The sequence below is a fragment of the Bactrocera oleae genome, chromosome 3 (genome assembly GCF_042242935.1).
Source record: "Bactrocera oleae isolate idBacOlea1 chromosome 3, idBacOlea1, whole genome shotgun sequence".
Classification (NCBI taxonomy): Eukaryota; Metazoa; Arthropoda; class Insecta; order Diptera; family Tephritidae; genus Bactrocera; species Bactrocera oleae.
The window spans coordinates 84559906-84631994 of record NC_091537.1 but is presented as its reverse complement, the minus strand read 5'-3'; the positions used below and the strand labels follow the sequence as shown (position 1 = coordinate 84631994).

The 72089-nt window shown below is 33.6% G+C and overlaps 1 protein-coding gene across 3 annotated transcripts; it reads left to right on the top strand.

The window, feature by feature from the left end:
• Positions 1-14511: 14511 nt before the first annotated feature.
• Positions 14512-49658, top strand: LOC118682292 (ADAMTS-like protein 3). 3 transcript variants are annotated; one of them, XM_070107084.1, is made up of 9 exons: positions 14512-14606; positions 15526-15967; positions 29339-29411; positions 37962-38066; positions 39311-39612; positions 40647-40803; positions 45951-46069; positions 48877-48979; positions 49460-49658. In XM_070107084.1, the coding sequence occupies exons 3-5, from the start codon at positions 29361-29363 to the stop codon at positions 39566-39568; spliced, it is 414 nt and encodes a 137-aa protein (XP_069963185.1). In that variant the 5' UTR covers positions 14512-14606; positions 15526-15967; positions 29339-29360; the 3' UTR covers positions 39569-39612; positions 40647-40803; positions 45951-46069; positions 48877-48979; positions 49460-49658. The 3 variants fall into 3 exon arrangements, with proteins under 3 accessions (XP_069963185.1, XP_069963186.1, XP_069963184.1); XM_070107085.1 differs by lacking the exon at positions 14512-14606 and adding an exon at positions 14701-14761 and having other exon boundaries at positions 15526-15675; XM_070107083.1 differs by lacking the exon at positions 14512-14606 and adding an exon at positions 14701-14761.
• Positions 49659-72089: the final 22431 nt, after the last annotated feature.

Here is a 72089-nt window from a genome sequence, read left to right as displayed (position 1 = left end):
TATTAGCTCGGCGAATGGTGTCTCCTAAGATATTTGGTGTTTCTTTCTCATTCATTTTTAGCTGGACTATACCACACACAAATTCTCTCACTTCATAAATTTAGAACTTCGACTCCCAACAGCTCATTTTTGTCAACTAAAAACACTCTGTACTCTTCTAAATGTTTATTTAAGAGCATGAGTCAGCTGCATTTAACGAAAATACCTGATAAGATCGTCAATCAGCAGAAAAAAGTAACTCTAATATTTCGTTTTCCTTTTTATAGGTTTCAATTGAAAACTCACTTTAAACATTGCCAAAGACAATAATATAACAACAATAAGAGCCAATAAGTTGGGAAAGGCTTTATGAAGAGAGAAACGGGGTTAATGTGGAAGTCAATAGCCGAAGGAAAATGTATATGTCATACCCTAAATAAATCAAATATATCACTACAAATTGGCCGAAAATGGAACCTTCATTAAATATTTCAATGATAGCAAAAAATATTTTGTTGCCACTTTGCTGTTTGACTATATTCGATGTGGCAACGCTAAAAGACACAACGGCAGCCAAGTGCTGTGCAGACGCCAAATAGCCGGCCAATTGAATACTGCATTGCTGTAGTTGCCTTCTGCAATGCTGCCAAAGCATCAAATGTGACTCCACAAATATTTCTCTGCTCTTCACATACATACGCAAATCCAAATTATATATGTTCAAGTCATGTCCATAATGGAATGACTTTTGAATATTTGAAGAAAACCAAATGCAATTGGAATGTTGAGCATGAAACCGGAATGGTTTATGCTTGTCTAACTGTATGCACGCATGTACCATTAATGCGACCGTTGCACTTGTTCTTCTAAAGTTGCATGAAAATGCTCGGAATTTTTGTAGAGTCGGTTCATTGCACTCGTAAAAAGGTCGCCTTACGGAGATTTCATGAAGTCAACATTCTATCGTTTTTTTTTAAATGACATGTACCTACTCGTATAACATATCTTCTATCAGCTTTTTGGCATATCATTCCGCTTACTTGTTACTTGTCCCTTATGCTTAGCTGATTTAAGTAGTCAGTGCGCGTAGTGAAAATTCTAAATTAATTTTTTCTCCATAAAATTTTCCGTTTCGGACTACATCCTTTCCTAAGAAAGTCTCAAAGTATGAGCTTAAGCCATATTTGGTTTTCAGATTATAAATTGGTACCAAAATGCATTTTCAAGTGGATTTCGATTATGAAAATTATCGATCTGCTTCAAAACTTTTCCACTATTCACATCTTCTGTTTCATGTTTTGCATCAGCTCTTGCCAACCTCAATGAGAACCCTAAGGTGTTTAATAAATATTTTTTGCGAAGTTTCGCAGTGGTTATTTTTAACGTTATCTACTGTTATTCCTTCATCCCTGAGAACTCTTTCAAGTCTTTTTAGATTATTAAAGCTGTCTGATACGCTGCTCTTAACCGTAACTGATCATTCCCTAGATACAGCTAGCCTTATCTGTTGTTCATCTAAACCCCCAAATCTGTCACGACATTCAAGTGTAAGATAATCCCTACAAACATTATTCAGTAACTAGGCGTTTAACAGACAATTGAACGTCTTGCTTTCTTTTCCCATAGTCAAATGTAAAAGTCGTCTTTTGCCAATCGGAGTGTCAAACTTAAAACCTTAAAGAATAACTATTTTCGGTAATATGCCAGAATGTCAATCGCAAATAATTTACCTCTCAATCGATTGGTTTGTTTTGAGCTATGCTGTAAAAATAAAGTTGATTGAAGGACTTTCTTCTAATTTTTTTTCTTTTATTCCTTATTATCTATCGAATTTCTCGCTACCAGAATCTCAGCAATAACAGTTACTCTAAAAGAGTTACAGGCTTAGTTGTCCTTTATTGATTTAATTTTTGAAGCATATTCATTGCAGTTTCCTCACTCAATACTTATCCAATTTCTTTACTGTTCAATCATCTTTAACTTTGTCTGCAAGCGTTCAGATCAACTTTTTGTGAAAAAGTGGGTATTTTGGCTTTGGAGATTATTTCCACTTCTGACTTTGTAATTCTTATTGAATGAATTAAATCCGTGCCCGTGTGCAATTGACTGATATCATCTACATTTTCTGTGCTTTCATTATGTTCAATTGAATATTTAATGTCACCTATCTCCTCATACTATCCGTGAGTTGACAGCTTTGCTAACATTTCCTATAATCCAAATTTCAAATACACCATTACTGAGCTGCTGCATTTGTGTTGAATGCTCTGGTATAGTTTCAGAAAAACGAAAAATTTCAGAATGAGCTTGTGAGCGTTACAGAAATTTTATTTATTTTACTACTTCCCTGCAAGGAAATTAAATAAAGTTAGATCAAAGACAAAAATGTAAAAAAGTAAAAGGCTTAAGATTAGATTTAAAAGTTTCTTCTTAACTAAATGAAATGTTAACACAAATAGAAACTTTATTTGTTAAATTCAGCGTCGTTACCTTTTTACTCCATAAATTGTGTTTCAGGTATCTGCTAGTGACCATATACATGTATACGTATACAATCTTCTCAAATATAACTCGGACTGGTCCAATTAAACTACGCGCGGAGACCAAATACTTTACACATTATTTTCCTAGATTAGTTTAACCTTTTCTATGTTCGTGTGTCGTTTGTTTACGACGCGAAAAACTTGTCAGGCGATGGAATAAAAATTGAAAAACGAGTTTGCTTGAAATTTTGTGTGTTTCAGTGAAATCACGGATAAAGAATCGTTGAAACTATAGCAGAGGTGTGTTGGGAATTGCAAAAAGCATTAAGTAAAGGTCGTGAAAGCAGCAATAAAAAAGTTAAAGAAACAGTACTTGAAAATTGTCGTGTTGGCGACGGATCACAGATGATCTCAATAGCCCTTATGGATTGACAAAACTTATTTTGGTTAATGTTTTGGGTATGAGTACACTTATACTGTGTTTGTAATAAATATTCAATGGCATGGCATAGCAAAGGATAACATAACATAATATAACATAACATAATATAGCATTATATGACATAACACATAATATCATAATTTGGCCTACATGAAATAGCATAATATTACATAATAAACTATTGAAGATAACATAACATAGGTAGTATAGCACTTCATAAAATAAAATGGTGTTACATAGCGTGATTTAATATCCATCAGCAACTTACTTTTCAGATTAATTTTTTCCTGAGTCTCTTGTTTCCTGTAGGGTCACCATGTCTACATATTCATATATCTGTAAGTTTTGGCATGCAATATCTTTGTCGAGTGTTACAAGTACATTTTGGTAATTGACATTTTGACATCCATTGCCGCACTTGAAATCTTGGCCGGAGGACTAACGCCTGCTGCATAAGACAAGTAGTGTTCCGCAATGCTGACATATTTGGTTAGTTCGCTTCCAGCGGCCATTCACACACCCGCAAGGCCTTATCCATAGAATGCCCTCAAAGTATAACACTTGAATTTAAACTTATAAGGTTTGTGTGTGTGGCCGATTATTACACCTGTCCTCAAGCATTCAAGTGCACTTGTAAATATCACATTCTGATTAACGCTTCAGTGTAAGTGTTTGTCTGAAGGTGAGCGAAGTGCAGGTAATTTGTGAATACTCGTACACCCACTATTGGCCATGAATGAAAGTTCGGTTTTTTGCTGTCAACTTTAGTTGATGCTCTTGCTCATAGCAGAGATTCATGTGGCATTTTCATATATGTATATTATAAGTGTATGTGTGAGTAAAAATGTTTGTGCATTCTTTGTCTGGGAATTATGTGCACTATTACACACACTCACTTACTTACGTCCGAAAGGGATCAATTACCAATTATGTTGGTAACTTTTGTAACAAGCCCATTGAAAAATGCCACAAACATATTTAACACCTTGAGATATGCATACCTGCCTGTTATCCTTTTGTTTGGCGAAAGTGTTAAATATATAAAGTGCTTTGCAAACGTCATCGCAGTCGTAAACAAACCACACAGTCATATCTTCCATCCTTTGTTCTTTGTACCGCTGTCCAGCGCGGGCTCTCCGGTATGGATGATTTTGAAAGTTACATGCCAATCGTCACTTAAAGATTATGCACAACAAAGGTGCCACTCTTCAGGCAAGAAGAAAGGATAAGTGTTGCAAATTTATGTAGTGGCCAGGGGAAAGCCCAAAAGCTGCGATATACATACGAAGGATATACAAAGAAAAGGAGAATAGCGAACACTGTTTATGACGTGTGAAAAAATATGAAAAGGTTGAAATGGTAATTGAAAACAGTCCCTGTTGTTTGATATTATAAAAGGTTCCGTCAGCGAACACCTGAGAACGTATGTGTCTATACATGTTTGTATAGTTATTGGCGTTAACTTTGTTAACAAATACTATCGTCAAAACTTTTATTATGCTTTTAAGGAATTTTTGTATGTTAGAAAGTTAAGGGTTTGAATTCTGTCCCTTAGTTTGTCAATAATCAATATGATTAAATTTGACCCGGACTAATCCATTTAAATTTCGTGCGCAACAGAATCGGTATTTTTTTTTTTTGATGTTTTAATACCACGTTTTTTATTTTTGTGTCAAGTTTGATCTCCATATGTTAAATAGTACGTGTTTTCTGTTGATTACGATAACATCGAAAAAGTTAAAGCAAATATTGTTTGAATATCATTGTGATAACATTAGAGAGATGGCAGAGGATCTGAATATCTCTTATGTGAAGCGTGTCAGTACTAGACTCGAACTAAGAAACCTATATCTATTACAAAAACGACAAGCAACCTCGAGTAAAGGTCGCAAAAGAGATTTTTGACAACATAGCTAAGCCCATAGATTCATCAAACGCATTACTGGTGAAAATACTTTGGGCTATGAATATGACCTCGACCATATTTAACAATCTTGTGAATGATGCTCAAAAATGAGCAAAAATCGAAAAAAACCGAACTTCACTCAAAGCACTAAAGTCATTCTCTAAATTTGTATATGTTATTCGCTTTGACCCATTGCAGATAAATTATTCAGAGAATGCAATAAAAAATGATAAGTCACACATGTGTATAGCTCAGCAGTTAAAAATTTGAACAGAGCATCCAATTGCAACATTCGTTCTATATATATATATAACATATACAGACGCAGTATAAGAAAGAAGGAAGCAACTATACGAGCGGCGATGCGACTCAATTAGCATAAGCAGTGTACTAACAACCAATTTGAATGAAAACTCAATGAAGCGCAATGACCAAGCAGACAACTTTAATTTACATACTTTACTTATCGTATTTTATAAGTCAATTCACCTTACTTTTGGGGAAAATGCTGATATTCGCAGGACCACACATAAGCCGCAACGTTCACAGAAACATACACACATATGTTTACCAGAACCAGCATACCTGCATACATACCTTTGTTTATGGAACGGACACAACGTGCTGTCAGCTGGTTAGTACCAGGTCATAGTGGCGATAATTGCTGTTTGGGGTTAAAACAATTGAAGGCAAAAAAAGTCGATAGGCAAACACTTTACAATATTGATGTGGTTGGCGTTGTGTTCTGCTGTTGCTTCTTGTTTTTGGGTGTTAATGGTCGTCTTAACTCCGTGGTTTGTTGCTGGCGCGTGACTGTGTTTTTGGTGAGATTTTCAGCTCAATTTAGCCTGCTCAAACTGCCACTTTGTGTTTAAGTCTCACATTTTTCTTTCTTCTGAAAGTGCTTACCACATTGTCGCTAATGATTCGTGTAATCATTATGGGCCAGGGATATTCATTGTTCTTTGGTAGTAATGTTTATTCTGCGGCATTTCATCCCGACTTGGTTGGATTGATAAAAGCTGCGAAGTATAAGTATATTGTCAAGAAATTTAGAAAGTTTAGATGTGTAATCGTGTATGTACATGTGTAAATATGCTGATTTTATTTTTTTAACGCCTTTGTGAGGCATTACTGGCTGTCTGATGACATTAAAGCTAGATACAAACCATATTCGGTTTATCACATGCAAGTAGCTAATGTAAAAATATATCAACACATGCATATATAAAAATGCATAAATACCTGTTTACATAAAACCTTAATAGCCTTTCAACATGAGTAATTCAATCTTGTAATTACTGTAATGTGGCTCACCAAATGCTTGCCGACATTCTTCAATATTCTTCTTGGTAAGGGTATATGTTACGAGCATTAAAAGCATACCATTAAATAAAGTACATATGAACTATGTTACACTTAATAATTGTTCAATTCGCACCACGACAACACGATATAAAGCTAATGCAATTATCTCAAAAAAGGGGCGTAGTTTTTTTGTTTTTAATGTTAGAGTAATATGTTAAGATATATGTATGTATATGCACATAAGGGTTGTTATTCAATATTAGAATAATTATTTTATATCAGATTCGCTAAGCTGCAGCCTCTTCCATCGTAGAACTACAGTTGAGTTCGCTATGATGCTTAATACATTAATACCTAGTGGAATATATTTTGAACCTGATTTGATATATTAAAAGTTATTTGTTCCATTTCGCCGTTATTTAACAATCATAAAAAGATAATGTAATGGCAAATGTATGTATGTTTTATCTATATATCGCGATCTTCATACCTATAAATCGTATTTAGAAATGATAATTAGTCTATATAATGCATATAGCACATTATAATAAAGCTTTTTGTAATTTTTCTAACTTAATATATATAGTTTTAAAAAACTAAAAAACACGCTTTTAAACCTTATATAAACTATCAGAAATATTGACCGAAAAATATGTGTATTATTGTGAGAAAAGTGTTATGTGCTCTATAGGAAAATATATATACAGTGGGGTACGCCTTCTTTTAAAATAATGGGAAACTATTTTCAAATTATTGGATTCAAATTATTGCAAAGTTTAAAGTTGATCAGACTTCTGGAAACCAGTGAAAATTGAGCTCTAATATTCCATTTCATACATACAGCACAACTCAAGCTAAATAAGCGTGTTAAAAATTAGTTTTGATTTTAATAAATATGTTTAAAAGTTTTAAATAATTATAATGCATGACAAAGGGACACATCGTGGCAGCTGTCATTTAACCCACGAGTTGAGCAAATATTGGTTCAAAGAAATATAAGTATCGACTAGCTGTGTTATTTATCAGCGTCAACTATTGTGGTGAACCAGTAATTGCTGACCTACAAGAAAGCTGCATTAGTCTCATCTCAAGCTCTCTACATACCTATATCTCTCTCGCACCGCTGCTTGTATTTTAGGCATTTTTCTTCTCTTTCAGTTTACGAACTTTGATTTCCATTTAGTTGTTGCATCGTTAGTCCGCTACTTAAAATAAATTTTATTAGTTGGTTTACTGTCAGTTTTTCTTCCATTCGGTCTGAATGCTTTAAATCTTACTTTTTATTATCGAAAGTGTTGAATATTTTTAAATTGACAACTCCGATTTGTTACAGCGACTGCGGCTCTAGTTTTCATGAATTGAAGTCAATTCGTTACGCGAGCTTCATTGGAGGTACATTGGCGTACAATATTTTCAATACGATTTCTTTTGGATTTAATTAAACTAGTTGGTTACCATATAATTTGGAAATTATGCAAATGTGGAACCGAAACATTTGATTAATAAGATTTTTGAGGAATTAATTAACAGCATTTTGTATATTTGGAAACAGTAATGACTTATGTGTTCAGTGTATATATAATACACACTTTCATAATTTAATATAGTCAGGTTATTAATCGAAAAGCTTACAGCTCCCAGGTAAATTCTTTCATTTCTCGTTTTCGAATTACTTATAAGTCGCATTACTAGTACTACTGTATGTACCAAATGTATATTTATATATAATATAATGATGAAATTGCATATCCCCGCATTTTTAAATGTGGGTTCATACCGTCTCAGGGAGATTCACAGTTTTCGAAGCAATAGTTAGTCAATAGCAATAGGCTGATGGGAAAGTAAAACTTAAAAAAATATATTTCAGGAATTCGCCAGACAAATTCTAAAAATTTTTAAAAAAGTACCATATATTCAATTTTTCCAAAGGAGATTTAAAAACCTATTACTCATTGCGAAAATAATAGAAAAATAGTAGCAAACCTATTTGGTAGAGACTGTGGCAAATTTTCCAACAGGGAAGCACTCTCGTATAAACACCCCATTTGATACATATATACGTATAATTCAACCAGTTTAACCTCATTGCGTATCGAATTAACTTCCAGTGCATCCAGAAACCGTTAGTGCTGCTAATAATATGCACTCATAATAATGATGTCAAGCCCTGATTATATGCAAAACCATTTTATGATGCTGTAACTGATGACACAAGCATATGGTGGGTGTTGAAAGCTGCTATATATAATATATGTAGATTCAAATGTGTTGCATACAACAATGAAGTTATAATGTGTCGGCCACTATGGTGCAGTTAGTTAAGTGCAGTTAATGATGATTGCAATGAAAGATATTTTGTGAACGCAATGATTGCATTTATGTGATAACTGTACGCATGCTTGTATATATATTACAGGTGTACATTTTCAGAGCTTACGCATATTGCTGCAGCACCATACATGTCGATATGTTGAGAAATGTATTGATTTTGCCACCCCATCAAAGTAATTAAAATGCATTCGCACGAAAGCTTTTCATTTAGGCGAACAATATTGTCAAACGTTCGGCAGTTAGTTAGAGTATCAGAGTGACTGTTTCACTAGTTACCCATCCTTATCCATCTATGTTGTTACTTGCTGCACGTCGTAGTGTAGGCCTAAGCAAAGTGGCTGTGTTTGCCGCCTAACTCCATTAATTTGCCAATTTGTGGGAATGTGTGGGATAATGTTTACCAGTCGATGGATAAACGTAAAGTACGTGTGTGTGCGAAACGTCATGGAAAATAGTGCCTCTCGCCGTTTTTTGCCAATTCACAAAATAACTGGACCAATTACACCCACCCATTGCTGCGTTAACATGTGCTTCTCATCCATGTTATACAAATATACAATACATATTTCTGTAACCACTCTCTTGTCTTCTCATCTGCTTTTCCTGCTTGTCGGCTCCACTTCACAAATTAATACGCTCAGTTTTATATGATTTTGCTGTGGCTCTTGTCTGTCCGTAGGACCATGAAATTGAATTCGTAGCGCGTTGCACTTGTTTACAGCAGCTGACCGATTGCAGCGACGTAGAGCACTATATTAGCATATACTTATACATGCATACAATTTTGACCCCTGCACAGTACCCAAAAAGCACTAATAAATAGCGAGCTTTTAGCCTTGTCTAGATATTTTTGCTGTTGTCTTAACATCCAATGCAGAATCGATTGCGGGAATGGAGTATCGCTAAAGGATGTTATCATTGAACAAGGTCGCACAAGGTCTATACCACAAACACAAGCACGTATGTAGATATTTATATCATAACCACATTGCTATTACTACAGAGCCGGTTTAGCTTTTCAGCTGAATACTTATATCTGTCTAAAAATTGTATTTAATAATATTGAGGAGATACTTAACTGAACTTCTATCTTTTATGCTCTGGAGTGTGTGTTCTGTTATCATTCTGCCATTAAAAGGTCCTATACACTATGTGCTGAAACTAACTTGAGAGTTTAGTCTTTATAATTACAAATAAGAAAATAATTTTTAATAATATTTACAATTAGTCTCACCACACTCGAAGTGCTATTTTTTCCGCACTATTAGCCTTCTTTACCAAAAGTTTGGGGAATTGCTATATTTCGACAACCGCAGTCCTCATCTTAGGATAGCTACCAGTTTCAATATTTTAAATCACTATCGATGCCTTTATATACCGCACAAGGCTATTTGTTCCTTCGATGGATGGTTCTATCCGACATTTAACTCGCTCCATTCTCTAGACATTAGTAGACAGTTTTTTCTCCCTCCCAGCATTAAAGAAAAACGGTCAGAAGTGTACTCGCTAACAGAGCCTTTATTCGGGAAAACCCATCGGGGAAACTCACTCGAGTAATATTACTAGCGTATTATGTTTAGTAATACCGTTGTTATAAATCAAGAAGGTTATTTTCGCCCATAATAGGTTTTTTGCATATTTGCTTTAGAGCGAAAATAGTAAATCAGATCAAATCTGATTATCTAATAAAAATAATAGCTTAATGTGCTGGTCAAATAAAACACGCCTATTATCAGCGCTACTTTGCATTTCAGTTTGTGAGATGTTTCGACGTACAGGTTCAGATTATATTATATTACAAATGACCGATTGCTTAGCTTATATTCGTCGTTCTTTTTTACTTAGCTCCTTTACTTCTTGAGCCATTCATTTCGCTTCACTATGTTTTTTGCCTTAGCATAGCACCCAACACCCGATTTGATTTTATATCTATGTTGAGATGAAAAATTATGTAAATCGATAATCCAACTTCAACATCGATTAAGCGATTTAGTTGTTATATTTTTGATTTTGGCATGGTCACTGATTGATTGTATCACACAAATTGCGCCAAACTGAGCAATATGATGATAGCAATAACAACCAGCAATTGCAGCAACACAACTGCATTGTATGGATTTTACCTGACTGATTATTAGGTGGCACATCGCTGGGTGCAGCATGCCATACGTGCTCGTATGAATACGCTTTCTCTCACTACTCGTTGTAACTAGAACAAATTGGTATTCGGAATCGTTTTCGCGCTCAAGTTGGCTTGGCATATTGAATTATTAAGCGTGAACGCACAGTTTTATTTATGCGTATACTTATGTATATACCTGTATGTATGTAACTGTAGTATATATGAAATTGAATGTGCCAATGCCTGCAGTTATGTGTTACATTTTCATTTTACTGGTTTTGGCAGCTATCCCATTGCAAAAAGTGCTGGGTTATGAGGTAACTTAACGGTAAATAGGCAAGTTAAACGCGTTTTCCAGACAGCTTATAATTCTTGCCACACTTATGAGTGAAATTTGTATGGCCCGACGTTAAATTAGAAGATATGGAGCAAGAAGCGTTCATACCTATCAAATAAAAATTTTTTTGATAATTTAAGTAATGCGGAAAATAATAAAATATATTTCATAGCAATTTTTTTAGTATAAGTATGTACATGCTTAATTAATCTTTTATATAGTTTTTTATAAATATATGTATATGTATGTATTATTTTTAATGACAAAATAATACCGAAGCATTACATTTTAACGATACTTTATCTAATCGCATATATTTATGGTATTTGTTATTTTTAAAATTGTTGCATGCCGCCTATGAATGTCAAGCGCTAATAATGTATACCACGTTCTGGACAACGGCGCGTATAATAAATATGAATATATATTACTCGTTATTAATACAGTTTTTACGCCTAAATTATGTCTCCGGAATTATGCGTGCACTTAAATCCAATACAGAGGCTTGCAACATGAACAAAAAACTTAAATTTCTCATTATCTTTACTTATAATTGCATACACACATATTTTTTATACTACCATTTTGGGCTTGTTGTCGGAAATACGCTGCAAAATTATTTTATTTAAATGCAATTTTTTATGCCATATTAAGCAACAACAAAGTTTACTAATAACTTACAATAGCACTATGCTTATAGTACCAGAAAAAAAAAATTATAATGAAAGCAGTAGGCATAATATTACGCGAATAATTGTAGATAAGTATAATATTATACCTAGTAGAAAAAATGCGTCTGTGGATTACTTTTCATACAATTCTTGAAATGTAGCTTACATAAATTATTGTTTAGTAACTAGTGTTATTGTAAACTAGTTAATTTGGTTAGTTAAAAAATTAAAAAAAAACTTTTGGTTAACGCAAATATTTTTTATGTTTAAGAAAAGTAAATGTTGTTATTGTAAAATAATAACAAAATTGTTGGCCTTTATATACTTTTGGGCGGAACACTATTACAAATATCAGGTATAATTTATATTTGTTTAAATAGTAAGTTAAGCAGATATTATTCAAATCAGATCTCTAGCCTTCATTTCTGAGAAATTATTGTTGATCTTAATTTTAAACCAAGATAGATGATTAAATCAAGGATCTAATATAAGAATTGTTATTTCACTCGATAACAATCGAAAAAATCCAACGCTAAATATATTCATGTGTACTATTTATCTATTCAACGAACAAGAATTCGTTTTAGATTTATACGTACTGAGCTTGGTGAGTCCTAAATCAATTATGATCATTAACCATGGTAAAACTTATTTCGTGTGGAGAGTTTTTGTTTTTATCAATTTATAGCATAAAACACTTAAAACAATCTACTACGTGTTTTCATCAACGAGCTCTAAGGATGTAAAACGGAGCTGTATTCTGCAATGTAAATAATAGTCAAGTCTAGCTTGGCTTTATTAACAGCATATTTTTTATTTTATTTATTTAACAGTTAAGTCAGGAATTGATTTTAAGCTAATCCATGAGCTTTTTCTTACTGCCAATATTTTGCTTAGCTCTTCTGAAAATATGGTATATATATATATCATGACAGAAAACTATGAGTCCTCACTTCAGCTTTTATTATCCTTGCAAAAGCTTTTTAAGCGCTTCAACATACTAAATAATTATTAAGCTAAATTTCCTGACAATTCGATAGTGGAACTACAAAGTGTTATTATTCACTGTTATTACATTTTTCCTTAGTCTACAATTATTATTGTACGGTCCAACTACAATACATTCTCGCTCGCCCTAAACAACCACTTTCACACATTATTTTGTGTAATAACGCGATTTTAATTGTTGTGGATAAATGAAATATGTTCGCAGCTTGATAAATTAATGAGGCAATGGCTGCACAACAAATAAACGTAATTAATTATAAGCGATAAAAAGTTGTGAAAATGTGCAACAACTGCCACTGAGGGGTAAATTGCAATAATTTCAGCACAGCACGCGGCATGCAATGAGTGTAGCAAGTATTACACTTAATGAGGAATTACATTGCCCAAGTTTACATATTCAACTGTTATTGTTAATATATATGTATAATAATCTTCTGAATTTCGTAATGTTGAGTCTTTTGTGTCTCTTAGAGGTCTACTATAAACATCGAAATATTTTGAAGTATCAAAATCATTTATTTTTTTCAACTTCTACCTCAGATATAAGGAATTCATAACCTTACTGAAATTTTGCCATAAGGATAGTTTAATAAAGTGACTATCATATAAAGTTGTAGCTAGCAGTTCTTAATCGAAGTTATGTAATCAGTTTGCCTTCGTGATGAATCCTGTACTTAAATGCCAATGTGGATTAACTTACTTATATGTATGTAACTATCAGCGATCAAATACCGGGATATCGGTACACACAGCCATATTTCTATATAAAGTGAATAGTTAAGTAAACTCCATTTGCTCTGCCACAGATCACCTCAACCATAGTATCTGTTTACTAGATGACCCGACCACGCACTGCTGTGGCTAAGTTATATATTAAAATATATTATTATACCATAAACTATATAAAATAGTACAAGGTATTTATGAATAAAAATGAAAACGTTATAGGTAAATTACTTTTAAAGGATAATAGGTGAACCAATTTTCAACCGAGAACTAAGTATTGCCATTACAGGTATATCTAGAGAATTTAGAAACACAAATTGGCATTTTTCATTTCATTTTATTTCCATTAACAAAATTAGTGATTGTTTTAAAATACATCAGATCACCTGGCAACAACTGTTGTATCAAGATATAAATTTCGTCAACATCCACATGTGTGGCCGCTATTCTAGCCCGATTACTGAGCCTGTTATGATTCTAATAATTAATTTTTATTTCCAGATAAATATTCTTATTTAATAAATTTTTCTTAGTTTTATTATATCAGTAACAATTTAAAGCAATTTTTTGGAATATATTATATGTGTGCTGGTTAAATAATTTGCAATTGCAAACGCATATTTATGGTCATATTTAGCGGCAACGACACAAAAGTCGTAGCAACCGTACCTTTGTCAATGAATTTAAATTGGGTTTCAGATTCTTAAGTTTTCCTCTTTAGCTGCGCGGTTATAATTACGACTATAACTTTAAAGGTTTTCTGTAAGAGCAGTTTAAAATTTCCAATATTTTTTTTTTTTGCAAAAATTCCAAAATGATTACTACAGCAATTTTCTCAACATTTGGTTCATTGTAAAGCATTTTCATTGCTCACTCAAGTCGCAGCAACATGTTGCCAACAACTTGTTTGTACCCAATTCAACACGAACTCACTCAATGTATGTATTGTGGCTGTGGCTTCATTCAGCTCAAAACCAAGCAACCTTTAAGGTTTTCCAATAACAACATACTCAAACCTCAAACCACTCATCGCGGTTAGCGCTTCGTCAAACCGGCTTGCTTCGTGCAAGTGTGGTGAGTTTCCACTCGTATGCACTCAATTGCGTGTGTACAGCATTTGGCTTTGCTTAGCATTGGCATTTGAGCCTAAACAACGGTTAGTTTCGTAGAAACCGTTGTTAAGTATAGTTTGATTTTGGGGGAAAAGTTCCGTAGCTCGCGTTTGCGTACGCTGACTATAATACATATATTAAATATTATATTTTTTTAAAGCAGTTCATATTCGAAATATTGGTGTGTGAATGAATACATATGTTTATATGTAAAAATAATAATATTATATTAAAAATTGTAAAACAAAAGCGTTTCCAGTTGAAATGTTTCAGGCGGCTGCCGATAAGTGTGCCCCTTTTCCTAAATTTTGTATTATGTGTACAAAAGTTGAAAATGTAAGAGAATTTATAGAACGCCAGCATTTATTCGGTTGTAAGAGAAATAAACAAATAAATTGCTGACACCAATACTCCAATATGCATTGTCACCCATTCACATACCGTTACACATGCACACAAACAAATATATGCATGCGTGCGTCAGACGCTTCCACCTGCCTTTTAGCCGCTCGCTGAGTGCTACTTGGCGTCTCAAGCTGTTACGTCTGGCCATGCTGTGCACTGTGTCTCTTCTTCTAACAAGTTTATTTTTTGTCTGCATTCTACTTGCCACGTGAACACCCACTTCAAACCAAAATAGTGCACATTGCTACACCGACCGTTAGTCTATTTTCGGTTTTGTTTTGCTCGTAATTTTTGTTGTTATTTGTTGTGGTCCATTTCATAAACACACGCAGCCATGTGGCATACCATTGCGGACTAACTCGCAGCTGTCTCGTTGCAAGGCTAAATAATGAGCAACAACAATAAGAAAATAACAAAATTTGCGTCGTCGCTGCAATAATGCCGACACAAAGTCTAGAGTTACGTGGCGGGCGTGCTCGAGTGTTATGGTGTGTGTGTGTTGTTGTTGCTGTGTGCACGGGAAGTGAAAGCCGGAAAACGGAAGTGCAGTGAAAGTGTATTTTATCCGCTTGCAAAAATAAGTTAATGTGCACCCCTTCTAGTATTTAAATAAAAAAAATCACAAGCAACAACAACACCACCAACGTGTTACATTCCATTTTCATCTACTAATTTTTATCATCTACTTTATCTAGTGCTCGTTGCTAAAAGTTCGTTGCTAAAAGTGCAATAAAACGTGAAGTAGGAAAGAAATCAAGAAAAGAAAGTGGAAACCGTGCAAAATTTTTACAAAAGCGGAATTATTTTGTCCTCCTCTTAAACAATGCAGCAACAAAAAGTTTCAAGTAAGTAAGCCTTCGCCAGCCATAAGACTGGAAATGTATGCAAAGTTATAAGCATAAAAATTAAAACTTAGCTTTAACGCAAAAAATCACGGCACACAGAAAGCTCACTGGTTAAAACAAAACAGGTCGCAATTTCCTAGCAGAATTACAAAGTAAAAGTAACGGAAAAACACACGTTACTCTTTTTTCACGCTGTGCAAGCGTCATAAAGTAGTAAATGGATTAACTCAAAATTGTCGCTTTTTCGTAATAATCTTGGATATACGTTTAATCTTCAACAACCCTCAGAAATGTAAGTGTGAATTTAAATGAAAAGTCGATTATATATGGTAGTATAAATTGTATAATTTATGAATTCTTCAATAGATATTCAGCGATTTTTAGCATTTCAATCAAAATGTTTTCATACTTACTATTCTATATGCAAGTTGAGGCTCGGTTTTGAATAAAACTCTTTTGAAATTGCAGTGAGTATACATAAGGACAAAGCTCGAAATATTTACAAGAAGAGCATAGATAAGTAGTTTTCTTGGATAAAAAAGAGAGAACCTCATAAACAGCATGTTGAAAGTACCCTTATATAAATCTTTCTCATAACTTATGTTCATTCTTCGTCAGTAAATGTACGAATTTACCCTTTATTTCAATACCATTTATAGATGACTTCGAAATAACCTAGTGACTGTATTTAAACCGCAAACTACACTAGCTAACAGAAGTCAGTTAAACTAGTGCAATACATCCACATTTGTTATTTACCAAACGTACTTACTAATTGAAAATAATTGAAAAAAAAAATTGATTTTCTGCTGGTTGCGCTTATTCCAGAATATAGTCGAAATGTTTAACTAATAATAAATATTGATTAACTCGTTAGAGTTTTCTTGACGCAATAATCTTAAGCATGAAGTGCTCCGCGCTTACTGAGACATCTTACTCGTTTGCTGAATTAGTCTACACTACATGTCATTTCCTGTTGTTACTTTTTCCACTCATACAATTTTTCATGAAATCTTAATGTAGAATAATTCAAAATAAAAATGATATCATATACGAGCATATATATATATATCAACAACGATAGGATCTTTCAAGAGCTGCCTTAATTAATTTTTTCCTCATAATGATCTTATAGAAAATCGAATCAAATTTTAATATATATTTATATTTATATTTAATATATATTTTTTAGTAAAAAAATTTAGTTATTAAAGCTTTTCCTATATATTTTCAGCAATTTAACAAATTTTACTGAATTCTTAGCAATGGTGTTTGACCTGCTAACGATTTAATTAACCGTTTGAATATATCTTCCTGCCTTTTTGTTAACCACCATAGCCCTTTGCAAACATTCCTATTTCGACTAAAATGCAACCATTGCCTTTGTTTACTATAACGCTAAAGTTAACATTTTTTCATCCTGACGGATAACATCAATTGTTATATCTTCCTGATCTGCCAGTTGACTGCAGTAACATATACATTGATACAAATATACCCAACAATGCTCCGGTCGATGCCAAATTTAAAACTCCTCATGGGGGAATGACCTACTGCAATTTACCGCTAACAGTGGCAAAGACAAGTAACAACGGCCGACTGACTGCCAACAACCACCAAACGATGTCAACAATGCACTCCTATGCAACAACTCCAATGCCAAATCTCAACGGCAATACAAATGTAATACGAAAATTTATTTGAAAAAGTTTATGATATGGAAAACATGATAGAGAAAGAAACCGAACGATTTGTATGTAATAATAAAATTTCATTTTCGAGATATTATGTTGTTGAAAAAATTATATGCAAAAAACCAGTTTGCATAAATATTTTTATATGAAAAGCTCATCATAAATGTCTTTCAGCTGTTTCGAGTTGCTTAAGTGCTTGACGAAGCTTCGATGCACTGTCTAGGCATATTCTTAACATACACGCAGAAATACCCATTATTTTCTATAGCCGGCTTATAACTTGAAAAGTTTTCTATGTGTAGGACAATACTAGGTTATTTTATTAAATAGTTATTTTTTTAGAATTTTGGCTTTTGAAGTTTAATTTTTAGTTTAGTTTCATTTGAAGTGTCTGTTTGAAATTTTTATGTACTAATTAGAATTATTCGAAAAAAATAACAGGTATTTTTTTATTTTTCATCGGGCATAACATATCGGTTCGGTTAAATTCGATACAGAAGCGTCTTATCTGCAACTAGTTCGTAACTACTTCCATTGCATAGCTGACACTACGCTTGGATACTAAGAACCTCATATTGAGCAATACATTTACTATTGCATGTAAAGTCATTTTTTTTTTGTTAAAATGGATGTATGTTTTTTGGTACATACACAGTTTTTCGCATTGCACCGTGCAGTTTCACGTGAACTTTTGTTTTCTTTCCTCGTATCCCTGCCTTTTGTTTTTATTATACACTGAACAGGGAATATTAAGTTTACCACGAAGTTTGTAACACCCAGTAGGAAACGTAAGAGGCCCTATAAAATATATACATATATGATCAGCATGATAAGCTGAGTTGATTTAGGCATGTCCGTCCGTCTGTTCGTCTGTCTGTATATATAAAAATAGTCCCTCAGTTTTTAAGCTATCGACCTAAAATTTTGCACCTGTCCTTTTCTCACTAAGAAGCTGCTCATTTGTCGGAACGACCGATAGCAGACCACTATATCATATTGCTGCCATATTAACTGAACGATCGGAATAAAATGCTTTTTCATTTGACGGAATATGTTTACAAAATTAAGCATGACTTGTCTAAGGCAGCAATGTAATCTTTGGAGAAATTGTTCAGATCAGATCACTATAGCATATAGCTGCCATACAAATTAAACGATCGGTTTCAAGTTCTTGTAAAGAACCTTTGTATTTGTGAAGGGTATTATAGCTGCGGTGCAACCGAAGTTAACGTATTTTCTTTTTCTCCTTATTTTAGTTTCCCATTTGCCACTGACTTGTCTTTCGCGGTTTTATTTGTTTTATTTATTTAGAAGTTCTGAAATGTGGGAAAGTTTTCGCCACGGAAAAACGTATTAAAACTAGTCGCTTCGGTTTGTTGTAGCACTTCAAAGTTCGTTTTCCGCTGAGGTGTGCACAGCAACGCACAGTTTCTGGCTACTTCTTAGTGTTTATATAATTGTGGTTGGATCGATTTTTCAGATTGGTGAGAAGCAAATGAAATTGTACTCGAATAGAAATAAGAGAACTTCCGTGGTTCAATTAGAATGCAATGAACTGGATTAAAGTGGAATTGAGGAGAAGCAATTTGAACAATTTTTACGATGCTTGTGGCAAGTAAATCTTATATTGTAATCCTTTTATAGTTTTTGAATTATATTAGATCTAGTCTTTTTGTAGATACTTAGATTCTAATTACGTGTACTAGTTATTTATTAGAAACTAGAGTATTCCTGTTGAAGTTTGCCGAAAGGTCGAAAGCGCTTTAAGCTGAATACATTTGCCTTTTCTTGTTTTTAAGAGTAAAACTTTATTTCAAATCTTTTGTAGGTGTCAGTCTTATACAATTGAATATAAATTATCTTTTACAGTTGTATAGTCTTTGGTATAGAATTTTTGAAAGGCCACTACGTATAAAATCTATTTTCTGTCTTATTTGACAAAAGTTTGAATTGATTAATTGAAAAAGAAATATACTCTAGAAGAATAACATCTGCATAACGATCAAAAGGTATAAGATAGACAATGAAAGCTTAGTAGAAAGAGACGACCGTGAGTTTTGAGCTTCAAAATCAATTACTACAGACGTGCGTTAGCTAACAGTGGTCTCTGTGAAGGCTAGAGATACGATATTGCAGGTGAATCCATTATACAGAAAAACTTCTGATATAAATCCGAAACTCGTGTAAGTACTACTCAATGCTATATAATTACTGCTTAAGAAGACATTGAGAGTTTCAAAATTAATTTTTTAATAAAAAAACAGGATAATAGAGTCTTGTAGAGAGCATTCTTCAAGTGAAGCGAAAATATCTTGTATAATTTATAGCTTTTAAAACCTCTGCTCGTTCCTACAGCTAAATCTTTTAGGAAAGTCTGCATCACGCTTTTGCTTTTTCGCATCTTTATTATATTATATTTGTATAACATTCATCTTATAAAGTAGCTGTGGCAACAGTGTGCAACACATCCTCTGGCTATATCACTGCAGCATGTCAGAAACTCCATTTGAAGATTTATTTCAAGCTCAAGGATAAAGTTGCAGCAAATTCACTTTTGCACACAAGCAGAAACTATTTTTACACATACATAAGCTCTTTTATGTTTATAGAGAAGTATGTTTGTATGGCGGACATGCCTGTCTCCTTACAAGCCACTCGTGCGAAAGCAAACTGGGTCATAGCTGCTAACTTTTACCTGTTTTAATTTTATACTATTTTATCGTTCTGTAACATCTTCTAGCTGCTGCAGCTGCTATAGTTGCTGCTAATGTTTTTACTATGTCGGTTTCTTGCCACATGTCGCCGCCAGAGACAGTTTGTACATTTCATTCTTTCAGTTTCTTTTGCTTGCTTGTACACGACTGCAATGACAAATAGCACTTTTTCACGCTGCAATTTCATTGCCAATTTTTCTTAGACGAAATATGTATTTGTATAAGTGAGTCCGTGTGATTTTACTGCACCTTCAGTATAATTCCATATGTCTGCGTTTCGATTTCAATGCTATTTTATGCGTGTTGACTGCCAGTCTGCAGAACACAGTGTTGTAAAATTCTGCACTAATTTGGTGTTGCTTTTGTTGTTATCCGCTGTCTTTGTTGCCTAATTAATTTCACGACATTTTGCTTGTGAGCACATTGTTGAGTTTTTCTCTTTCTCTTTCCTTACTACTATCGCATAAACTTCAGCTTACTTGCAGCTATACACCCACACACACGCATTGATACATACATACATACATACGTTAACTTGTCAATAGTTGAGCTGCCTGGCTGCAGTGTGGAAATAATTTAAAGGCGATTACTTCAATATAAGCATATACCTATAATAATACTATTAATATACATACATATATCTATATTTCTTTTTCGACATACATTTGTATTTGTAGCACACACAATAATTCAAAACTTTCAAAATAATTTTTTTTTTGCTTAGCCTGAGAGTAAAATTTGTAGATTATAAAAACAGAAAAATTTTGTAAAAAAAATTTTTTTTTAACATCTAGAGGCGCCTACTTACTCTTAAAGTAAATTTCGAGTTAAAAATTTTTTTGGGTCAATTAAAAGTTATCAACTTAAAAAAAAATTTTGTGGTTGTCATTGGAGTTTTTAAAAAATTCTTTAACGACAACATGCTTTCCTTAAGCGTTGTTAAAATAAATTTTGAGTCACATCCGTCAAATTCGGAAATTTTTATATAAATGTGAAGAGTTGAAACCAAAAAAAAATTTTCCCGTTCCACCCTAATATATTATATATACAAACAAAAGTGTATGTAATGTGACATATGACTTAAAATAAATATGATATTTCGCTAATTGATAGAATAATGTTTCTATATTCAAACCGATTTTCACTACTGATAGACTTTCTTATCGTGTAAGTTTCGTATTCACCCCGTAAGACAAGCTTCGACCAGCTGCAGTGGAGACCTTTTTTAATGCTCTTTTTACTTATCGCTTAGTTGAATGGACTGCAGTACAGATGCAGTATGAGCTATGTAATCAGGAGGACATAGAAACACTACATATTAGCAGAAGTGTGCAACCTCCTCAGGAATCCCATATTTCTGTAAGGCAAATATATGTCATGATACATTAATAGTGATAAAAATTTTTTTTTTTTGCTCCAATTGCGAATTACAAGTACTTATGTTAATAGTGTCTTACTTGAGTCCCCTTATACCGCAAGTAGTTATGTGTTAACACATGAACTCAATTAATCAATTGATGTAGCTACTACTAGCTTTGCTGGTTGTGAATTCTGAATTCTAGAGATTGTTACCAAATATCACTAACCCTTTCTAGGCAATGGTTTTATTAAAAGTTTGTATATGCTTTACAGGTTCGTTGGATAGTTTCTGCGCTCAAAATGAAAAAATACTGTTTTTGGTACGAAATATATTTTTTTATTCTATATAATCTCCCTTAACTTTAACACACTTATTGCAATGACCCTCCAATAATTTTATGCCATTCCTATAATGACTTTCTGGAAGCTCTGCAAAACACCCCTCTACGGCTGTAAAAGCTACTTCATGCGATAAAAAACGCGTTCCACGAATGAATTATTTCAGGTTTCTGAAGAGGTAGTAGTCGCTGGGTGCCAAATCTGGGGAATATGGTGTGTGCTTTAGCACAAGTACTTTAATTTGTTGAATTTTGCATTGTATTGATGAAAAATTAAATTTTTGTGCTGCAAACCAGTCTCATCTCACGAATTTTTTCATCCAGCTCATACAAAGACTGCAATAATATACAGAGTTTTTTAGTCAAACTAACAACATTATGAACTTGCTCAATGATTTCTGGTGTGGTTGCGGATTTTAAAGTGAGAACTCCTTGTACACTTCTAATAATTGTTCATAAATTTCCTTTACTTTTAAACCTTTCAAAACAAAGAATCTAATCACTGCGCGATATTCAATATTTCCGAAATAAAAAAAATGATTTGACGTGTCAAATGGCTTGTAAACAAAGAATTAATTGGCAGAATGACTTGTCACTTTGTTTTCACGACAAATGCACCACCCTGAAAAAAAAAATGTAGAGCTAGTAAGTCTGTTTCTTGAATCGACTTTTCCACCAACCTCTTCAAAAATATTTTACCATGCTCTGAGATATCAGTTCATGTGGCTGGCAGTTTTATACTCTAACCTAACAGTATGTTATAAGTAAATTAATTATTTTTAACTGAGTTTCAAGTCGTTTATAAATTTGGCTGCGATAGTGTGTTCTTTCCAGATTTGGCATTTCTTAATATTAACCGTTTGTTTTGCTAATATAATCTATCTTTATAATTACATTAGCTCAAAACTAACCTCACAAATAAATATTTTTTTAATTGTAATTTTAGCAAATTTTTGCTAGAATTAATTGTTCAGATGATTTTCGACTGTCTGCCAGAAAATTTTGCACTCAGCTATAAATGCATACATACATATGTACATACATATTCGGTGAGTGACAATATGGCACATAATAATTCGGTGTACACAATTGAAAGACTGCGAGTTAGCGCTGCGACGTCGGCTGTTCATCAATCTTCATTACGTAAACCGCGTTTTTAACGCAGAGTTGCCATTCACCTCGTTTGCATTTTTCATTGCATGTCGCAAATTTTCTAATCTGCTGCCGGCACAATTTACTTGCTTTTGTGGTTAATTCATTATTGTACTTGTTATTGTTGTTGTTGATTAGTTCAGTATACTGTCAAGCAATCGCGCAGTTGATGTGCTGTAACAACTGCAGTAGCAATAACAAACTGCATTTAAAAAATAAGACGTCTGCAATAATTTAATTAAATCACCGTTGATATTCATTCTGTTTTGCAATTTCATTTTGTGGATGCGTATGTTGTTATTGCGTTTGTGTCTGTTAATGTAAGCGCATTGTCGCCCATTGCAACTGAGTTACATTTAATTATAATCTTTGAGGCATTTGGTTAGTGGGCGTGCACCAATTAATCGCTCGCTTCGGTTGATTGTGCGTTCGCTTGTTCGCTGATTGGCTGCAGTCAGCGCCAAAATCACCACGAAGAATGTTTCTGCACGTCATTATCTGGATTCCGCTGTGCATAATTTGTGGGGTTAATTAGTTAATTAATTACGCCGTAAATGACGCGACGTGTGAGGTCTTTGCGGTTAATCAACATTTGCCTCGGAATCTATACACATATTTACATATATGAGTGTAGGAATATATGAAAACTGCGCGCACAAACCGAATCGATAAGAGCATGAAATCACGGCTATGGAATCGTTTAAAATAATGCAGAAATTTTTTGGGGTTTAATAATAACCCAACTATTACCCTCCTCCCGCCCAACCGAGTTTTAAGTATTGAGATCTAAAACTGCTCAGCTACAGAAACAAAAATTTCAACAGCTAAGATCTAAAGTTACAATATAATAAATTGTTACATTTTCATTTATTAAGAGAAAACAATAAAGTCTTTTTAATTTTGAAAAGTGAGTCAGAGAAGTCAAATGTGCTGGAATGAGAATTAAAATCATGACATATACGGCGCGTTTAGTTCAAAATTTGATCTACAGGATTTTAGCAGTAAAGGTCTAAACTGCCTCGAAAGGCGAACCGGGATATTAAATTTAATTTCAGACAGGAGAAAAGAACTGCAAACAGTTCCATTCAAAAGTTTCACTAAGAATGTTATGCCAAGTATTTCCCTACGACTAGAAAGTGTAGGTAGATTAATAAGTTTTAAACGACTAGTGTATGGAGGTAGACTTACCCTAGCATCCCATCGGAAATGCGCTAAGGCGAAAAGTAAAAATTGTTTTTGAACCGACTCTAACTTGTCAGAATGGATTTGGTAGCTAGGGTTCCATACCACAGAGCCATATTCCAATATAGGTCTAACCAATGTTGTATAAAGTGTTTTAGTCACATATTCACAACCCAAATTTCAGAGTGGCACAGAGCTTTCAGTGAAGTGCGTGAAATCAACGAAAGCTTGCCTCAGGCGAGTCGTTTATCCACCTCTTATAATCATATTGGCTTAGGAGCTTATTTTGAAGGCGATAATAAAGACTGGTAGTAAAATACGTTGTTGGTTTTTTTTGTCTATCTGGGTCAAATTTGATGTGATTGTATATTATAAATGTATATAGAAAAGTTATGAACCGATTTCGATTTTTAGATGAGAAATGCCATAGAAGTACTATTTCTGCTAAATTTTGTTTCGGCTTTCTGGCTGATGGTTGACTTATCTATTGTAAATCTACGTAATGTAATGGAATGTTGAATAATGTAATTTCTTGGTTCAGTTTTTATTTTCTTCAGAGGCCTCTCACAAGTAGTATTGGTATTTTGTTAAAAAAATTAATCATTCTAAATTTGCTTGAAAAATTGTGAAACACTGTATTTGGGTCTTGCGTATCGTAAGCATTAAACTAGAGTCTTCAATATAATTCAATGTTTACTGCTGTTTTGAAAATAAGTGTTTTCAGAGCATAAAATTTATAATATCTTCTTCTATGTCGTCTTATAACTGTACAATACAAAAACAAATAAATCTGTTGCAAACACAAATTTAATAAAAAGTGCATTAGCAAATTGCTTTTCCATGTTGCTTTTCATTTTTAATATTTAATTAAAACAATTTCGCAAACAATCTGCCAAGCCATTCACCTCTTTTACAGCTTACGATGAGTATAATCATACAAAAGTACTTACATGCAAGTATATATTTTATTAGCTGCTGCCTTTTGTAGTACTGTTTTCATTTGTTAATGTGTAATATTGCGTTTAATGGAGTACTGTACTGCTATATCTGAAAGTTTAAAAAGAGGAGGGAGTTGATTTTGCTTTCCTTAACTTTTCATTTACGAGCAGAAATGACACCGGAAACGTTTAACTGACGTTATCCTCACACTGCAAAGTATGTGTGTAAAAGTATAAAGGATCGTGTAAACTTTTTATTCATGTTTAACACTTTCTACTTTTCATATATCCAATATGCCCAACAACAACAAAATCAACATTAACAGCAACAATAACAAACCCAAGTGACTCGTTGCCAACACGAAGTCAGAAGTGACTTTCAATTATATAAAAGAGATATATGCAAGCAAATATGCATATTTATGTATAAATATGAATACACACAAAATAATGATATAGGTATACATACATTACAGGGTTTTCCAATTAGATTAATATGATTTTTAAAAAAATAAAAAAAAATAAAATTGTGGCACTCGGGCGGTAAAGCTATTACATTGTTTAACAACTTATGCCATTACAATTGTTTATTTATTTTTCATGCAGTATTTTTTTTTTCTTTGATATTATTTCAAGTTTTTTCTTTGATATTACTATTTTCTTTTATTGAATAAATGAGCAGTTAATATTGTTTAAAATAGTTTTATTATTTTACAATAAATGCAGGTTATTCAGGAAATTTTATAATTGAAACTATAGGTTTATGGTAACTGAAATAAGAAACATAAGCTTGAGACTTGATATCCTCTAAATATCTGGAAAATAACGCGTCAATGGTGGTCCCATATTTTGTTGTGGATTCTTGTGGATCATTATTCATTTTCAAATTATTTTTTTTAGAAAGAAAAGTTGTCAACCGCTCTGATATTTTATCAGCGCACTTGATGTTGAAATCGCCAGCCAAGATAAGTGGAACTGTATTACCATTGATGATCCAATTGAAATACCTAATTTCAATTGTTTTGTTCAATTCAAACGAGTTACTGTTCTAAAAGTTGGGGTAGCTATTTTCCCAAATAATAGTAATATTACTAATATTATGATTAAATTATTGTAAAATTTCATTATTTGCCATTCAAAAAATTTTATATTAATTATTATTATATCTGAATTGCCCTGCTCTGTGTCTTCAATTAATTTTTTCGCGATATATGCGAAAATACGCCTACAAGTATGCAAACATTTTGCGCAAACTTTATGAGCGTGTTAGATTTATTTTCGTTACGGAATTTCTTGAATCAATATGAAGCTATGCAATAGCTTAAAAATCAACACACTAGTTTTTAAGGTAATTCAAATATTTTTTATTTAATGTGAAGCACAAACGATACAATTAAGTTCTGAATATAACATCATTCAAATGGCCTCCACGATTTCTTTTGCACGAACGAATTCGATGAACTTAATATTACTTAAAATTACTTTTTCCACTAAATCAAGTCGTATGCCATGAATAGCACGTTCAATATTGACTTCTAAAGCTTTTAGTGAATCTGGTTTTATACTTAAAACCAATGACTTCAAATAACCTCACAAGAAGTAGTCTAATGGTGTTAAATCACAACTTTTCGTTGGCCATTCAATGTCAAAATTTCTTGAAACTATCAAATCTCCAAACTTGTCACGCAATGATTCGGTTGTGACACGTGCTGTGTGGCATGTAGCCCCGTCTGGTTGGAACCAAATGTTGCCAAGATCAACTTGTTCCAATTGCGGCCATAAGAAATTGGTTTTCATCGATCTATACCGCTCTCTATTGAGAGTAACGGTGTCACCAGCTATTTTCGAAAGAAGTACGGATCGATGTTTCCACCAGACCAAAAACCACACCAACTCACAATTTAGGTGAATGTTAAGGTTGTTCATAAATAATTTGTGGATTTTTTTTGCATCAAATCGACAGTTTTGTTTATTTACCGCACCACTCAGATGAAAGTGAGCCTCAACGGAGAGGATGATTTTCTTAAAAAAATCGTTATCGTTTAAGTGGTTTCAAGGCAAACTCAGCAAATTCACGACTTTTACGGTGGTCCAATGGTTTCAGTTTTTGAGTGAGAACAATGGCTTCAGCTCTTGAGCTACGGATGCAAGCCCAAATCCTTTTTCAGAATCCACCAGGTTGTGGTTTGAGACAGTCTCAACTCTTGAGAATAAACTTTTAATTTTTTCTCTTGTGTGAAATGAGTATTAAGTTGACAAAATGTAAGAATATTTAAGTTAAATTATAAGGATATATATTTCTGCTCTACGTCGTTATAAAATTTGTTTTCTGTGAACAGATTTGCTTTCTGTTAAATTTACTTTTGTTGTCAGTTGAAAGTCAAGTGGTGTCTCGTATTACAAGCGACATTGTGTGAACATTTCTCGGATGTGTTTAGTAAAGTTCCGACCTGTGGTGGGATTGTCGGAAAGTTAAGAACACGCAGAGCTTTCATAAATTGTTAACACTTGAATATATGTATATATTGTGCTGTTGTCTCTATTGAGTTTACTTTTTGCATATACATTGGTTATTACTTTTTCATGTTTTCTTACACTTGCTTTTATTCACTTTTCTCTAACACTTTCCACACATTTACACATATAAACCCATAGATATATGCGTTACCAAAGCATTCATGCGCACAAAGCTGAAACTTTCAATTGTCCTGCTGACAGTGCGTATGAGTGACATTAAGTGTTCGCAGAAGTATTATATATGAGAACTATATGTGCTTCAGAGTGCGTGTACATAGGAGTGTGGCTTTGCGTTCATAGCACCACTGTACTTATATAGTACTTACAATTATATAACTTCATAGTAACATGCATATATCTGTTTTCTTTTATATTATGCATATAGGTATAGAAGAACATGTCTGTATGTGTATGCATCCCATTATAAGTTAGTTTATGCGTGTTACGCATTTCTGGCTCTGGGCTTTATGGTCATTAGAAACTGTTGTGCCTTGTTGATGTACACGCATCTTGCCGCAAGTCAGTTGCGTTGCGTGCAACACCGCCACCTCTTCCATCACCTCTACAGCTGCTGTAAACATAACAAACAGCGACGGTGCATACCTCTATCCATATCTATAACAAACAGCAATGTGTTCACAAATCACCACAAACGCACAGTCTGACATAATGTTGCAATTACTTACTTACTAAATCTAAGACAAAGATGAATTTTAATGTCAGTCCAAGCGTTTTTCATTTGGTTTATGCTTCTGCATCTCATTTTTAGTTGTATTATACTTTTATTTAATTTTATTTCTTTATTGTTATTTTTTGGAAATTTGCGTGTTTTCACTTCAAGGCATTTGTGAAACGTGTTAAGTACTCGACACTATGCCAATTGTCAATGTGCCAATTAGTCAACTCAATCGGATTCTATTTTAACGTTTATTTACATGGACACTTGTAGGTTTTTGCACGACATAAGGAAATGAGAGGGAGTGCTCAGAGAGATGTTAGTTAGTACAAATACTTTGGTATGCTTACTTAGAATAGTTAGCAGTACTTACTATGCATTTACTAAAGTTTTATTGACTTTGTCATTTTATGCGTTTATATCATTATGTGTTTGTGTATTGAATCGTGCATACGTAAATCTGTTGTTAATATATAGAATTGTGATTACTAATAACTATTCACTGCTTAACTGAGCTTAAGCTGTCGCGTCATGAGATGACAAACACAAATTATTTGCAACACATTTGCACGACATAAATTTATTTTATTAATTATTATATAATCTACATAATGGAGTTGATTTTAAGGTGAAGTGACTTTCAAAGGTTGCCATTTTTTTAGTTTTATTTATCAGTAAGTCTGTAAAGTAGAGAATTAAATAGGCCTGCAAAGAGATCAATTCAAAAATTGTTTCAATGGGCGTGACACAATCTATATTTCATAGAGGAAGAAGAACAAAACACAACATAACCACGTCACAGCTTTCATATATACCTATATACTTTTGGTTCTCTGTGTATAGTTCAGAGCATATAAATCAGTTAAATAGTAAGATATCTTTTTTATTTTATAAGCATGCCATCTTGTGTATAATATGGCCTGATGTCAAAAAAAAAACAAATGGAATCAGTGCACACAAGCCCTTTGAATATGGTATACACAATAATAAATACCGTAATAAATATACAGATGTTGATTCTATAAAATATTTTTTATAAAATTTTTTTCTAATAATTATTTATAATTGTAATTTTCCTACTATATATTTACAGAGCAAATCATGATGCTACGACTATGCAGATAAAAATAATGGATACAAAAGCACATTTCTGGGTCATCCAATTGGTAAGTGCTTATAGAAATTACTACTTGTATAGATTAAAGCTGTAATAAATATACACATTCCGAAGAAACTAAAACAATATAAGCACGAGAGTTGCTGAAATATGCAACAAGGTTTTGAATTGCTGCGAAAATTGCTAAAATACTCAGCATTTCGAGGCATTTTTATTCATTTACTCAAAATGCTATAAATTCTCTGTTATGTGAGGTGGCAGGAGGGTGAGTGAGTGGCGAAAAAGTAGTAATGTAATGAAACAAACCAAGCTATTTTTCCATATTATGTAAGCGTAATTTTTCAACAAGCTAACTTAATCATATATGTGTATCCGTGCATCTTCATACATATGTATAAAGATATCTATGTATACTTGGAATTGTAAACATTTGGAATTTATAACAGCCATCTAAGTAGTAAAAAGCCACATTAATATTGTTGCAAAGAGTGCACAGCGTAACTTCGTCACCAAGACAACACAGATTGTGATACGCACCTACACATGCATACATACCAAATAAAAATACTATGATTTTATATATGGGTCATTCTATCGAAAATTTACATTTAAAATTTTTTTTCGTTCAAAATACTTTTTTGTGTTATTGGATGAAAAATATTGAACTTTTTTATTTCGACTCAATAAGAAAAATATTCGACTTAAGTATTTTCAAAATTTCAACGCTCGAAAAAGTACCTTTAAACAGTATTGCATTATAAAAATAACTATTGACAATTGGCTCCAGCCTAACAATGAGATATAAGTTCAATTTTTTCGACTTTTTTTACAAACAAATAATTTAAACTTTTTTAAACTCTTATTTAGTTTTTTTGTTTGTTTAATGAAAATGTACATTATTTTTGAATTTAAATTTTCGATTGAATGACCCATATATAATTTGCTTATCGTATAATACAACCTCAAGAATTGTTTTGTTGGTTTAAAAAGACTAATCCGTCTATAAATTTTTCATTGCATTAAAGCGCTGGTTATATATGTATGTGTTTGTATATCTGCAAATTTATTTGCATGTGCCTTGTCAGCAGCAAATGTTTACAACTCCATTACTATTCAATTCCACAACCGACAACAACAACAATACAGGCTTTTCATAGCAGTATTTGCAAGCCATGTGCAATTTTGCACCAACAGCTCCTACCCATTTTTCATTCAGAGCGCTTGAGTTTAGTTGCAGCCTTTCGATGTGTTACTCCTTTTTTATTCTCCCTCTTTTGATGCCTTCTCTCTCTTATTGGCTCCATCTGTAGTTTGCCGCTTTAATAGTAATTTGTTCCGCCCGCCGGAAGTGGAAGGCAACACCAACAGATTGAGAGGTTAATAATAACTGTAATAACACGAAAAGAGAAATAGAGTATGTATGCATGTATGTGCAACAAAAGGTCAGTTTATGGCAAGTAGCTTCTACTGGAAAAAAATTCAAATCTATTAGTCAATTTGCTATGAAAGCAAAATAAATTTATTTGCAGTTCTGAGTTAGTTGAGCAACAACAATGCAAACAACTACAGTTAGCTATCCAAAGCACAAGTATAATATAATATATTTCAATATGTGTGTGTTCGCGCTTTTGTGGCAGTTTACGGGCAATAACATTTAGTTGTCCCCATTTGACTTGCATATTGGTAAACTTGTATAATTTTTAATCGCTTACAATGAAACATATTCGAGTTTATGCGCATGAATCCACGACTAATCAACTGTCATGAATGTATAATTCGCAATTGATATTTTTGGATACCAATCGGCACTTTAGAAAAAGTATTTTTTAGGACCAAATGCTATCACTATAGAATGAGTGCAACCAAGAATACAGACTCTTGCGGTATTCCTGACAGAGCAACCGTTTCTGCTTGGATGAGTTATTCTCCATTTGATGTCTTTAATTTGAAGCAAACCAATGAACATCGATCCGACACCGATGAACATCACACATTATTTGCAAATTATTGTGTCTTCGTTGTGTATGAATAAAATTTTTTAGCTGACCAGAAAAGGATCGTTCTATTGATCTGATCAATCATTCTGACACTTGAAAGTTCATTAATGGCGGATATTGGAGTCCTGATAGCAACGACTTAGTCTAGGGTTGTAATCAAAATAAGACACAGCGTGTCTCCCGAATCGTGCCACAAAAACAAACCGTAATAACTTTTTTTTAATCAATTACATTTTCAGGCTTGTGTCACGAAAACGTGACGACGGAGTGCCAAATCGTGCAGTGTTCTAAAATTTGGAGTGACAAGGTTTTTTGTACACAAAATTTCCTCCGCCATCACATCATTACTGCTTGTTCGAGGAAATTACGAAATAAATAACGCTCGCCCAAGTGAAATATTTTCCATTTTTGCTTTTAAGCTGTGATATAATTTGGTTTAACCTCTTTATTTATGTGTCCGTTTAGTTTTGCATTTTATGTGATTTATTTTATTTCACAGCTTTTGCTGTGCATGGCAAAAAGCCGGAGATTTGGTTTGCAAATTAAAATGAAAAATTATTAATTTGTCCTTTAGTGTAGGGATAATGAGCCAAATATATTAGCTATAATTAATTCGTGCAATTACAACTTTTTTGAAGTACGCGTATCTATGTATGTACACTCACAATGATGAGAGGCAAAAAGCGAACTAACTCTGGTTTTTCATATGTACATATATAACTGTATACGTAAAAATAAGTATTTAATATCAATCAGTAATCAATCAGGATTAATTATTACTCACAATGGAAGAATAATTGCTGTTGCGGTAGCTTATAAGGCAAATTAATAATTTAAGGTTAATTAACAATGTTGTGTTTGAAATAAGGTAATTAATTTGCACTCAAAGTTTGGAATTTCATTTAGATAGACAATTTCAGAGCCTTACTGGAAAGAAGAGCTGCAAGTGAGACGAATATATTTATATATCTCTAATAATTTTCTAACTACTAATAATTTTCTTATTAATTTTTTTAAAATACAATTTTTCTGAACAACTTCAGAATTAGTCAAGCAGAAGAATTTGTGACCCAACTCGCACGCAGAGTTAATTTCAATTACAACTGCCTTAGGTGTTGGGACCACTTCAAAGCCATTATTACGCTGTTAAGCAAAAAAGTTAGCCAATCACTCTATATATACATAAATACATATTTAGGTGCCGATATGGCAAGAAATCAAGATTAATAGTTGCTGTTGCTTTCAACACCTTGGGTGTCCTTTATTTAGCCACCACGCTTCACTGCACGCAACCAGTTGGCCTAAAACTTTCTTGCTCTTCCTGATGATCTTCCTGTTCCTTTGCGGAATTTTTTATTTACTTTCGTGTTGTCTGTGATTTAAATTCGGTTGATTCGATACAGAATATTTTATTGGAATCAATAAGTTGTAGTTAAGTTACCCTTTCGTTTACCATTATGTTGAAATTGTCCCCCAAAACCGTTCGTCTCACTATCCATTTGGAAAACGTGCATCCAATAGTTTGCCACCTGACTAAATTGAAAGTAAACGCTTACTTTTTACCCCACCACACTTTGCAGTACACAAGTTCTGTTCGTTTTTTCGATCTTTTTATTCCCTTTTGGCTTTTGTATAACACGAGCAACTAAAAGCTTTGACGATTGCAGGAAGATTTAATCTTAAAACCAATTTATCCAAGTGTTGCTTTTAATAATATGAATCAGGAATATGCACATAAATGGACTGACACGCACATATATGTGTGTGTACCATTTCACGATATTCACACTCACCTTTGTAACCAAATGTGAAGTATTTTATTCGAGCGGGTGTATTATTCGATTTAGCAAGCACACTTTCGTGACGAAGGTTACATTAATATGTGGTTCTAAGAAAAATATAGAAGGTGTGAAGTAAAGGCAAAAATACAAGCGGAAGTCTTCGAGTAGAGAATTATAGATAGATAGAAACTGTTAGAAATGATACAGCTTTGTGATGATTTGTTTAAAAAGGGCAGTTAGATTCTGGAAAATACTTCCTTTTTCTACTTCATTACTTACTCTATGCTCAATTTATTCGCTTTTCTAAGCGATTCGGTTACTTCTCTTTCCTCTTGCGGCAACTGCTGCTCCTATGTCAGTTATTCATATGCATTTTTTGACAATCATCTACAACTTTGTCGGCCTTGGCGGCATTATGGCGGCCATGTTAGTTCACAAATTTGTCTCAAGTTTTGTCAGTGTGTACTTTAAGGTTTACCATTTCATCGTAACACGTTTCACTTTGGCACAACGTTTATTATGCAATCCCGTTCTCCTACGATTCTTCAGCGACGATTTTCAACGAAAAATCGACTTCTCAGATGAGGTCTATTTTTGGCGCAATGGCTTTGCCAACAAACGAAATTGTCGCCAATGCGGGATTCATATTTTAATGATTTCAATCTGCCAAAAACACATAACTTATTTATAAAATCTCGAAGTGCCAGAATAAGTACATCCAAAATTTTCGACGATTTGAAAATTATCAATGCTCGATCATAAAAAATTTTATCTTTCCAGTAATCACGATATTCAAATGTTTCGAAACATTTTGGATACCAGAGTTAGCATAAAGGACAGCTCAATAATTTTTAAATTAAGTAACTCTTAAACGAAATCTTATATATTACATCTTTGAGGGTATCATTTTTTAGTTAACGGCTTTATATTTATACCTCTTAGTCCTCGAAACAGTTAAATGCTGTTTACAAAAATGCAATTTCATCAGCCTTGCATTAATTGCTAGAAATATGCTTGACTGCCTTAAAATAGAAAACTCGTGCTACACCTTACTTCACCCGGCAGGATTTTTGCTTTTTTTTCATTTTATTTATTCATTTCCATCTAACTTTCTTTATTATAAAAAAGATTCGAAGAGGAAACTTAGTGTAATCGCATTAGAAACGCCACTGACACACCTACAAAGGGACGCAACAAAAGCGCATTAACAACAACTACTCTAAGCTCAGGCCGTTTAACTGACATAACTGGCGGAGGAAAGGAAATTCTGAAAACAAGTCCATATTTATATCAACCATATTCTATGTAAGTGGTCCATTTATCGCCACCTTCAGAAAGAGAAATTCAAATACGGAAATGTAGACATCAAAATTTTAGATAAAGTGGGCTCGTAGTTTCGTTAATGCCAAATGTGCAAATTGGTGTCTTCACAGATTTTATAAAATGGAAAACACGGCAGTCGTGCAGTGAAAGTAAAAAGCGATTGTATAAGGTTTAAGACGACTCTTCACATTCGTTGGCGACCGTCATAATTTGTTGCAAGAAGTTGGTCAGGATCTCAATAGATCGCGTGAATAATACCCTGCATGAAAAATTGATGGCTGCAACTGTGAGACCTCTTCAGAGCACTATTGAAGAGTGATTAAGCGCCCTAACGTCAGCGCAGACGAAATTTTAATCTATTGGTACTCACAACTACCATGTACCATTATGCGGATTCCATGCCAAATTGATTCACACACATTTGAAAAAAGTGTGAAAATTGAAGAATTGCTCTTAAACTCATGAGTAATGGTTAATAAGCGTGACACGAAAATTATTAAAAATTGGTATTAATTATATAAGTACCTATAAAACATAGGCAAATGGCAACTTAATCTGACAAAATTGTCAAACATCATTTTTTCTGCACCGTTGCACCAATTTCTTTACGTGCCTTAGCAGCCTTCGTTGAAACCTTTTCCATAAACCTATACTACCTGTAAACAACGCTACCAAAAACTCAAAATGCCAGCCCCCCCTCCTTTTGTGTCTTCCATCGCCTTCCCTCATTGTAAGTGGGTGATTGTGTAATGTATACTTAAATAGTAATTTCACTTTGCTTTTACCCACACAATGATCGTAGATTTTTATGTTGCCTCTTACTTTACGATTTTCCCTGCTGTGGCAGCATTCACAAACATTTTTATTCAACACTTGTATTTCTAATATATCCTGGCGACTGTTGCATGCCACAGCGGCAGAGCAGCCAATTCGGCTGGTTGAAGCGCGCCAATTTTTCGTATTGTAAATTTTGCTATTGTTGCAACATGTTTTTCCATATCAGTCCACTCCTTTTGTATATGGTTTCAACCAAATAGCCTGTCTAACAACTTGAATAGGCTGTAAACTGTAACTGTTAATGTAAAAGCGTTTGCCTCCTCTGTAGCAAAGGCAAACAAACATTTGGCCAGGACGTGCGTGGAATTTTAATGTGAAGGAGAACCGCTTATGGGCGCTTGTTGCATGCTTCACGCTGGTTGTAGTTCATTTATGATGCTGAGCTATGTATGTATGTTTGTAGATATATATAATATATGTATATAATTGTACTTTTTATAAAAATTATTGGGCTTTCACTTTCCCTTTGCATTATTTTTCCCATTTTCCCTTTAAGCATATTTGTTGATTCTTGCATTAAAATAGTCAATTACGCTCAAGCCAGAAGGAATTCAAAGACTTCAGAGCTCAATTTGTAACTTATTAACTTCGAATTGATTTCGAGGGAGATGAGCTTTACTAGGAAGAAGCAAATATATATTATGGGGTTAGGGGTAGTCAAAGGCACGAAAAAATTTGAATTGTCAGTAATTTTTTTTTTGTGCAAGTCATGTTATTGTACAAAAGTAGTAATATGGAATGAGTTTTCAATGTTTTGACTTGAAACCACGAATATTTCAGAAAAAAAAAATTAATTTCCCAAGTTATAGCTGTCAGTGTTGACCCAGTTCCAAAAAAAAAGGTCCTTGCGGTGACAATCATAAGTCCACAGAAATTCATCTAAAATCAATCAAATAAATCGCGGCCTCAGGAAATTTTTTTCTAGATTTTTGGGAAAAAATCAACTTAATATAACTTATTGATCTTGAAAAATCGAAATTTTTGAAGAAAAAAAATCCTCCGATCAGGACCGAGTTTATTATGTATTCTAAAAGCTGTATAATTTCCATTGAAATCTACTAAGACACACTAGAGCTCCCGAGCGCTTTGAAGTGCCCGAGCGCTCTTTGTTAGTTGTCGAATAACTCAAAAAGTAATTTTAGGATCAACTTGAAATTTTTAGAGAATATTTTCAAGATATTACACTTAACGGAAATGCACAAAACATGAAATTGATTAATCTGATCTATTAATTCTCTTAAAAAACTCTAAAAGAAAACAACTTTCTTTGAAAAATTTCCATGAAAAGTTTGCAATAAATAAACAATTTTTAACTCGTTCCGTAATATTATTTCTGGTTTACTGTACTGTATTTTTAAAAAGTCCGTAATTACTATTTGACTGCAGAAACGCACCTGCATATTTACCTTCGCTTCTTGTGACCAGCTTAAGTGCATTATCAAACACTTTCACCTTCAACATTAATCATCGGGATTTGGCAAAAACAGCCAAATGACAGCTGAGACGTTTATGGTAAGTTAACAACGGAAATTGTAAATAAAACGAAAAATGTATAATCTTCATGAATATTTATTTTGTCGCCTTCAACATATGCTCCTTCTGAAGCGATACACAAATGCCACCATGATTTCAATTCCATCGAAACATGCCTTGTAGGCACTGGTTTATCATGAATTCGTTCCAACGGGACAGACGGTCAATAAAGAGAATAAACAGTATTATTTGAACCGTTTGAGGGAAAACATCCGGAATTGTGGGCCATCAATTTTCGAAAACTTTCTGATACTAATGTGTTTGCATGTATTTGTATAAAATGTTACAAAAATATTGCGGATTGACTAAAATTATTATTGCTGAGTGATACAAAGCCTGTATCGCGGGTATTAGAGATACTTTCTGTTTACCGTACATATTCATATTTATCTAAATACTTGTCTATTTTAGCTAAAGTAGATGGCATCTAAAATCCTCAATCTACCATTAACCCGTTTTTTAGTTGTCACAGCCTTGCTCATTTTACTCTACTTCCTTATTGTACTTTTCTTTTGTATTTTTGTGCACATTTTTCGCCCAACACGTTGCATAAAACATTGACAGTCGGTGATGTGGGGTTAATGTTTTATAGGGCATTAAAACGTCGCAGCAAGACTTCCAAAACGCGGCTTCGTTCTGCCAGTCGAGCCGGCTCAAGCTTGTGAAAATTTTTGCTGGTCAACACTGGTGGTACTCGCTTATTGTTGCTTCCGCCTCCTGCTTCAACTTTAGTGATAGTCGTTTTGCATTCAAAATGGCAGCAACGTAACTCACTAACTGACTGAAAGCAAACGACAAAAATCAATTATTTAAAAGCCAGCAACAATAACAACAACTGTAACAGTTTAAACAACATTCAAAAACAACAAATCAACCACTAAAGCCCAACGTATCGTCATAAATTCAAGGGTACCACAAGTAAGATCCGTTGAGTTGCTATGCAATGTATGCGAGCTTTTAGTGGTGAAGCGCTGAATGAACTTTTTTCGGGGTTGGTAGGTTAGATTTCAAATTTTTTACTAATTTTAGGGTAGAAAAAATAGTTTGCCTATGTTTGACCAAGATTTTTAATTGACTACTCTACCTTTCTTTACTCATTTGCATTTCGTATTTTTATTCTATTTTTAGATGACAATTTTCATTGAGAATACATCGGTGGCGAAACGTCAGAATGCCAGTCAAGCATTCGATGATGCGTGGAACACCGCCTCGGATTTGGAGAGTGAACTCGAAGTGAGTGAAAACAATTATAATGATTAAAATTTGAAATGTTTATACATATGTATGTAGATATTGTCTGATTACTGTAGCTTAGTGGCGGAGCAGGTTAAAAAAATAAATAAATAAATTCAGAGTGCTTAATGTACTCAATAGAAAACTCAGAAAACTCGTCGGACCAACTAAGAAGTACTCTTTTTTGACTTAACCCATTTTACTTCTTTCTCCTATGACAATATGGCATGAACTTCATCTTTCGTCCCTAATGCTATTTCGACTGTGTATTTTATACTTACACATTCTATTTTTTTATCATCTACACCGAACAGTTTTTCTCCAATTATCATTCTTCAAAATCCACAATTTTCATATCATTCATAACTCAAATTTAGCATTTATTGCTGTTATTAAAGCGGAGAAAACGGAAAACTTCTAAAGAGATACTCGTTGACGACAGATTAAGCTTGATCGACCAATTTATCATCCCATAGCTTTAATATCATTTTGTTTTAGAGTATACCCACTCTCTGACGGCAGTCTCTTACTGAACGGCACATAGGCTCAGCAGGCTTCGCGTATTCAACTCCAAGTTATGGAAGGTCTAGCGGGCTCTTTGGGCTTAGTAATAAAGATACACTTTTCTCTTTATAGAATTTTTGATTAACTATATTATGCTTAATGTTAGACCAAAACGTATGTTTTTTTAAACGCACACTTTCTAAGCCCGCAAAGCCATCATTCATGTTCTTTAAATCTTTTCGATCAGAAACGAAGGACTAAGATACATGCGTTCCTAAAATGGGGGACCTGAGTTCAAATCCTATTCTGATCAAATCTAGCAACGGTTTTTTCTAATACCTATTAAAAATCCTCAAACAATGACCCCTCCGATTGCGTTGCGATCAACAAAAAATTTTAATCAAAATTCGTTAGTTTTCGGTAGTCGACTAAACATCAATAAAGGTACAAGCACCAATTATAAGTGTATTATATACTATATGCTGATATATAGGTGGACAAAACTAATTTTAACTACAACCTATCCATAGAAATTTTTTTCTTCTAGAATTCGTCATAGAAATATTCGGAGACGTTACCTCGAAACACTGCTGCCAGGTCAATTCAAGTAGTTCTAGTAATTAATAGTTCAGGGAGCCTATTTGCTGGCGCTTCCACATTTATGGATTTTCATTTTCTTTGTTTTTTTTTCGGTTTTGTTCTTGTTGTTGTTTGTTCACCTATATTAATGCATGTTACAGCAAAAGCGTGCCAAAAGCAGCAGCAGCATCTCATCATCGTCGGACAGCAAAGATGATGGCCAATGGTCCGGCTGGTCGGAGTGGTCGACTTGTTCACGTACCTGCGATGGCGGCATTATGCAACAAATACGCCGCTGCTACAACACAAATGGCTGCAAGGGCGACAGCGTACGCTATAGCATATGCAACATGCAGCCATGTCCGCAGCAGTATGCCGCCTACAATGACGTGCCCTACGATCGTACACTCTACACGTAGACGCCGCACTACGACTATGTGGAGCCATGTGCGTTGACATGCAGGTGAGTCTGAAAAAGCAATAATAAACAACTACATGTAGTACATGCAACACTCATCCGCTATGCGTGTAGCAAACATTCACCATTGTCGTAGACGTCAAGCGATAAGTGCATTTGCTGGGACTCGCCATTTTGTCCGCTTTGTGTTAAGTGATGCCTTTTTCTTCCTTACTATGCCGTACGTCGAAATCGAATGTCAGTTACTGGAAATTTATGATCACATTAGCGCAAATACAATACACAATCATCGCATACACAAAGGCAAACCCAATTTATGGCACACGCAAGAACTGTCGCTCATAACTATTCATAGCTGCGCTACGCTGAAGGATGGGAAAAATACTTGGTATGGGTTACAGTGACGCTCAGGTTTGTCATTTGGTGCATTGATCTTAAGGGCCGGCTTTGGGTTACCGATATAATTTGATATAGAAGCTTGTTTACCGATTAGTTTAGGAAATAGAAAGAAAAAAAAATACAAAACGTTAACTACGGTTGCACCGAAACTCTAATACCCTTCACAAATACGATTCCTGAATCTGAACAAATTCTTCGGAGATTGTATCATTGGCTTAGGTAATAACTAGTGTGAAATTTCTTGAAGATTCCTCGTCAAATGTAAAAGCTCTGCATTAAAGCACTTGATTCCGATCGTTCAGCTTGCCAGCAATATGCAGGAGTGTATCGATATCGGCGTTTCCGATAACTGAGCAGCTTCTTGAGGAGAAAAGAACGTGAGCAAAATTTTTGACTGATCTCTCAAAAACAGAGGGACTAGTTCGCGTATATAGAGACATACAGACAGACGGACATGGCTAAATTGGCTCAGCTCGTCACGCTGATCATTTATATATAAATTATTATAGGATCTCTGACGTTTCCCTCGGGGTGGTAACATAATATACCATGTTCGGGGTATAAAAAATTTTAAAATATGTTCAAATGACTCCAATCTCCAATCCATCATACAACAATGCCACAACACATGATGTTATGCCAAACTCTTAACTTAACTTTATTATTTTTAATTTTCACAGGCATTCCAGCGCACTTATATTTGAGAGACACCTCATCAGTCGAAGGTGTTGAGGATCCCGAGCACTATGACGATCACGTGATCATTCAACTGCCGGCTCGACCACCTTGTAGGTCGAACACGCAAGTCTTGATATGTGCATACAGAGTAAATGTCAGGTGAGTGAGTACTACATTTATACATATATTAAAAAAACAAAAAAATTCAGGTAACATCTTGGATTACGTAATGTTATTAAATTAGCGCTGAGTGCAAAATTATGAAAGTTAAAAGTTTAAATCCACTGTTTGAGTAATTTTAAGAACGCAAGGAGATTTTCTCTTAATACTTATCTAGCTAAAGCTATTGACAGCGACAACATTCACGTTAGCGGCACCGAAAGTTACGTGATGCCGTGTAATTTATAATGTCGAGTCGTGTTCTTTCTGTTATATAATTTCACTATTTATTTTTATATTGCTGACATTTGGTTTACTTTCATTTTTGTTTTTTTTCCTTCAGTATTTCTCTACTGCCAATAACAAAGCTACAAAATTTTCTAAAATTGAAGGTTCTCTGCATTTACCGAACAACAAACATACAAGTTTATTGACATTAAATTCTAGTTATATGCTAACTCGATATGAGCCTTTTGTTGAAGTGATTTTATTGTTAGTGATTTCTGAATTTATATTTCTATTATTATCTTCAGTCTATCTTTATTGTTATTGTTGCTTTTATTTGCCAGTTTGTTCTATTTTTACAAATTTTTTTTTTATTTTTCTACATTCATTTTCGTATGGGAATCGTAAACTTACTCACACTCCACTGAACTTGTAAGAATGACTAGTTCAGGCATACGAACAGACACAAAGGAGGCTAGCAAGGCTCATAATTTAAATATATTTATGATATTTTACATTGTGGTAAACGATTTGTTGTTCGTATGAGTTCGTAGGCACACAAAGAAATCATTCGTATGCGCAAAAACCCCAACTCCACGAATGTAGTTCTCTCTGGCAGTCAACATTGCATAAAATACCGTATCAACACCTACATACTCGCACTTCCTTACATATCGTATGTATGTTCTCTCCAACAAATGTAATGTGTATGTGTGGCGCTGTGCTTTTGGAGTGTCTTTGAATGGCAAAAAACCACTTTACGTGGTCTTTGATCGCATTTCGTGTTTACTGTTACATATCTCTTCGCGCATTGTTGCTCGTAAACGAAATAGGAAATGTAAGTACTATTATTGTTATGAAAGGGAAACTTTTTAATTTACATCTTCAGTAGAAAACTCTCGAAGGTAGGTATAAAAATGTGGCACCTTTCAACTTGGTTTAATTGAAGAGTGTATATTATTGTAGGTTATGTTGAAGTCATTTATACTGCTATTGTTGCATTATTTTATGCAAGACGTTCTCTGTTAGGTTCTTTTTAGTGTTCTTACTATTTTGTATATATTATATTATATGTGGAGTATCTTCGGTTACATTTGCAGAAGGAGCATTTTGATTAGTCCTGGTCAGCAAATAAGGATGTTGGAAACAGTGTAATCTTGCTATATTCGGTTCAGCCAAGAGTTTCTAACTCAGATATATCCGTTGTTATGGCATTATCGGAATTGAGACATTATTTCCGATTACTTATCTAATTAATCATTAATATGACTTTGGGTGAACCTAACCCTAGTGGTCGTTTTTGCTAATGTTTAATTTAATTTTTGCATTTCCTAGTACACCATTTTAACCTAACCCAGCATTGCTCTCATATTTAAATACGCTCACAAGTTATGACCTCAAATTTTGTAATAAACGCCGATATATCATGCTATTCTATGGATGATAGCATCCGAGTCAAAGGTGCTCAATTCAAGGGTCTGCGCCAAACTTTGAGTGCCAGCGGCTTATCGTTTTTAGCACCATAACACTGTCGATACAAAAGCATACTTAGCCGAGCATACAAATAATTTTATAATGTTCGACGTGTTACATATTCGTTATGTATGAATATGCCGAAGAAAGTGCGGAAATAAATCAACTGAGAAGATAACATACACATACTTTTGTATGTTTGTGTATACACACATCATTCAAGCTTCGGCATTTGGTTGTTGTCAGGGTGGCCAAGTGATTAAGTTTTGTGTGGGAACTCTCCAAACTCTCCCCGGGCTTACAGCTGCCTCATTTTGACCGTCTGCGACGTGGTGCGTGGCACAGGAATTATAAAAGGCAAATGCGCGTCGGTTGCTGTAAATTGAAAAGTAGCGTAATGTGTTGGGAAACCTGATTTCTGCCGGTGATTTCATGAACATTTTCATTAATATGTAAGCTAAGCAAAAGACCGTTTGTATATGTGGTCTTTAAATATAAAGACGAATGTCTGTCTTTACAGTATAATTTATTTTTTATAAATCAGATACATTAAAAAAAACTATTTACTCTCGCTTCAGCGCTTCTGCTGCAATTTAAAAATCGATTCGACAAAGCAGATCGACAGCTGCGGAGTCTGTGGCGGAGACAGCAGCTCCTGTTCACAGCCACTTTGCTATTGAGAGGCGGTGCCAAGAACACACTGTTCCGTCATATGTGACGTGTGTAAACGTAAAGAAACCAATAAAAATAATAAAGTTGTTATAAATAACTATTGCTACCCAAACACATACACAGAAATTACAAACAATGGCTTAAAAGAACAGGCTCCGTCATTCTGTCGCTTAGTGTGCCAAAAAGGCGATTAATTTCACTATACAGAAAATCAAATATTTATCCTGACAAACGCAATGCAGATTACTAATACGCCACGTGCGACGTGAACATAATAGCTTACAATAGTCAAATAAATGTCTTCAGAAGAATCTTATACAAAGTCAGTGGCAGTGAATAAAAAAAGAGAAAAGCTCTAAAGAGCGACAGTGAGGCACGCAATACAATTAGAAATGAGCAGGCAGATAAACTACTTGAAAATAAACACTTAACTGACAGTTAAACTTGGTAAGAAATGTAGTTGCAGTTAAGGAATATACTCGTACATATGTATAAGTATATAAATATACAATAGTTTGTATATTTTAAGGCGCTTGTTCTTTTTGTTCGCGTGCTACTAACTCCACGCAAGAGTCTAGTTGTCAGCGAGAGCTATATGTGACACGACAGTTTCAGCTTTCACACTAACAAACATGCATATATATAAACTTTTTTCGCTTCAGTAACTTTTACATGAATGAACGATTTATAAAAGTACATAATGTTATATATTTGAGTATATACATATGTTTGTGTTTACTTGTTCATAAATACTTCTAGTAACTTCTCAAATACATTTTTGCAATATCACCCACATAGTAATGTCTATATGTTCTTACTCTTCTTTTTCAAACGACACAAATCGATTTGTTGCCTTCTCATCTACACTCCTTTTTACCGTTTTCCCTTTTTTACGAAAATTACGAATTCTCTTCGCGCATTCTCAATTTCCTTAGACGCCATCAATAACAGTGCCGCCTTACTGTCTGCCGAGGGCCTATAAGACAAGCGCCGAAATCCCCATAATGAGGTAGGAAATTTATTTATTTCCTTCCAGGCTGTCATTCCGCTCTCCTCTCTCTTACTGCAAGGCTCAGTATCATTTGGCTTTATGCGATTTTATGTCTGTGTTTTGGTGTTTACAAGCTCTAATTAATCTCATGGATATGCCGTTGAAGCATAAAGAGCCACTGAGTATCTAATTTGGTGATTATTGCCTGAAGGCATTTGGGTTTGCATATAACTATTTTTGTTGTTGTAAAATGCTACACTAAGCTATGTTAATTGGTAAAAGACGTTCAGCTGTGATATTCGATTTATCAGCATTGCTCATTAGGGTGTGTCAGACCAACTAATCGGAGTTGAAGTTTAGTACGTAATTTTTAGCAATAATGTTTTATACTTCAATATGTTTAATGTACGTACATTGAAATTAGTCAACTAAGTTTTTATATACAATATTTTGACTAGACAACACATAAGCTAAATTATGTTATGCAGACCTGATTTCCACAACCGCTATCCGACTTTGCTTAAGATGCATGCAAGTAAGCTACAATTGAATTAGTTAATCCAATTATACTTTTGAGTCACACGCTTGTCAATCGAAACTTTTATTGGGGAAAATCTTAAATTTATTTGCCATTGCGTCGCGCAGCATTCATGCAGTCCTTATATCTTATTTTTGAAAACACATTGTTCAATGTCTTTTATATCTTTGCTTAATGTTAATATTATATAACGGCTAAAGTAAACCAGTTAAACGGAAATGAGGTCAGGTTTGAAGTCTATAAAGATTTATAAGCTTTCAAACGTCGATCCCCCAAATAATAAGAAATTTGTTTAATTTTTTCCAGTGATAACGCATGATCAGTCAGTGTTACGGCATATTATTTACATTATATAGATTTTATTGTATACAAATTTAAAACGGTGGCAATCCTTTACCAAATATTTTCATCTGCAATTTTTTGCAAATATCTTCAGCTTTCTCATTTCTATTGATTATCTCATTATATTTATTCAAATACAATTTTAAATTGGTTGCAACCCTTCTAAAATAAAATTTCAACTGTAAGCATAATGTCATATATCAACAACCATGTGAGAATGTTAGTGCGTGCGCCCATCAGAAGTGCCACTCAAATACCTTTTCAGAATCTGATTCAGCAGCCAGATAACATATTCAGTCCTCTTATTACACTAGCTTGAATGACTGCGCACCCATAGTTACAGAACAGGTATTTTGTTAACGCTACCCAATAATTCAATAGTGTCGGCTTGGCAAGTCTCAAGCATGTAAAGGATGTAACTGCAAACATTTAGTTACCTACAAATCAGCCGATATTTTCACATTGTTTCAGCAAAGCTTCTGCTCTTTATGCTACGCACTATTGCAGCATTTACATTCTACCTCAACTTTGTATGCCGCCTGTGACATTCGCCGTGTTTTTAAGTCTGCTACTTTGCGCTACCGCTCACGCTCATCACGGCCCACTCTTTCTACTCATCCTCAAGGCCATCACTATTGCTTTGTCTATCGTTGTAGCGTGTATTCATGTCTTTTATTGCTCTATCGTTTTTACACTTTCATTGACAGAAATGATTGCAGGCAAGATAAGACTTGCTACCCATTATATTATATATACATACCTCTAATATTTACTTCCAGATTACATTTCACAAATTTCTTATATTTTATAATTTAATTTTATGCTTCTTCCGTCTACTAACTCTTATTTTCTACTTATTTCATTCGTTTACTCTATCTCTCTCTTGTTTCGCCCGCTGGCTATTAGATGTCTCAACCGGTATGTCGGATACGTGTCACTGGCGTAGAAGTCGAGGACTCCCTGTGCGGTTCCCAATGACCGGAACCATTAGTGTTATTCTACAACACGCAAACGTGCTCACGCAAGTAAGTTTTGTGAAGTTTTCTAACCACTGTCACCATTAGCTTTTACCTTCTATATCTGTCGGTTCGTTTATTCTTTCGCTTGTTTACTATTGACAGAGTTTTCTGTCGCTGCCACCTTTTATGGAAGAATTTTGTTTAAGCCGTACGGTGTTTTTTATTCTACTGGTGGCTAATTGCCAAGGCAAGTTTTATTGTTTGCAATTTTTGCCAAAACTTAGTTTTAGAGGTCGTCCGGCAAATATTTAAAGCATCAGAAGAGAAATGTGTTATCATTGAAAAGTTAAGAACTCTCTTTGTGCTCTTCTATATATAAAAGTGCGAATATGAGAAAGTAAATACAAATATTTTTAAGGTATGAATAAGTACTCACATTGGTATGAATATGGGTATATATATATGAGCATAAACAAAAAGATTAGTATACTTATAAATGTAAAAGCGAATATGAGTAAACAACAGAACGGATATGGATATGAGTATTAAACTTAGTACGGATACAAATGCATATACAATTGTGAATATTAGTATATATAATGTAGGCATATGAGTACAAACAGAGCATGACTTCTAATTTGAGTACAAAAATCTATGCGAGTGCTATTATGAGTATAAATATCATTATGAACTAAAATATTGGAATTATGTGCGGAGGGCTTTTAGTGTCTGAGCTATGGTATGAGTCATATTATGTAAAAAAGAGAAGCTAACGAATAAATTAAATGATAAGTAATTAAATATCCAGCAAGCCTCTTAAAGAGTAATCTAATAATAAAGAATTTTGCGAAATATAAAAATTAAAATTATCATGTTGAACTTACAGAAACTGAATTGATCAAATTTCTAAAATAAAGTGTTTTTTCAAAAAATTTTACTAACTTGTATATTGGATTTATTTTACTCTCGTAAAGCTCTAGACTTTTACCATTTACTTTCACTTTTTTTCCCATCTATTAACTTCTCAACACAAGAATGTAAAATGTCCCATAAACTCTGACATCCATAATTAAGCAGCGTTAGCTCACAATATTTCCATATTTAGCGCTGGACATTCCCTTCGACTTTCTGCCACTGTTTTCATTCCATTGTTATGTTAGTTTTTCGACATCTTATCACCTGACACTCATTCTTCAGTTTTTGGTTATATTGGCGCCATCGTTAAATTTTTTTTTATGTTCACTTCATTTATTGTTAACGCGTCACCAGTAACAGCTCTTGAACTCACTTAGAAGAGAAAAACTTTCCACTACTGGCGCCCTCATTTGCGAGCGCCTCACCCCAAGAACAACTTTCACTAAAGTTTTACGAGCTTATTTGTTTTTCTTTGCGCAATTTCCTGCATCGTTTGTATACAAGTTGAATACCTGAACTTGTTTTGGTAACATCATATATTAGTATTTGAATAGATACATGAAGGCGTGTATGTATTTGTGTCGATGACGTCCTAACATTGAAAAAGCAAAAGTAAATTTGTAGAACTCAAAGATAGTTTACATCAATGCAATTTACAAAAACAAAATATGTGCAGAAATATGTGACAACTATTTATATATGTAATATGAAGGTTCTTTATGGTCACTGGGTCAAATGCAAATATTTTTATATACATGCATCCATTTATGCAAAGTATGTATAGACAAAAAACTATTTGTGTGGAAATCTTGAAGGCGGTACATATAAGGGGGCTCAGAAAATCTCGGAAATTTTCAGCTAGTTTTAGGATAGTCTTAAATACAAGCAATTTAACAAGAAATCTTAATATTTCTAGAAACTGTATTTTTGAATACCATGTCTGAACTTTTTGAAAAACCGTTTTCAAATTTGAATCATATTAAAATACATCGAGCAAATTGCCGGCTTCTACAAGGAGCACAAAGCTTTTTGGAAATCCGCTTGAAAGTACAATACTTACTTTACCATAAAAATACAAATACTTTTCGATAATCAGCGGAAGCTTTTAAGATGTGCTATAGGAAGGTAGAAAGTTTAATATATTTGAGGTTACGTAATTGTAATTTATTAAGCACTACAACTTCGAGCATCTTTTCGAAAAAGTTGTATCTGCTAAGACTTTAAAGGTACTTTAATGTAATTTGTAGATTCACTTCTCAATAATAAAATATTTCCTTCATTTGGATATAGCTTTATGAGTAGTTTTGGGTTCATAAACGGGCTGGTTATCGATATCGTTTCGCAGCAGATAGCTTGTAATTCTTAAAGAGTCCAGTTATTAATCCGAAACACAAATTTTGTAGCAATTCTTTTTATTTCGGTCAAACTATCGCTTTTAAGAACTCAGACCGTTTTGAGGTTATATGGGGATCTTCTTAGCTCATGGTGCTAGTGGTTTTTGGGACCTAAACATTTCAGACTTTATAATATCGAGATCAAAAACGTTGAGAATATTTTATCTGTGTCAAGATCCAGTAGCGAAAATATATGATCCCAATACTTTGAAGAAGCTTCAATTTATATTGGTCTCTGGTCTTGGTCTTCCAAAATCATTTAATTGTTTGTTTCCTTGTTACACTAAGTCTTATGCATCGCTCTATACCTAACCTAACATTTTGATTTTATTCTCACTTTTAGAACAACAATGTGGTGAAACGTTTAAAACAAATCATTCTTTAATTTGCTTTAATTGAACTAACTGGATCATTATCATATCCAGTAAATGTTTACCTAATATCCCTATAAGAGACTTGGCTACCGTAATTTCTCCATTATATTTGCTCCACCCTAGCTCCTCGAATCTACTCTTTATAAAAGCATAAACTATTTTCTATAATTTCGCTTTCATTACGCTTCAGGTGGATCACTGATGACTGGAGTCCATGTAGTCGCCTCTGTGGACTTGGCTACCGTGAGCGCATGGTGATGTGTGCGGAAGAGAATAATGGCATGAAGACAACGGTAAGTGTAAATTGAGTCATAAAATAGCAACAGTGTGCCAGAAAAGAAGAAAGAAAGCAACCGAACAATAATAAAAGTTACGGGGCAGAAGCAATAACCAAAAACGTAAAACAACAACAAGAAAAGCTAAATATTATTCATACGCAGCTTGGCGCTTCTTTACATATACTCTATATGGAGCATACTTGTGCGGTGTTGCTACACTTTACACATTTTGCTTTCAAACTTTCCATTTCGAGCACTTTGAAGACTATCAAAAAGCGCTTCGAGGCCTGGAAGCGCGTCAAGCAGCGCGTCCGTCATTGTATTCATAATTACTACTAAACGTTTATGCCGCACTCTCTTTCTTTTGTTTTTGTTGTTGTTGTGCGGTAATTTAACTAATTTCGTGAAATTACAATTCACAACTTTTTTATATAATTTTCACTTTTTACTTGATTTCGTTTTTGTGATATTCTTTCATCGTGTCTTTCGCTATAGGTACTGGATGTGACGTGTCGAACGCCAAAGCCAGCCACACAGGAGCCATGCATGATTAAGATGTTCCCAACGTGATAGGTGGAACATTCGCTCTTCGCGCTATAATTAGTATTAAGCTTTCATTTCAATGTCATTTCCGTTTGTGATCTTATGCTTCGTAAAATTGTTTAGTATGTTAGTGCGGATGTAATTTTATGTTGCTGGGAATAAATCTAATAATTCTGATAATTGCAAATTTATAATATAATTTTAAAGGGGGAAATACTTTATAGTTTATGGTATTTTTAGCTCAGTATGAGGATATAGTATATTACATTAGCCTAATATGTAAAAAAATTGTGGGGATCAAATACACTAAGAGTTTGTCGAATGGCTTGATATCAAAATTTTAATCGTTTTGACAAGAATATTTTATTCCAATACTTGGAACAAGTCTAATATGGTCATAGAAAATCCGTTTAGAGAGGGTGGGGGGGGGTTGTTTTAAATAGTTCCGTCTTAATGGAACAAGTAGGGATCCATCGTAGCACAGTGAATGGTCACAAGGCTGGTTTTCTCTCAGCGTAAAACAAAGGGGGTAAAGAAAAGTAGGATATGTCTTCTTAAAGTTAACAGCTATAGGATTTCACGGTATATTTATGAGAAGTGAGAAATTTTACTTAAAGTTTAACGACAAACTTAGTCAAATCTAGAAAATGAGGTAGACATTTACTTTTGTAATTTAAAAATTTTAAAATGTATTGCATTTATAAGTAATTTTTTCCACCTTAGTTCAAAAAATTATTAGTTAGATTTAAAACGACGTATCGGAATTCATTAAAGTAGTAGAAGTCAGTAACCTGTATTCCTTACGACTAAGATAATTCAAAGATTTTAAAATTCTGTTTTTGGTACTAAGCACTATACCGAAATAAAAGCAAAATTCTTAAAGCAAATATCAAACAGTCGATAAACTTCCTTCTTGCGGTTCCTCGGAGAACTTGCAGCAAAAAAAAGTCTGTTATATGTAGAAGTTATATAAAAATTTTGCACTGGTGTATGAATAAATAAGGATAGAGGTCTTTAAATTCCTTTTGTGGAAGCAATTAAATGTTTGCGTCTCGCATATCAAATACATTGCCAATTGCCTTAAAGAAAAGAGAAATACTCTCAACATTTTTCCACGATTTTGATGAATTAGAGGTAAGGGTCCCTTTTAACATGATAAAATAACAAATTTAGCAATTTTGGAATGAGTTCTAGCTACTCGGGATGCATGTGGCATATAGAACAGTACTTCATTTATTTAAAATTTAATGAGAGCAATGATGTATGCAATTAAATTAATAAAGATGGAGTAAGCATTGATAGGCTTTAATTATAAAATCTCAAAGTAAAATGAATTTTATAATATATTTGCGATATAACGTGCAACATTGTATTTAACAAAACTTCAATACTCTTGTCTAACCATCCATTACATCCCGTAACAATTTGCCCGTCATTACAACTCCATAACGGAATTTCCTTGCGCACGCGAAAGCATTACCAACTTCATTTAAAGCTACCAAATCGTGGCATTGTAACGCGCTTGTGACTTGAAGTGCTCTACAATATTTTTATCTACACAAGCTTGTAATTATGTATGTAAATATTTACATAAGGCAACGATGTAGCAAAACATATGTGCCGGCGGTTTATTTTCCTTTGTATATGCGCCTTTGCATTGCGTAGACTACTGTGTATAAAGTCTTCAACGTCGCATCTTTTTCGGACCCTAATCGCGTTTGAGTTGTGAAGACTTAATGCTCTTTCGTAAATTTTTAGGTTTCAAAAACAAAATATTTGTGTATATGTATAATATACTTTGAGTTGTGCGTATAAGTAAACAACTTGGCGTGGGATGGAGAAGGCTTTATTATTGCTATCAGTTTAAATTTACATTAAACAAATTCATTATGTAAAACCAAAAATACACACAGTTTTTTATTTCGTTTATTTAAAATTTTGCTTTAGAATTAGTATAGCAAACTTATTTTAAACCTAAACTGTGTGTTAAAATATAGTAAAAAAAGTATAGTAAATTTTTTCTCTAAAAAGGGATTTCACACTGCAAGCTTTTTTAACTATTTATTAACAAAATTTTCACCTATTTTTCCCAGCGGCATGGCAACCTTTCGTATTTGCTTTATTTTGTATACACTTGTGATTGTGGTTACAAGCAAATACCTACGAATTTGTGATTATGTGTGTTTTCGCATAAGTTAACATATATTTATCTCATATCGGTATGTTTGTGTGTATTACATCTTCATTCTGTGCCTTTTTGGCATTTAATTTTTCCACACCCACTTATATTTGCATATTTAAATACACCAAGCTAAGCACAAACATGCAAACATTCATACGAATTTTCAAGTACGAGTACTTCACTGTGGTTGTACTCCTGCACACATGATACATACACTCAGTTCATTATGCCTTGCATTCTAAACTGTTACACAAATTTACTCATCATCTGCCATTATGCATTCTTTGTTGTTGTCTTCATTTGCGTTCTTCTTTTACCAGCGTACAAATTTGCATACATTTTGACTTTTTTACAATACCTGACGTAATTATTATATAAACTCACCAAAAAAATTATATAAATATACACACACACACACAAAAACATTTTTATGAAAATTTTACTTTTAAGTAATTTATAATTTCTTATCATTTTGCCACTTACGTATCTCCGTGCACTGCGGCTTGCACAACCATATATGTTTGTATGTATGTAGTATATTTGCTTTTGGCCTCACAAATAGTGCTCGGTAACCTGTGGGCAGGGCTTGCAGATGCGTGGAGTTGAATGTCAATCATCCAATGGCAGACACAGCACCAAATGCGACCCATTTACGAAGCCCGCATCGGTGCAGCAATGCTCGACGGTGGGCTCATGTGACGCTGGCGGCAGTACGATTATACTTGACAGCAGCGCATCCCTCGCATCGGTGAGTAGTCAACATATTAAAAGGAAGCAAAATAAAATAAAAACATGAAAACATATACAGGGCATTAAGTAATTAAAGAGACAAATAAGTATTTCAAAAAGAAAAAAGTTATAAAAAAAATTTCAGGAAACGGCACTTTATCTTTAAAATATAATCAACCTTCAACTTCTAGTCGGTTGATGGAGTTCAGCAACCACGTGCCGAGTGCCTTAATGGTGACGCTGGTGGCTATGGTTATCGTAGTAGTTCGGATCCGGAGTCGGAAGTGCCTATCGGAGATCCTAGTTATATTGATAGTATTTGATCCTAATAAAACCAGAGAGATTTTTCTACCTAGTATTAAAAATCTCGTAACTCAGGTACTCTGTTATTCCCCCTAATAAGTAAGTTCTAATGTCGACCAATATTAATTATCTTTTTCTGCGGCTCTTGGTCTTGGTCCTGGTCTAGGTCTTGATCTTGGTCTTGGTCTTGGCCTTGGTCTTGGTCCTGGTCCTGGTCTTGGTCTTGATCTTGGTCTTCTGTCTTTCTAATGACAGCAGTATAACTGTTTATTTCTCCCTAACTTACTAAACTTTTAAAAATGTGTTTAACCAAATACAAAATTTTAAGGTTCCAAATAGAAACATTTTTGACACGTGTACGGCAGACAATAATACCAACTCATTCCTCTTTAGCTTTTTGTAAAGTGAGACAGTGAGCCGACCTCACTGAGTCATTCAAACATATCTAAATATTCCCTTAAAGTTGACAAGCTTATAAAGGATTACATAGTTGTCACCTACTGATTTCTTTTTACTATTCACCTTCTAAACATTTTTTACCTCCAATGCCAGCTACGTCTCATTTACTGTCTGTAGTTGACAAGCTTTAGTTATATACAAACGTTCGTTGGTAAAACGCATGCTTTCCCCTTTTAGTATGACATTTCCTACCAGTCCGCTGTAATCTATATTTTTTTCTGTATAATCGGTATTAAACTCTACTTGACTCACCAGAAGTGACCGCTATACGCAACGCTCTGACATTTTGTTTGCCGTGAATAGCCATCAGTGGAAAACATGCTTACATATTCCCTCTCCCTTTTGGGTTAGTAGACGCTTCTACGGGCTTCTATTCTACTTCTTTTCATCGCCACAGACTCGCAGACACTTAACTATTCAATCACATGTGCGTTAGTTAACATTCTTCAGTTTTTTTCTTTTATAGAAACAAATTGTATGAAATAGATAGTAGAAGCATGTAAGAAGAATTCTATACGTCTGTGTTTGAATGTGTTCAATAACTTATTTATATGGCTGTTATTATTCCTTATACTTTAACAAGAAATTAACTTTTTTCCGTGTACTAAGATATTCATTAAGGTAAATATGTATGTATGTGTATGTGTTATGTGAATGTATATGTATATGTATATCATATGGCATTAAATCACCTATATTATTGTGTTTCTATTCTATGGCAATGGTATCCTCCGCGTTTTGATATTTCCTTTAGAGAAGCCTTCGCTACTATCTCTCCTTTGTAAATAGTGCAGCTAAGTATATTGCTTTAGTCTCGTTTGAAAAGCACGATGCACCGAGTAGCCCCATACTTGGCTACCGTATTTTGCTTCCAGATATTACGTGATCTTTATTTATAGAAATTAATTACTTAAGTTAAGAATTAACATAAAGCCATTGCCGATTAAAATATCATATGTCTATGAGTAACTACCTGTGATCTGTTGTATTCCTCAAAAAAATCTAAAATCGATCTAAAAATGGGCGAATTATTTTCCTCCTCATATCACCTTTTATAGAGAGACATATTTCCAAAAGCATTGAGTATACATTTTTCTACCACTTTAGAACTCTTTACTATTATATTTTCCGACAAGACTTACATAATATATTTATTACAGATATCTGCACAGAAGAAATACGTAAAGTTGAGTCCTTCAATTTTACAACTTTTTCTTTCGAGAGGCACCAGCTAAACACCGATAGGCACAAGATAGTCACATAACACACTCAATTCACGACACAAACTGTGAAATATTTTCATTGAACTTTTAACATAAAAGGAAAAATGAACATTAATGACATGAAAATTATAGGTACTTTTCTGTAACACCGTAAACACCGCAGACAAAACAATAAATTATAACGAAAGCATGGAACAGAAGATTGACGCTCGTCGATGACGGCAAGAATTATAAGAATTATCGCATTTGCTTGACGACAATGTGGACGTAGGTATAGTGAATTGTGGTGATAAACAATAAATTACCGTTTATTTGCTCAAAGGCCCCGAAGAGTGCGTGGGACATTGAGTGAGCGAGCGAAGGGAATGCCTGAGCACATTAAATATGGCGCCACTAATGATCTTAAGTGCTTATTCACAACGCGAAACATTTATTCAATAATGTCGAGGTATGTTTTTCGAGCACAAATATTTTAACAAATGATTTACCAAGCGCTGGTGCTCACTATTCCTACTGGGTCTCACTCATATCAGATCAAGTGCTGCCGATAACCGTAATTATGCCACAACGAAAGGGGCATTTGGTGTGGTCAATCAGACACAATAATTGGAACAAGAAATGTAATTTTCTGTTAAGTTTACCGTTTATTTTTTATTTCTGCTTTATGTGGTTTTTTTCGTTTGTTCTTGTAGTTCGCAAGGTGCACGTCTGCACTGACCTAGTAATCGTATAAATGGACTGGAAGGGAAAAGAGAAAAAAATAACAAATCTAATACTTTTAATTGACAAGTGAATGTGACATATAAAACCAATTAAATTTTTTGTTGGTGTTTTTGGTATTTTTTCCTTAGTTTGTCGCCCTGTGATATTATTTTTTTAAAGCTTTGCTCGCACATCCGGCGGATGGCACAACCAGCAACACGCAAAGAAGAAGCAAAAATAAGACAAAGACGAAACTTTACCAGATCCATTTAATTGCATTTGTTATTGTTGTTGCGTGTTTTTAGTCGTGATATTTGTCACCAAGAGCTAATTCACTTTGTTGCAGCCGGCTGCTGCCAACGGAGAAACCACAAAACCAAACCGACAAATCACAAGTTCTCTTGTTACCAACTTCTTTACCACCACCACTCTGATTTCATCCTACATTTTAAATTGTAATACTATTGATTACAGTTATATGTTATGCCTAAGCTACGTCTGTTGTAAAACTAACAAATTTTTATTTGTAAGCATTTATTACCCATCGCGATAACTGTATGTCCCCTTGCTGGCGACTGGCTGGTCTCTTTGTCGGTCGCTTTGATGCCAAACTCATTCTCAATGATTTTTACTATTGTAAGATTAAAAATCGGACCCTATATTTTTTTGTCTTCTACTTCTTCACCTTCTTGAATTTTTCATTTCACTTGGTTGACTGTCTGTAAAGAAGTTTCTTTGAAGTAAGAAGTGTGCTTTTACTGCAGCCTAAGTGACATGGTCTTCTCTAGTATTCTGTATAGCCTCACAGTCCGTATATCCTACACCAACGAAGCATATCTTTGAGCGCATATTAAAACGAAGATCGCCATTTAGTTACGGAACGTTGCTGTACTGTTTAATTATTCCATACATCCATTTGAGAAAATTAAATTCTTGATGATATTTTTAGAATTTTTTTCATGCATATTTCGTCGTCACGTACACAATTATTTGCTGAAAATTTCTCTCCTTTCTTATTTTATGTGCAAAAAAAAAAAGATTAAATGAAAAGCTTTAAAGATTTCATAAAATATTTTCTAAGCAGAATTTTGTGGAAATTATATTTAACTATCATCACTTCATAATTAATCTTTTTTAACAATGATTTTACTTTTCTTTTAAAATAAGGGATAAATATTTGAACTTTGTTGCTGAAAAGTTATGTTAGCTCTTTTTTAAAAGTTATATAATATCCATTAAAAACATTTTGTTCACGAATAAAATGTATTATTGAATATTTAATTAATTAAATATATTTTGAACAATTTTTTTTGTAAACTTTTAGGTACTTTTTCACAAGTTTTTATTTTATAATTATATTCTTTTTCCTATAGCAAAAAATGTTATTGCTTAAAAATTTTATCTATAATTCCACTCATCCTTAACCACTGTGCTTAATCGGCATTGAAAATAGCAGCGAGCCTCCTTAGCTGTTTAAAATCTCGCATATGCGGCAGTTGTAGGCCAATTGCAGCACAAGAATAAACTGTTCGAATTTTTTCGTTGTTATTATTATTTCTCATTTTTATTATCTTAAAGATATTTGCCAGTTTATTTGCTGCTGACAGCAAGCATGGCGTAACAGGGACTTTGTGACGCGTCGCAGTGTCGCCACCAAGAGTGTTACTGTTTCAATGTGGTTACGTACACTGGAGTACGGCCATTATACAATTGTCTCATTGTAAACATATTTGAGTTCCATCTGCTTGCCAGCTGGCTGGTTGGCACCAGCCATAAGCATTTTGCTTTTATGCGAGAAATATTTTATCTTGTACAATATTTTGGCAAAGAAAAATGGTTGGCATCATTCGTTGTTACTTTTTGTGCAAACGAAATAAAGTTATAAAAATGTTTATTTTAAACGTAATAATCATAAGTATAACAAGCGAATGAACATAATTTACACTGAACTTAAAGGACGCTTTAGGTAACAAAGAAGTCTGCTTGACATTTAAGAGGGACGGCGCACTAGAATATGTGTGTTTTTATTTTGATGAGAGCATTTGGCATTGGTTTGTGCTTTTGATAGCTTAAGATTGTAACATGAAATTCATTGTGACCCACATATCTTATATTAGGCGAGTTCAATTCTGTCCGTTTGACTCTCGTTCTCTTAAAAAACAAAAACTTTTTTTTTTATTAAGTTAAAATGGGTTAGTGGAAGATTATCCTTAAGACTGGACAATATTTGGGCACACCGAAATATTAAGTTCATATTTTTAGGCATTTCTTTTATTGATTGCCTTATTTATGATTTATATTGTAAACTTTCCCTTGGCCCTTTTAGCTTATAGTATGAAATCATTAAGATATTTTATTCTTATTATAAAAACTCTTTAATATTTTGAAGCATATGTTTTTGAGAAAACTTGGAAAAATATTAGAAGTACCTCTACTTATTATAAATGATCAACTCTTGTCACTAACTACCGAGTACTGAAACTATTGAAACATGATCCAGATTGAAATTATTTTCCACTCACATACTTTAATAGAATACTATAAGCTCATAAAACAAAATCTGTTAGCAGTTAAGAAGATTTTAAACATACTGGTCAAAAAACCAGCTTTAAGTCTAAAATCCCTCTTCTTAGCAGTAATAGTAACGTTTTAAGGTCGAAGGTGGCGTGATCGAATTAAATAAAAGTTGGAAGCTTTAGTTTGAAATAGTTCGCAAAACAAGTGATTGCGATTATGGCAAAAAGTTCAGGCAACATTGAAGCATGCAAAGGCTATGGTAAGGAAAGAAAATTTAGGAGTCAACTTGGTATGAAGCAATTGCAGCCATTTCGCAATAAAGATCAGAAAAATGTCTTAAAGGTATCCAGGAAGTTTCAAGTATTTATTTACTGATACACTGTAATAAGATTTCATAAAAATGTTATCATGAATATTAGGTAAGACCTCCCTCGAAGGCTGCTACTCAGACTTAGTACACTGTTTTAATAAAATCATATAAAATAGCACTTACTTCCGTATTTGATAACACATAAATTATATGTTACGTATCTTTCCTGCTTCCAGCTGTCAAAACACTGTAAAGTGCACGTGAAAGCAATCTATGTTCGAAAAATGATCAGACACAGCATATGGACGGCAACATCATAGAGAATGACGTGAGTTGACAAACATTTCTGATTATTTTTTAGATATTTACACGCACATAGCATAAAAGTGGACACACTAAAATTAGAAGTACAAAAGCAAATAACTTCAGCTTCAGAGTGCAAGAGGAATAAAAATTCTTTTTGAGATGAACAAGCAGCTGTCCGGTGTAAATCTAGTGCAGGATCAGTGTTTGTAGCGATACAAAAATATATGTTTTATATGCGTGTAGTTACACAAAGCATCTGCGGTGCACTTGTGTGTTATGCCTTAGATACCGATGATTCTGTGTGCTGAGTCCTTACGTGCACTCGTGTGCTCAAATCGATCTCGAATAGTTTGATGGCTGCACACGGCTGTCGTTTGCTTCTTGGTGTATATTGGATTTACGCATAGATATTGTGGACAACAATGTTTATTAACTTTACTTAATATGTTATTTTCCTTTCCGTTAGCTACGCTCTGTTCACGTCACAACTCTTCTCGCTAGCTACGAAGTAACACTTGCTCTGAAGAGGGCTGCTGCTATTTCAGAGCTGAAACGCCCACATGGCTGAATGCTGGATTGCTTTTATAATCTGATTTTGTCAATGCACTTATTCTACTTATATGTGACAGTGTACCAGGAAGTAAACATACATCTATTTCCTGTAAAAGGCGAGTACACACACTTGTCAGCACTCAAATGTAAAATTGTAAATATCATATTACTTCATTTAGATTTGTGTTTTATTTGTCATTTTGTTTGAGCAAAGCGCAATTTGTTAGCTCGATTGCATTTTGTATCTGATTTCTCTTTTCTGACTTTCGGTTTGTTGTTTCGTTGAATTTTCAAATTAAGTTATTTATGTTTGTAACCTGCTGCAACAGTCGTCTGCTATTTTCAGTTGCTTAAAAATACAAAAAGCGCCCCAAAATGTGCTTTTCACAAATTTTCACTCACACTAATTGCATATCTTTTCTACCTTCCTATCTCTTCCGTACTCTTTCGGCGCTTATCTTTTTTAACCTATACCTTTCAACTCCGTATCACTGCTTAGCACTCGCAATTAGTACGGTTGATCGACGAAGATAGCTGTGACGCGCCGAAATTCACAAGCGCCAGCAATGGCAGCAGTCGTGCAAATGTTCTACTGACGGTGCCATACTTACAGGCGCTACTCAGCAACTTGCAAGTGAGCTGTTCCAAAGCGCAGAGATCGAAGTGGAAAATATCCACATAGAAGTAGAGTGAAATGAAAAAGCAGTAGAGCAATGAAAAGTAAACTCCCGGTTGTTAGTCAAACTGTAAAGCAAGTAGTCGTGTGAGTAGTCAGTAAAATGGTCATTTATGTGCTCAGTAAAGTAGTCAGTTAAATGTTATAAACGTACCAGTTTCACTGTCCACCGCTTTTGGAACAGCGAATCGCAAACAGCTGTTGGGCTTTCAGTTATTTCGAGCGTTGCTTGTATTTGCGCTTCAACAACTAGCTGACCAGCAATCATTCCTCCATCCTCTCACTCTTTTTCTCAAAAACTCTTTACTCTTGTGTCTGCCACAGTTTAGCCGCCAACTTAAGAAGAAAAGGGTAAACGTGGTACAAGCCGAATGTCTGCGTCATTTAATGCTTGGTTATTCTTTACCTTTTTTTTCTGGTCACACTTTTCCTATTTCCTATTTCTGGTAAATTTACTTTGTTGTTGCAAATATTTGTTTATCTTCATTTAATTGTTGTTGGTTGGTTTTTTAGTTGCTTCGTTTGTTCGTATTTTTTATTTCTTCACTTAGTATGAAATACACTATTTCAATCCTTGGTCGTTGTTGTTGTATTATACCTCAATGCATTATTTTGTACATAGCTAGTGTCTCTGCTACTGTTACGGTTATTGTTATTTACATTCAAATTGTTTCGTCAGGTCTTTTCATTTTTTCAATTTCAATTTATTTCCATGCAACTGTGTTTGTTTTTGTTGCTTTGCTTTGCCACGTGGTTGTTAGATTAATTTCTGGCATGCAATAACTGCTTTTGTTTTGTTTGTTTTTTCTTTTTCGCGTCCATTTTATGCACATATTCTTCATTTCTTCAATGAATCGTTCTTTCATGACTTATTCATTGCTTTCATAATATTTTTTCTGCAAACTTTTTTAAAGTTAGTTATTGGTTTAGTATTCTAAAATTTTCCAACACATTGGTTTTAAATCTCTCTGGTCGTTTGGCAAGATTTTCATCATTTATTGGTGCATATTTGTATAATTATAGTTGCTTGCTGAATTTGGCAATTTTAAGGTAACTGATCTAACATTAAAACAAGTTAGTCTATTAACGATCTTTTCTATCTTTCAGGGACGACAATAGAATTTTTTTCGTGTAGATTTTATGTCATGCAAAAAAAATAGTTAGAAAAATTAAATTAAAAAATTTTAGTTATAAAGTCTGTGGCATGAATTCAAAATATTTATTGCTGGTTTGTTATGCTCAGCTTTGATACGATTCGACACATTATTCTTAATTGTTTACATTTTCATTTAGTTTTGTGACAACTTGTTTAGATTTCTTGCCATCCTTAAAATATATGATTTAATATTTATATGTATTAGTTCTAAAACACGAATGGTACATAGGTCCGCAGGCATGTGATTTAAAGCTACCAAACTTTTGCCTTGCCATGGAAGATTCTGCATTCTATCCGAATATCAGTTACCGAAAAAATTCATGTTTTAAACTTGGTGTTAGTGTGGGTAAATAGTGAAATCGTGTCAGTATGACATCTCGTTTGTTTTCGTTGGCTACATAATATAACAAGCTCTCATATTTATTTCACTAGAATGCGGTGTAATAAAAAAACAGTAAATTTTTAAGCTGCGTATGAGTAACCAAATATTGAAAAATACATAAACGTTTACATGTGAGGCCATTATTTCACATATTTAGGTTAGAGGGTCGATCCTATGAAGGATCGCACTTGGACAGCTTAAATGCCGGTCGGTTGTGGTGATGCACATATCTACCACCAATGAAATGAATATAAGAATCACCACCTTTAACTATAACGAAAAATACTCCTTTCGCACTCAGTATCGCACAAAACAAAGCATATTAAAGTTGTCGCTAGCTAACAAAATTGTAGCGGTAACAGAAAGCAACAAGAGCAGAGGTACTAAAACTGAAATGAAGTGAAAGCTGATGAGCGAATGACTTTGGTGTCGGCCAACGCAGTTAAAAAGAGTAAACTTTGCATATGGAGGGTATACCAAAAAAGTTCTGAAAAAAATAAATTAATAAAAAAAAAAAACAATAAATGGAAAATATAAACAACAACTCTTAGCAAAAGAAAGTCAAAATAGTTTTGCGAAAGGCAACCAAAAATAAAAAGTGCACTCACAAACAGTTGACTTCATCGCGTTAAAAGCAACACTTGCAATAAGTGCACAAAAACAATTACATGAACAACACTGCTGCTGCAGAGAAAGTGTCAAAGCTGCTGCACTTTAAAAGTGGTTAAATAAAATTCTTGAAGTTAAGGCGGCAACAGAAGTCGTAAATGAAACTGGCGCTAAAAACTTTATCGTAAGCAACGGAAAGTAATTGAAGTTGCTAATGAGGAAACATACACATATTTATATAAAATTCAGAGCAAGCTTTAAATTCTGAACTTATTTGGTGTAAACGTCAATTTTTTCTTTAAGTCATATTAATTGCGTTTCTCATAGTATTTTTAAGGTTTTTGAGTAAAGATGATCACATCACACTTTTCGCTTGCTTTTTGAAAATTAATGTAGTGAAAACATTTTTAGATGCTTTGAGTTTTCATCTCGAACTTACTAAGCTTATTCCTATAATATAAAAATTAATATAATTTCGTGTTTTCATGAGTTTTCTAAACTTTTACGAATTTTTCTACATCTTTTAATTTTTTTTTTTTAATTTCTACAAAACAGCTAAGTTGTTAAAAAAGCTTGATTTAGCATCAGAATAGAAATAAAATCATATTTTAATCTATTTTAAACTTATTACGAATCTATTATACTCATATATATTCTTTGTTTTTAATTTATTTCACAAAAAGCGAAAAAACGCGTCCATTTTTTGAAACTTATTTATTATTTACATTTCAGACTTAATCAATTTAATTTTTTTATATCTATAATTGTCCCCCTTCCTTGCTTGAAATTCATATTTAATTTAATTCTAAACACACGACTTGCTAGAACGGCAGCATGTTCTTCCAAAAAGGACAATTAGTTTTACGCATTCACTTCCGCATACCAGACACACAATCATTTGCAAGCGAAACCAATTGCTATTTTACACTCAAAAATTTAAATGGAAATGAAGTTGAAAATATGAAAAATTCAGAAATGAAAAAAAAAAACTTGAATAAAAACTAAATCTGAGCAGAATAGTTGAAAATGAAAAGAATAATATTTGCGCGGCAGTTAGCAAATAATAACATAGCCACAGGCGCATGCTGGCTTCTAAACAACCGATGCTACAGCGATGTCAAATATGTAGTGCAAGTGCTAGGTTAGTTGGCATGTTGTATGTAGTAGATGGGGCATCGACGGGCGCACAATTCGCTGGCATATTTGCATGGCACGACAATAGCAACAAACGATGTAAATACCAACAGCAACAAAATGTTTCAAGCATGAATGCACAGAATGCAAATAATAAATAGTCAACTGAGAACAAAAAGTGTATAAAAATGGAAATAAATAGGAAAACAACAAAGCTATTATATGAAATTTTTTCAACGCTTTCCGTTTCTCTTTTGTTTTCCTTTTCTTGTGTCTTTCTAAACAATAATAAATATGTGCGTACATTTGTGTATTTATTTGGACAACGATATACCTGTCACATGTTTTGAACGGCTATAACTATACAACACACACACTCAACTAAAACGATTTCCAAATACAACATGTGCACGTTTACAAATCTTCTTTCATAGGTAAAGTGATTTAATGTTCTATAAATTTTTATAAATAAATATAATTTAGAGAAATACTCACAGACACATACACTTACGCATACTGACAAATATACAAACACACATGCCTGCATGAAATGTAATCTGTGTAAACTATGCTAATTCCCCATGTGAATATTATATAAGCATCACAAGCGAATTTTGAAAAGTTACTCATACAACGTGGTGTTATCCATGCGATTCCACTTACGTTGCGTATACGCCGTGAATGCCTATTTTTTTAAGCAATAAAAATCGCGCTCATATGCTATCAATGGTTAGTGGTCTGCATTGGCTAAGCTAGCGCCAGTTTTAAAACCACTATTTCTCTTCTAATATATATGCTTATGCCTGTGCTTGTAGTTAGACCGCGAAATTGCCCACAATCGGACATAAATGCGCGCAGTGCAAAGCAATTTGCAGATACCATGTATTTCTGCAAACATATATATTTGTTTATATTCTGGCGTATATTTTGCTCACATTGTGACTTTAACCAAATGGTAAACTGATGCATAGAGTAGTTTGTTTTCGAAAGCGTTTTCTACCAAATCCTTTACGTTACAACGATGACGAATTAAAGGCATTTTGAGAAAAAAAATTATATTTTGACTAATTATTTATAAATTATTTAGGTACATTTATAATGGGTGTTGTGAAAAAAAGTTTTAAAGCTAATCTTAAATCATTGAATTCTTAAGAAAAGATTTGGTGTCAAGTTCTCTTCGCAATTTAGTTACACATTACGTTTCTGGTCGACAAAGTTTTGTACGGAGACAAAGAATATAAGTACAATATATGTATTAATTTCTATATATACTCATATATATATATACATATGTAATATACACTCACAACTTTGCTGTGAAACAAAAAGTGAATATATACACCCACAAATATCTCATTCAACGTGATAGCGCGTGGCCTTGTAAGCCTGCCGCCAACAATTTGCGCTTGCCAAACCACACTAGAAAACAAAAATGTAGCACAGCAACAACAAGTAGGTTTATGTGCAGCACAATTGCCCACAAAAACTAATGTGTACGTGCAACAACGATTATCCTGGTTTTTAGGCCTCACAGAGACGCATTATCCTAGTTTCTATGTTGTTTTTCGAGAACCCGCTCGCGTACACTTTCATACATTCAAACACAGTTTAATGTCGCTAACATAACATTCCCCGCAGTACGTGGCATCGCAGCAATTAGACAGGACAATTTCATTGCCTTTGCGGCGAAAAGCACTAAATTTAGTTGTTAACTGCCATTGTAATGCCGTCAAATGCTGTGCAGCGACGGCTGTATGAGGTTTTCTAATGAGTTGCGTATGCAAGTGTATTCGCGAATGTAACCAAAATACGCAAAACACGAAAACTGCAGATATAGAATTTTAAGCGAAATTTGTTTGTAACCGTGTCGTTGCATTAAAATTTGTGGTTGTGTAGCTGCATGCATTCACGAGATATCAACGTCTCAATGTAATAACACAGTAACCAGATAGCAGCTTCTATTATCATTAGTATAGGATATATTAAATGAAAATGGCAAATATGCTTTGTAAGTGAATTTCTGTTTTGACAACGATAAGGTAAATGAGGTTGGTGAAAATGAAACAGCCTTAAATATATACCTTTGGGTCAAACATTGTCTTTACATAAATACCGTGTAAAAATATTTCTAAACCAATAAACATAATGCTATAAAAGTAAACGATAATAATCGATAATTGAAAATAATATGTACTATATAATGAAATCATAATACTACTTTGATATAAACAATTTATTAAGATTCGATTGCACAAATTTCATAAAAATTTCTAAAGTATGCTTAGCATGAAGAATTGTATAAAAATAGTGAACTGAAATCGCTTTAATCGATTTATCATTAAATTATTATAATAATATTAATTACTGAAATAATTTGCAATATTTTCGCTATACAAAAATTAAAATTATTTGGTACAAAATGGCATTTATATAATTAAGTTGAATATTAGTGTTTAAATGAGATAAGCCTCCCCTACATACACACACTACTCTACTCGGGAAAAACTGGCACACCCTGATGAAATACGCCACACCTGAGAACACTCAAAGAGCTTCACCCCACACAACGACACTACCACACTCAACCTCTGAGAACAACATGCACGAAGACACCTAACAAAAAGTACGGGTTCATCGCTAAATCGATATTCGCTTATTAGACAGTTGATACAGCGATCCTACAAATTCGTTTTCGCCATACGAGCCTGAGCGCCACATCAACCGTACACCTTTCGACAAGATAGCGATCCTACGCGCTAACTCGATTTCTCAGCGGTACAGCGCGCTTCGTCAACTCGATCCATCATCTTATTCTGAAACTATCATTTCGCGCACTCAGCTAGTTTGCCTTCAGTCCAGCATAGCTACTCCTATTTTTCATTAAATTGGAACTACTATTTAATACATAGCTACAATAATTTGTTAAATAAAAAAATTTGAACGGAGTTCAATTATAAACCTAATAATACGGATGAATCCCTTATAATGCTATTGAAAGCTAGTGGTTACTAAAGTGAAAATAAATTTGGTGTGCTCAATAAATTGGTTAACTATTTTAATTAATTAAGAATTGGGGTTACTGAAGAAAAAATATATTTTTGGACTAGTTTTACGACCGATAGATAATTACGTGCCCCGTTTATAGCCTGAATTCGAATTGTTTTCCTTTAAAACTCCATTTACAGATATTTTTTCATCTAATGTACTTGTATATAAATTTGAATGTACTACATAATTTCGATTTTAAACTTATTGAATTTGAAAATTGTATAAAGCTAACTGCATTCTGAGTGAATAAATCGCCGATAAAATATTTGTATTGTACTTATACTAGGAACTTTTGTTTAAATAGCTTTAAGCAAGTCAAGCGCGCATTTTTCTTTAAATATCTATGTATTCCATTTTGTTGATTCATATATACAAGTATGCTATATACCAATGTTAAGCATATGTATATACTTCAGACATACAATATACACAAAAAAATATGTTCCGCTACTTTTTTTGTAGACCAGTTACTGCGAAAAATGTACAAGGGAAATCATTGATTTTGAAAAGTTTCCTCTGTACTGTATTAAAAGGTTAAAGTACAGAAAGTTTAGAAATATAATAGAACAGTGGACTACTTCAAATGGTTGATTGAGAACTGAGTTAGTGAGTAGCGGCAGCACATGCTTGCACAGACAGAAAGTTTAAGCAAGTGAATTTGCTGAAATAAATTAAATTCTGTGAAAATTTCGCTTGCATAAGTATAGATCTCAGCACGCAGCTATTGGTTTATCACTTTATACACCTTCAATTTATTTTATTGTGGGTTTTTTTGCTGCGTTGTCACTGCACAGCAATAACTATTAATTTTTATCAAAATATTTTTACAACATAAGTTTGAATAAATAAATGCACACAGCGTTAAGCTATGAATGCTGAAACATATACCCATATAACGCATGTACTGTGCAAGGGGGCAATGTTGCCATGTTATGTATAAAAACATGCAAACAATATTATTTTACAAATTCAATACAGATATCGAGTATCATATAATATCAAGAATGGATTTACAGTTCGAAAAAATTACTTTAATATTAAATTATAAACTCCTTATATTTTTTCTAAGAGTAGGTGCTAGAGACGGGATAAAAAAATATACATATTACAAAAAGGTCCTAGATGATTTTCGAAACAAAATGTCAAGCCTATCCCTACAGCCTACTTCTACTAAAATAGCAATTAAATAAAATCATATTTATTTGAAATGAGAACAAGTTAATATTTCCAAGTTTGCTTACAAACTAAGTGGGATTAAATAATATGAGTACCACAATGCAATTATAACACTGGGTTAATAAATATATTGCAGTTTTTTGGAGCTACAAATTGAGTGCTGAAATACGAACGAGCTGGAAGCAGTGAAAACCGACTTAAGTTTTATGTATGAATGTTCTATACGCACACATGTACACATAATATAATTGTATGCGCAATTGCATGCAAATATTGACTTTTTAGTGCAGAGGGCAACCAGCGATGGCATGCCACTTAACCGGTATCCAAGCAAGCAACCAAATATGTGAGCATATCAATGCGTCTGTGTGTAACTGTGTGCGTCCCGTGATATACACAAGCCATGCTTTCATAAATAGAGTTGAAGTCTCCCGGAGTATGTGTGTATCAGAATCTCAGCTGAGCATTTATGCTACTCATATTCACTTGCTATGTTCATATATTCATGCAGCTGGGAAGATAATGGAATGCCTAGCGGCTACTTTGGCTTACAATTACTGCAGCTATTTATGTGATGTACATACAGACATACATTTTGTGTAGAGCTAATCTGCCACTGGGGCGTTCATATGCTGATTATTTATCCATATATGTATGAATGTAAATGCTTTGTGCTTATATTTGTAAAGTAGTACATAGCGAATTTTATGGTAACCATGCGGTGGACGATTTTTATGGCGATTCAGCGTAATTGTGCCCTTGCTACTAGCACTACATTTTTGTTTTTTTCATGCTTAAGTATTTTTTGAACTTAGCCATGTGCATTTGCATATATGCTTTTGTGTTAGCTGTTGGTATTCAACCGTGACACCATTTGTTACCCCAAACACAATTTGCCTTTGGACGCTGATGTTTTTCTATCCCGCTCTAATTTACTGGCTTCTTTGTATCTACATATTTGTATATATTTATAAAACAGTTTATTGTTTGGTGCTAAATTATATAAATATATAAGATCTCGTTTAGCTCCAACTCATTTTAAGGCTTTAGAAATGTCGACAATGTGGCATAGCGCTGGTTTTGATGGTCATAAAATATCGCATATGATTGTACACTATAGTGGTTTTACATAAATATATATGTAGAAATACAAATAAAATATGAATTTTACGTGGCCTACTAGAATCAGTTAAAAAATTTTTAATTCAAAGTTGAATTTTTTACTTCGTATCAACAAAGTTTCACTTCAATTTTCTATTGTCTCACGTAAAGTTCTTTTCTATTCAAGTCGACACAAAGCCCCGACCACCGAATTGTTATTACTAATTCAACGAAAATTTTTTTAACAGAGACCCTTACTACTGTACGGTATTTTCCTTGTGAAACTTAGTCGCTCTAATGCAATACTGGTTAACGGATTCGGAACAGTTTATTACAGCAAATTTTTGTTTGATACCAACATATTATATAAACTGAAAACAGACATTGACTTAAATGTAGTCTTAAAGATTTTTAATTGAAATGTATTTTTGACGAAAGTGTCCGATTAGTTCATACAAGCACAAATATATATGTACATATCTGTGGACACTTAGCTCAATATTTCTTAGTAGCCAAAAATAGTTTTTGTGAATATGCGATTAATTTCGATATTGTTTGTGGAACAACTTCAGATATCAAAAGGTAATAACAAATCAAGTAATTAATCTCTACTATAAATATATTAGGGTGGAGCGAAAAAAAATTTTTTTTTTTTGCTTAGCCTGAGGGAAAAATTTGTAGATTATACAAAAAACTTTGTTGGAAAAAAATTTTTTTTCACTGTTACAGTAAATTTCGAGTTAAAATTTTTTTTAACCAAAAAAATGTTCTAGAACATTTATCAAAAATGTTTTACGAAATAAAAATTTTAACTCGAAATTTACTTTAAAAACGAGCATCTAGATGATAAAAAAAATTTTGGTTTTCCAAACTTATCTTTTCTAATAATCTACAGATTTTACCCTCTGGCTAAGCAAAAAAAAAAATATTTTTTTTCGCACCACCCTATACCTTGTATAATTCAAAGTGTTTTATATTTACATATAAGCAGGATCGTTCGGATGGACGGACGGACAGACAGACGGACATGACTAAATCGACTCGTCACGCTGATCATTTACATATATGTTTTGTAGGGTCGTTTCCCTCTGGATGTTACAAACTTCGTGACAAACTTAATATACCCTATTAAGGGTATAAAAAACATTTATGGCGATAGATGCTACTCACTCCGTAGCAACAATAATTATTGTAAACGGTATTGTACACATTTAAGCACGGTACATAATAGCCTCCTCATAAAAAGACAAAGAGTAAGCAATAAAGCTCAAACAAAGGCTAGCAATAATTGTTGATTTCATTTGCTATTGCGCACGTACCTACATACATATATACAATGATTCATTTAAACACCACTAGTGTTCATAATTCGTTTACTGTTTATACCCAACCAATAAAATCAGTTGCAGTAATATCATATGAAAAATTGCATTGTTGTAGCTGATTAAGCGCTAACGCTAGCGTAGCCAGTTTAACCCAGTTTATATGCTTTATTATTGCAACAATCGGAATTTACGGAAACGCAACCGTTTACTCATGCTATTGTATGAGTGCAGGTATGTGTATGTATGTGGTCTTAATTGGCTATCTGTAGAAATGGATAACAATGTTGGAGATCCATAATAGCATTTGCAACTGCGGTCAGTTCATGCGAAGCGTTTCTACTTAGTGTAAGATACACAATACCAAGTCAATTGCATAAACTTGAACTTACATATACACATATTTTTAAATATTGATGTAGGTATGTATGTGTAATACGAAAATAGCTCTCATATTACTAAGCCATAATCCATATCTATGCATTTCATTTCGCCTGATTTCATATATCTTCCAAACATTAGTTACAGATATTGATATATGCATACAGTTAGTTACCAGTTATATTCTGCTAGTTTAATTGTTTGTTGCATTATTCACAATAACTTTGCGAAATAGCTGCACTTGATTGATTTTGCATGCATTTGATTGTTTAGCACAGTTTGCCGATTTTGCATTCGATTATTTATGCATTTATTTATTTTTCCATTCCTAAAGCTAATAATTTCATTTCCATGCTAGTAGCTTGTTATTGGTCCAATGAAATATTCATGTCGCAGTAAATTAAAATTATTCGCTGTAAATGCAAAAAGGTTATTAAGATATGTAGCAGCTACTATATACGCATAGGTATATGGATTGGAAATTAGGAATCGCTGTTAAGAAATTTTGTATTGTATATATGTATATGTAATAATTACTAATTCTAGCCAAATTAGATTTTAAATATGTTAGCTAGTTTTTGTTGATATTTCAGAAATAAGCGATATAAAATTAAAAATTATTTTGGCAAATAAAATAAAACTGCAATTGTATCTAGTACTTATGTCAGCTAATACCCGAAATACCTGGTTTAATAGCTAACCTCGATTAGTTACGTTTTTTGTACTCACCAGAATTAAGATCAGATCTCTTGTATTAATAACCGAAGTCGTATAAACGCATGCTATTGTTCTTTATTTATTTTTGTCAGTCTTTTTATCTATCTCTACTATTCGGGTGTTCGATTCACTAATAATTCTGATATGAAATTAGACTTTTTCCAACTTTCTTTCGGAAATGCTCTTTGAAACGTTTGCTTTGATATTGCAGTTGCCAACGATCTAATATAGTTTTGTTCTTCAATTGAATGATGTCTAAACTTTGCGGTTGGCTCGAGCGTAGTTTCAATTACTTAAGTAGACGTGACACAAAAACTGTTTTTAATAAAGTACATGATGTGCGCTTCTAGAATTGGTGTATGTTCCCAACTGGTTTCTAAAGACAAATTAATTTCAAATCACTATGCTTACAAGAAGAAGAATTTGAAACGAAAGTGAACATCAATAGATGCATGGCATAACGCGCATACAAAGCGATTTCACATGTCGATAAACATTCCGCTATATCTGCTACAACTTAACACATATAGATAGGAATATTATGTGCCAAAATGTAGGCAATCGTCGGTGAATGTGTGCAAGTGCCGCGTATATATGTGCGTATGAGTACATCGCTATCTGCTGTGCGGCCACCAGAACTTAATAATAAATTTTATTCACTCGCATCATATAAACGGTACCTGCGGAACGCAACGAGTCATGCAAATGACTGAATGTGAGTGGTTAGCATGAATGCGATTGTGCGGCAGTGGTCACCGTGGCAACTGTGTAGGTATACTGCTACATATAAGGAATTGTGGGCAAGTGTTTTGTAGATATGTTGTATGTGTACTAAGGAGCGGAGGTTTTAATATCGGGCATGCTATTGTCTTAAAACAGCAATTATCTATGCGTAGAATACAAAAATTAGTGAAGATATTAATTAGCACTGGGAGCCAATGTTGTAAAAAAATTTTTATGACGATAAATTAATTATATTTCTGATTACATTTAGAGTGGGTTTGTGTGTTTTCAAAAGCTTAACTTTTAAAATTTTTCTTTTAAATATCTTTTAGTTAAAATTGCATCTAATTTCTATGAAATATGACTTGAACGGTACAAAATATCCAAATATTTCCAACCAATTGCTAAATAATTTCAAAAAGACAATTCTTTGAATCTTTAGAATTTAGGTAAACAATGTTGTTTGTTAACTTCAAAATGTTTGTTGGCAGAGACATTCACCCTAGATAACTACAAACGCAGGAAATGCTGTGTTAACATAATTAGAAAATAGCACTAGCTTGACATGAGAAAAATTCTCAAATCTTAGTAGACTAATATTTTAAAAGAAATCCTTTGACACCCACACATATATTTGAACACTTTTAAAATACATGAATCGTATCCACAATCTGTTCTTGCAAATTATTTTATTAAAAACATTTAAAAATATATATATAACCCACCCTAATGTACATATCTATACCCAAATACCAGCTCAACCATATTTTGCATACTTAAAACACTTTTGACTGCAGCATTTTACGCTCTTGCTGTCAGTGTGCTGTCGCAACATCCGCGACGGCAATATGCGCGCAACCACAAGTGAATTCAA

Bases quoted from the DNA above. Each gene is read 5' to 3' on its own strand.
- LOC118682292 (XM_070107084.1), top strand. From the start codon at position 29,361: ATGCAGATAAAAATAATGGATACAAAAGCACATTTCTGGGTCATCCAA. The intron at 29,412-37,961 runs GTAAGTGCTTAT...TTCTATTTTTAG, and splicing joins ATTTCTGGGTCATCCAATTG to ATGACAATTTTCATTGAGAA. The intron at 38,067-39,310 runs GTGAGTGAAAAC...TGCATGTTACAG, and splicing joins ATTTGGAGAGTGAACTCGAA to CAAAAGCGTGCCAAAAGCAG.